Source organism: Cuculus canorus, chromosome 6, assembly GCF_017976375.1.
Source record: "Cuculus canorus isolate bCucCan1 chromosome 6, bCucCan1.pri, whole genome shotgun sequence".
NCBI lineage: Eukaryota > Metazoa > Chordata > Aves > Cuculiformes > Cuculidae > Cuculus > Cuculus canorus.
The window spans coordinates 22,144,872-22,216,312 of NC_071406.1; the positions used below are offsets into that span (position 1 = coordinate 22,144,872).

The 71,441-nt window shown below is 41.9% G+C and overlaps 2 protein-coding genes across 3 annotated transcripts in view; both read left to right on the top strand.

Moving 5' to 3' along the window:
* Positions 1-5,103: 5,103 nt before the first annotated feature.
* GAD1 (glutamate decarboxylase 1) lies at positions 5,104-38,340 on the top strand. Of its 2 annotated transcripts, XM_054070255.1 has the most exons (17): positions 5,104-5,471; positions 6,631-6,777; positions 8,315-8,377; positions 12,994-13,152; positions 13,626-13,868; positions 16,335-16,425; positions 20,413-20,525; positions 21,945-22,060; positions 22,164-22,243; positions 22,450-22,504; positions 23,588-23,704; positions 23,866-23,930; positions 26,950-27,028; positions 27,968-28,117; positions 30,344-30,451; positions 31,066-31,155; positions 32,742-38,340. In XM_054070255.1, exons 2-17 carry the CDS (start codon positions 6,708-6,710, stop codon positions 32,913-32,915), a joined length of 1,773 nt encoding a protein of 590 aa, XP_053926230.1. In that variant the 5' UTR covers positions 5,104-5,471; positions 6,631-6,707; the 3' UTR covers positions 32,916-38,340. The 2 variants fall into 2 exon arrangements, with proteins under 2 accessions (XP_053926230.1, XP_009553872.2); XM_009555577.2 differs by lacking the exons at positions 5,104-5,471; positions 6,631-6,777; positions 8,315-8,377 and having other exon boundaries at positions 12,629-13,152.
* An 18,229-nt stretch (positions 38,341-56,569) lies between these two features.
* The window catches only part of GORASP2 (golgi reassembly stacking protein 2), a 15,382-nt gene continuing 510 nt past the window's right edge, over positions 56,570-71,441 (top strand). The window contains exons 1-10 of the mRNA XM_054070230.1: positions 56,570-56,705; positions 64,736-64,816; positions 65,410-65,613; positions 66,017-66,103; positions 66,571-66,701; positions 67,291-67,423; positions 67,543-67,666; positions 68,024-68,110; positions 70,157-70,252; positions 71,000-71,441. The exon at positions 71,000-71,441 is cut by the window's right edge and continues 510 nt beyond it. Of these exons, the coding sequence (XP_053926205.1) occupies positions 56,643-56,705; positions 64,736-64,816; positions 65,410-65,613; positions 66,017-66,103; positions 66,571-66,701; positions 67,291-67,423; positions 67,543-67,666; positions 68,024-68,110; positions 70,157-70,252; positions 71,000-71,310 (1,317 nt within the window). The 5' untranslated portion in view covers positions 56,570-56,642 and the 3' untranslated portion in view covers positions 71,311-71,441. The remainder of the gene's footprint in view (positions 56,706-64,735; positions 64,817-65,409; positions 65,614-66,016; positions 66,104-66,570; positions 66,702-67,290; positions 67,424-67,542; positions 67,667-68,023; positions 68,111-70,156; positions 70,253-70,999) is intronic.

The window sequence follows — 71,441 nt, forward strand, 5'->3', positions numbered from 1 at the left end:
TTTAACCCTTGAAATCATTAAGTATGCCTTAATGATTATAAAGAGAGGAGTTAGGCTTGACTGATTGTTCAGAGCAGCACTGCTCTATTTCTGATGTGCATAAACTTTAGAAAACTTTCTTTGTGGCTGAACATGAACTGTTAAAGATAACACGGCTAAGTTGCATCTCTTGGACTCATGCTGAGTTGCTAACACTGTCCCAAATGACAGCAGCTCTGCTTTTTGCAGTGGTCGTCTTCTTCCAATGTAGCTTTCAAAATGTCAGCAAGAGGAGTCAAGAGCATTGGGTAAATGTGGGCTTGCAGAGAAGTTTTGAAGGACCAAAGTAGAGGACAAGAACTTATTACATAAATAGATCTGAATATGTGTCAGTAACATGACAACTTTAATCTGATTTTCTGCCTGGGATCGGATGTCTTCAGTTTGAATCACTTCTTGATCAGTCTCTTGATCTGGCAGAAGGATTTTTTTCTTAAAATTGAGCAATACTCTCATAATCTTCTATACTGATAGTGAAAGAGAGCTATGTGTAACAGCTGATTGCTTTGCTTAAAGGTCATTCACTCCTCCTCAAAAAGGAACCTGTTTATCATAAGTGGTAATTAAGTCCGCTAAGATAAGGGAATATGAACTAATCAGTCAAACAGAGAGAAAGAAGTTTTTTCTTACCTGTCCATCTGTATTCTCTGATGGGCAAACTTGGTATCTGACTTCTGAGAGTACACTGTGCCAGCCGTACTTTTTGAGGCTGTTCATGTAATCCTGATTGTGTTTCTGTGCTAAGTTTGAGTTTTGTTACAAAATTTACATGTTGGTTTTCTGCTTAAAACACTCTTGTTTCAATCAAGTGTATTAAACCTTGCTTTTTGGAAGTTATTTATTTCAATTTCTGTAATATTGTAGCTAAAAAGATACCAGAAGGGTGAGAGAGTTTAAGTACTGTGCTGCAGAAGGCCTACAATTTCACTAGTAATGATGACTATTCAGAGAGAACTGACAAATTCTTTAAGGCAAAACCTGACTTCTATACCACAGAGAAAAGAGGGAAAAGAAAAAATAAATAAATAATAATTAAAAAGCCTGGTTAAGCTCACAGCTATGATGGTCCTGAAAACTTTTGAGATTTATGAAAGGCCGTGTGTGAGATGACTTGAGAAGTGTTTTCAAAGGCAGTGGAAAAGCCCATGTTTCTTGTTTCCTGAGGATTCTTTATGAAATATGCTTAATTTAAATAAATCACATGTTGAACAATCCCAGAGTCCAGCTCTCCAAATTCATTCTGAGATTGGAGAGCCAAACTGCAATATCTCCTGCAGCAGCATTACTGAAATTACTGAATGTTCTTGTTGTAAACTGATGCCCTCCTATGGGATAAAAAGATAAAATTCAGTGAGACGTGTAACAATTATAACAACACTTCACAAGGGGAAAACCCAGGCATTTAGCTGTCTTGGCTCCACAGGGTTATTGGGAAGGCAAGAAAACTTTTAGTTCAAACACAGGGTAAACAGTTGAAATTCCATAAAAATGGTAGAAAGTAGACTTACTGGGTATACAATCACTTTTGTTATCATTCTTTCATGCTGCAATCACATCCCCAACATAAGTAATTTTGTTTGATCCACCTAGATAAATAAGGTTTTCTCTTGGGTTGTATTTTGTTATGGTTTGGAAGCAAGAGGATTCTTTGCTTACTTCCACGTTTGCGAGGGGGTATTGAAAATTGGGATTTGCTGCTGCTGCTGTTGTTTTAGGATGTGGGTTGTTCTTTGGGATGTTTTTCAGATGAAGCAGATCAAAACGGACAGCAACACGTGCCAGCATGGATCAGGAAGGGGACATCCTGAAACAAGAAGCTACCAAGTATGTAAAACAATGTGCTTCAGATTAGACTTTTCTAAACGCCCTTTATCACAGCAGTGCCAAATGTTCTAGCTGGCAGTTCATCTTGAGCTGTCTTTGAAATTCAAGTGATGGACCTGATCCTTAAATATGAGACAGCTGGATACATCAGTGACTGACTGATCATACAACCCAAAGCAAACATACCGCTCACCATCAATACATTTTTTTTAATTGCCATAAAACATCTGAAGTTATCTGTAGAATAGAAGTATGACTCTGCAGTCTTCACCCAGTTTCCATTTGTAGAATTTTCTGGACAGGGACAAATAATTAGAGCAGTAGTTTGTTTGTTTTTCTTGACATTCTATTTTGGGTTTGTTTGTTTGTTTGTTTTGTTACTGATATAAAAACCCTGATACACAGGGTTTTTATATCAGTATTTTTAGCACTGAATTTAGTTTTCAAAATAGTTTTGGACAGGTTTCCAATTTTTCTTTGTCAGAATTTAAGGAAATTTGCCATTGAAATTATTCCATTCTGTCAAAGGCACAGGTAAATGCAACTTAATTTTGTGGCAAAGATGGTGGGAAAAGAAACAATTACTTGCTGCAATGCATATATTTTGTGATAATGTACTGGATTACAAATTATTCTAACTGTGATTAAAAAAAAAATAATCAGAGTCTGCAAAGATAAAAATACAAACCCACAATTTCAGGAACATGACGGACGTTCAGTGCATGTACTGTTGTATGCATTTTGAAGGAAAGGGTGTGTCTGGTCCCATCAGCTAAAATATTCACAGTCTAAACAAAACGCAAATTAAAAGGCAATAGAGAAAACACTACTGGAGGGGAAAACAATATCATCATAATAATCACCAGAAGGCCAGTTAACTTCCCTGCCTACAGTTAAATGCATGTATGTTATTACTGTCGTTCAGAATATGAAGAAACAAGGAACATTGAGGTACGGTGCCTTTCCCCTGTTTGCTTTTCCATTGCTGTGCAGTTACATCATGCCCTCCTTACCCTGTGGGAAGGGGGTGCTCCTGCCTCTTACAATATTAGGTGCAGCTGCAAGCACGATCACTTTTCAAACCCATAGACTGCAATACAAAATCTTCCTCTCCGCCACAGTCATTTTTTACATGCTCACAGTTATAAGCGCTGTATAAGCATTGACTGGTCTTTGTTGCTGAATATATTTGTGGTATAACTTTCGTTCCTGTGCCCACCCAGGGTACTCAAGATTTATATTGTAGCATGTCCAGTTAGTGGATGAAGGTGATCCCCGGCTTTTTAAAGCGAGTTCGAAGCAACGCACAGGTTACAAGCTTCAGCTAAGGGAATTATACTTTGCTGATACTGTGGGTCAGCGTTTATTCCTGCGTGTTTCACATCCTCAGTAAATGTCTGGGTTCAAAAACAGACCGAGTCTTCTGGGGCTCCAGCCGGCAGAGGTTCTCTGTAACCTGTGCTCGTGGTGCCACAGGAGAGGGACGGGCACAGGGAAAGAGAAAATAGCAAAAGAGGGCTGAGCAGAAAGCCCAGGCAGCCCCGCCGGAGGAAGGCTTTGAACTCTCGCCTTGCCGCACATCTGGCAAGGGCGTTCCAAAGTTCTCAACTGGCGCGGCAAGTACTGAGAGGAGCTGCTGGAGCGGGTCAGGCTTAGGTCGGGTGGTTCCTTGCGCGGTGTCGGTGCGCGGGCAGAGCGAGGAGGGGCCCGCAGAGCCGCAGGATTCGCTGCCTCCTGCTCCTCCCGCCGGGACGAAGAGACCCTCGCCCGGCTCCGAGCAGCCGCAGCCGCTCCGGGGCGGGCTCTGTGCACGCCGGCTGTGCTGAGGGTCTGGGCTTGAGATACAGCACCACCTAGAGGGGACGCGGGGCGTGCGGCGGGGGCGGCGCCGGCTCCGCGGGGCTCGGGTTCGACCTTCCCCCGCCCGCCCGCAGAGAGGGGGTCGCGGGGCTGCCCCCACCCCCGCCTGGCCGTGCCGCGCGGGGCGGGCGCTGTCCGCGGTGCTGAGCGGAGAGCTGGTCCGGCCGCGGACTCCAGCGCGGCGCGGAAAGACCTGCGTGGTCTTCATTGTCTGTCTCCTTTCCCCGGCGACCCTCAGCCTCTACGAGGATGTAAATATTAATGTTAAAATCTATCTATTCGGTCCAGACACACGCACTTCTGGAGGGCCAGAGGGGAAGCAATGAGCGCACACGCTGTGTGCCTGCCGGGCACGGTCCCTGCCGGGTTGCGGCCGGCTGTCACTGAAGCTTAAGAGGTCTTTGCGTGATTTTTCTTTGGGTCTCTGCGCTGCAAGCCTGATACAATTTCCCGTGAATGTTTATTTACGCTTACAAAGACCCTTAGCTCTAGTTATAGTATTATTTCTCACGCTCTGCACTGAGCAAACATTTTGCCCGATTGGTTGAAATCACCTTTAAAACGATAGCCGGGACTAGATGGCAAAAGGTCACGTCAGCCAGGGCTTTAATTCATCTAAAGCTATGCTTAGAAGCTGGGGTTTGTGCTGTTGGTGTTTTTGCTCCATGCGCTGTTCCTACACAACACGAGCGCGCCACAAAACCATCGTCTCGGCTAGTTAATGTCATCTATCAGTTGGTCGGTCTCCTGTCCTAAAAGGGCCTGTAAGTTTTTGCTCTTCCCTCAAGTCCTTCAAGAAGGACACGTCCCTGCTGTTCCTTGCGCTGCCCAGCAGCCCCCGCCCGGGATGAAATTCGCTGGCTCCATCTGGCTGTTTCCCCTCCTCCCGTCTCATTGCAGATTCCTTCCAGGCTCTTATGTGCCATCTTTGTGAGAAGGGTTTGGTTGAGGCATCTGCGTAGCTACCGCGACGTGCTTAAATGTAGCACCGCGGCCAGGTGTTGGCGAAGAGTGTTTGTGGTGTGGGATGGAGAAACACAGGTCTGGGGTTCTCGAGGGCACAAAGAAAAATGTTGTTTTAGCATTTCTCTTTTTAGCAAAAACGATGTCTGGCGTGAAATCGCAATCTAACGGCATCACCGAGGGCAAGTCACAGAGATCCAGGTGTTCCCCTGTGGCAGGGAAGGCAGAAACCGCGGCGGTGCCCGTGCCTCTGCCACCCTCTGGCGGAGAGCGGGGCGGAGGGCGCTGCCGGCCGCGGGCACACCGAGCCCCCGGCGCGGCGCGGGGGGTGGTTTCGCTACGCTACACTTAGCACGGACCCCGCCGGGCTCACTCGTGGCTCGCACCGACCGCGAAGCGGCAGTTCGGCCCCGCCGCCCGGTAGCGCAGCCCACGACCTCGGGTGGAGCCGGTGCTGCCTGGGAAAAGGCGGAGGGGGGGCTGGCGAGGCAGGAGCCCCGAGCCGCCCCTCCCCGCCCCGGCGGTCCCCGGTCCCCGAGCGGAGGGGGGCGGCAGCCCTGTGACTCATGCCTGCGTCGAAGCAGATCAACGGGCGATTCACGCTTTTAAAAAAGCAAATCCGAGCACTTCTCGGGGAAAAAAAAAAGGTCATCTCGTATTAAATTCGGCGGCGCGATTGGTATTCCGACGTCGTTTCTGGCTGAGTTTATAAGCGGCAGGTCGCTCCCCGACTGGAGTCGCCCCGCCTGGACTCCGGCGGTAAGAGCCGCCCGCTCGCCCCTTCGGTAAGTCTCCTCTGAACAGTATCCTATTTTTTCAACCCTTTGGGAACCTCTTTCAAGACCTGGAGCTTTTTGGGTGTTTTGGGCTTTGTTTTTTTTTTTGCTTCCCCCTAAAATCGGATTTGGTCGCTGTCGTACCTACAAAGGGATAACAGGTATTTTGAGATAGCCGGCGCCTTAGACATTGTGTTAACCTGTTACTTCACTTCCAGGTATTGTCTCGAGGATCTCTTTCTGTTTTATGGCTGTTACCTTTTTCCTCTTTTTTTTTTTTTTTAAAAAAAAAAAAGGGAGAAAAACCCGTTTTCCATTGAAATCATTGATCCGTTGCGTTTACACTTGGGCGTCAATCCGCCCGGCAGTGGAAATGAATCGGTTAGCTAAGGACTTGAAAAAGCGGCTAACAAAGAAATCGTTCGTTCGTTACCGCGACCTTCATTTTCTTTACAAGGGGAATGAAATAAATCGCAGGTAGACGTGGGGACAAAGAGATGAGCGGGGCACTGACCCGGCAATTCTCGATCAGCGACACTGCACCGGTTACCGGAGCACCGTGTCCGCCAGGAAGGAGCTCAACATCTGGCGAGGAGAGAGGGCCGGTCCAGCACCTTCCTTCCCCCAGACAGACATGCCTCCTCCTGCCATTTGTACCGCGAACGCCAGCGCGGGCACGGGAGAGCCCTGGCCGGTGTCGGAGCACGTACCGGTCCCGGTCTGCTGAAACCGGGGCGTGCGAACACAGATGTGCGCGGCGCCCGCCATTGGACAGGGGCGAAACGCGCCTTCCCGGAACGCCGAGCCAGGCTCGGGTGATAACGCACAGAACCGGGCTCCGTTCCTACGGGACCGTAGGTCGCTCGGGCCGGTAATTTCGAAGCCCGCTTTGCACGTTGGTTTCCGTTGAGGCGCGCCACGCAATCGCCCTGCTCGGCGGCCACCGCTGTCATTGCCATAGGCTTCATGCTCTGCTAAATCCGTCACTCAGGCGCGGGGGACCGCTCCTCGGCGTCCAGCGAAGGGGCGATTGTGCTCCTCAGCCTGTCGAGGCGTCTCCCGTTTTGCGTCCGTTCGCGGCCCGTCCTGCCGGGCCCCAGGCTCGGGCTGGGCTCAGGGCGGGACTCCGGGAGCCCACAAGGCTAAAACCGCCTTTTCTCCCTTCCAGCAAATTCCTTCCTGCCCACCCCACAGAGGAATATCGGAGGACACCCGGGCTCCGGGGACTGGGGCTTGTCTGAAAGGATGGCTTCCTCCGCTCCCTCGTCCTCCAACGACGCTCCGGACCCCGCCCCGACTAATTTACGACCCACAAGTAGGTTTTAATATTTTCCTCGTTTAAAGTATTTTTGGAGGCTTTCACCACTTAGGCTTGGAAAGGCCTTTTTCGAAACGAAACGATAAATCCGCGAAGCCCCATTCCGCGCCGTTAGGAGAGGTAGGGAAAGTGCTTTACACAAAGAAACCATCTTCGTGGTGGGAGAGGGAGAGATTGGTTCGTGGCGGATGAGATGCTGGGAGGAAAAGCCCACCTCAGCGGCCAGCGCTGCCTTTATCTTTCAGCCACCTTTGAGGGATTCAAACACTAAACTGAACGCCTGGATAGCCAAAAAATCGGAATGTTGTGAGGGGTGTGGAAAATGAATCGGTTAAAGGGCGAAGTTACACCAGTGGCTTAAAGCGGGTTCCCCCCTCCCATTTACATTTTATAAATGCTAATTCTGCAGCTTCCTTTCAGCCTGCGCTGAAGCCTGTAATCAAGCGAAATTTGGATGCTAATTGTAGCTTTTCAAAGCCTTGTATTCCTAATTGCTCTGAATTCGCCTTGAGTTATTGAGGTGTGAGTGGGAAGCAGAGGCTGCTGCAGGTGGATAGGGAATCAGTTTACGGCGCTGCCAGGCAATTCAGACCGTCGCCTACTGAAAATAAATAAGAAAGAGACTCGATGCTATAAAGCATTAGAGACAAAGAGCGGGCAACAGTAAGAAATGAAAGGTTGTCAAGCACAGCAAGGCGGGGAATAGCTTTTACCCTGAAAGGGCGACGAGGCACTAGCATCGAAGTCATTATTTTCATTATTCTGCAACTGGAAGGAACGGGGGAGGGGGCGAACGGCAGCCCCGGGTCTTGTTCCAGGCGAGGGTGATAGGTTCGGCTGCCTTCGGCTCAAGTGTCACACGCAGAAATCGAATTAACTGGCAACTCGGCTAAAAACGAGATAACCTCAGCCAGCAGTACCCCACCCTGCCCGCCTTTCCCTGCCCGGTGCCCGGCCGCTCCCCTCCCCGTCCCGAGGAGCCAGCCCCGTCCGAACCCCTCTGCTGCCGCGTCCCCTCGGTCCCCTCAGAGCCCGGCCAGGGGCCGAGAGGCTCGGCTGTGCCCCTCCACCTCAGCCCCGGGCTTCTCTCCCCGCTGCCTCGGGCTCACGGGCGCTGGGAAGGAGCCCGTCCCCCTCCCGTCGGGGCGGCGGTGACCCCCGGGCGAGGGGCGCGGGGGCCGGGCCGGGAGCGTCCCTCGCGCCGCCGCCGGCAGCCCGGGCGGGGCTCAGCCGCGCACGTCCCATCATCCAGTCAAATACTATTTTTCACACAATTAATTCCCGAGCTCTTACGTGACCCCATTTCACGCCGCTTTATTTTAAGCTGCCACGTCCCTGGAGCCCCGCCGGTAAATTATTAGACGTTCGGGTCCCGGGTGCCTTTCCGTCGCCTCTGGGCGGGCCGGCGTGTCCCCTCGCTGTCACCCTGGCCCCGGCTGCCCGAGAAGGGCGGTGCGGGGGCCGGTGCGGGAAAACATCTCGGCTGCAAGGCAGCCCCGCCGCCCCAGCGGAACGTCTCTACCTTCTCTTCCAGCTTACGACTCGTGGTGCGGCGTGGCTCACGGGTGCACCAGGAAGATCGGGCTGAAGATCTGCGGTGAGTAGCCCCCGCGCTCCCTCCGCCGCGCCCCGCGCTGCCCGGCGCCCCCTGCCGGCCGCCCAGCGCAGCGGCCCCGCTCCTCCCGCCATGAACGGGGGGTGCGGGTCGGCACGCGCGGCGCGGGGAGCCTGGAGGCCAGGAACCAGCCGGGGGGGAGGCTTGGCCGCCTCTCGCTCTCTGAGATTTTTCAGCCTTATCTGACTAGAAAATACAGATCTCCTGGGGGAAAAAGATTAACGAGAGCCTTATTAAAGAGCGATTCGTCAGCTCGCTGCGCTGGTAAGATAGCGCTGGCAGCCAGTCAGAGCGGCGGCACATGAAATGCAGGAAGGGAAACAAATGCACAATCAGATCGCAACGTTATAGCATGAGATTCATTTGCAGATAACAAGCTGTCCTTCTCCTCTGGATTTCTCAGTAGCGCCTTTGCTTTCGGAGACAAACAGTCAAATCTTCATTTGCTGATGAGGTCAATCGTTCAGCTTAGCCCGTGCCCCTTATGAATAGAAATTATTTCCCATTGAGCCCAGCTACCCCTCTTTGGGAGGACGGGAGATTATTTCGTGGGAGAAACGGGCCTTTTTCAAAGCAAAGATATATTTAAACCTCTTGCCCTACTTGCGCGAATCGAAGCTCATTCGCTAAACGTTTTGTTGCGTGGAAGTCTGGACTGGGAAAGAATCAGGGTGCAAATGTTTAGCCCAGTGTCTATCAGAGGTTTCATTGGTACCCGCAGGCGACATTAACGAGTAGTCGCTTAGTTCTATAAATAGCTCCTGATCTGGGTTTAATGGACCGTTTCCCTACCAGTCCCCTCGGTGGCTGGAGCGATGGGCTTTTTCATCATCATTTTAATTTAGCCCTGCAAGCAGAACTGATAAAGTAACGCACCGTTAGGCTTGCTCCGTGTTGCTTAGACTACCGGGGTTACAGAGGGACATGGTAGCTTCTCTCAATGAGATCAAATACGCTGAAAATGACATATCCCACCATTTTGGATGTGAGAGAGGCAAAAGAGAGCGCAGTTGAGGCTTTGTGAAGGGAATTCAAAACAAGCAGGGCTGTTGTATTTTGGAGCGAGTTTAGTGCTCGGTTTCCCTTTTCTGGCTCTTTTCTGGTTCACATTAAAAATATATCCTGAATGGTGACGGTGATTTGGAATGCTCTGATTCAATACCGACCACTGTTTTCGCTCGTATGAGCCCTCCCACTTGAACGTAACACCTTCACAAAGACAGAGGGAAGATTGTCTTTGGTAAAGATATCGAGGGAAGTACTAAGGTTGCCAAGAGTCCTAATTAAATATGCTAAACCACCTGACGTTTGACTGTTACAGATGATATCCCCTCGTCCTTCCCTTTCACCAGGCATCATTCTGGACCCTAAATATTGTGCAGTTACAAAGCTATAGTAAACCAGGTGTCTCGGAATTGTTCTTTCTGTGTGTATCACATGGAAATCGATTTGTTTTGAATGCAAACTTTAAATAAGGGTTGAGCTCCAGGAAAAGGAAGGTCTTGAACAATGAGTCGGTTCTTCCACTCATACTGTATATCATGTGCTTGACGTTTTCAGTAATTACCTATCCAAGATACATGTCATTTCTTCTGAAACAACTGACCGATTTAAGGATTAGCTCCTTTCCTTTTTGATTGAAAGCCGCCTCCTGAAAAGAGCCCTGCCTCTGCCACTTCCGAGAGGGCAAACTGTGGGCAGATTTTTCCCTGTGTCTGGAGTTGCATGCTACACCTTTCACTCCCACCTCGGCAATTATTATCGCTGCTGGGACCGATCCTGCTAACCTTCGCTTGGCACCAGTGGGAATACTCGACACAGTAGAATTGCTCAGGTGCGTCTGCAGCCGCTTGGTCCCCGCTAGCTGAGGATTCCCAGCCCAGCGAGCAACGCGGGAGAGTGGGATTTCAAAAGCTGCCGTTTCAGTCAGAAACTCGACGTGCAGCGACCCGCAGGTGTGTCCCTGCCTCGCGCCGTCCCCGCGGCGGTCACACATCTGCCCCGAGCGAACCCTGCGGTGAAATCGCGCCGGATTTGTGGTGACGCTGGGGACCGAGGGACTGCCTCGCCGGTCTGGTTTTACTCGGCTTTTAACAACTCGGTCTCTTTAAAAAGGGCGCGGATGGAAGTACCTGCCAGCAGAGCACCTGCGGGAGGCAGGGGCCGCGGGGAGAGGCAGCGCTCTCCACTGCCACAGGGGAGGCTGCGCGGATGCCGTTTGATACGCTGCAACTACCTGGATCTCTCCTACAACGACCTTACTCTTCACATAAGGTACGGAGGAGAGGTTTGCTACAGCCACGCGCTTCCTTCAGGGCGTGGAAGGAGCCCTCGAGGCTCCCCGGGACGCAGCTCGGCGTCGGGGAGCGTCTCGGGAAACGAGAGGAATTCGGGGAAGAGGAGTGTCCGGCGGCCTCACGGCAGGGGCTGCCTCTGCCCTGCTGGGCTCTCCTGGTCTCTCCAGGCTCTTGGAATTCCGCCGTGGCAACCTGGGGAACGGCACGGTACCCGCAGCCGAACGAGCTGACGGCGGGAGGCAGCGAGCTCCTCCTTTCGGGCTTCTTTTCTTCACCCTCTGCCCTCGAGCAGCCTCGCGGGCCCCGCGCGGAGCCGCTCCGAGCCCCGGGTGTTCCCCGCCGCCTTCAGGAGCTGACGAAGGGCCGAGGAGCCGCCGCGGGACCGTGCGGGCAAGAGCTGAGCCCCGCATCCCTGGCGCTGCGCCGGTTCGGGGAAGCCCCGGCCCCTCGAAACCCGGGACGAGCCGAACCGGAGGCACCCGCAGCCTTCCTCGGTGACTGGAGCGCTGACCCGTCGCTTCCCACCGGAGCCCCCGAGGGCCGTGCCCGCACGCCGGGCAGAGCGTGGCTGGTCTTGGGGGCAGTCTCTTCTCGCGGTGATTCTTCTCGCTGAGCATTGCCACCGAGAGCCTAGAAGAAAGACGTGGCAAAAATAAAACAAAACGAAGCCACAGGACCTGCAGAAAGAGGATTGCTCCGGAATTCAGCCTAGACGGGACCTGGTTCAGAACCAGCTGCTCCACCTCCCGAGCAGGCGGGCAGCAGCAGGGATCGCTGCCAGCGCCGTTAAAGGCACTAGTAACAAAACTTTAAAAAGGGAAAAAAAATTTAAAAAAACTTCATCTATCCTGGACGGCTGCTCTCAACTCATGCAAGAAGAGAGATTCCTTTAAATAGTTTTTTGGGGGAGGGGATTTCCCCTTCTATAACTCATATTGCTAAAACCATCACAGAAAGAAAGTAATTGGCAGATCAGTATTAACAGGCAAAACATTCACTGAAAGGAGCGGCTAGACAAACCCGCCTGCCAACGACCCTCTCGGAGACTGGTTTGGAGGCCCGACTGATGCAGAAGGGGCTGCCGGCCGAGCGCTACGCTTTCGGTAGCTTACGGGACTGTCGGGCTGGCAGCAGGCTGTGAGGCACCGGTACCGGGCCTGGAGCCATCCCTGCCGCCGCTCGGTGTCTCTCCCTTCTCTCCGCACGAAGATGTGGTTGCGGAGCCAGCGGTCCCGCTGCGCCGTCGGGGCTGCAGAGAGCGGAGCTGCACGGCTGGAAAGCGGAGGGCGTCGGGGGACTTAGATGTGAGCAGTTACGGCGTTGGTTGTCCTCGTAGCAAAATCCTCCCAGCTGACGGACATCTCCAGCTGCGATAGGCTTCGGGTTGAATCGTTACTGGTGTATCTTTCATACGGGCACGCTCGCTGCAGCCTCGCCTTCGTTAATAACAAATGCCCAACACTACAAATGTTTTAGGGGGCATGGATTTAGTGGATCAAATCCTGAAAATTAACTGCTCTCCCTGCCTTGTTAAAGCAGACGGGTCTTGATACCGGCCACTGGCCCCGCGTGGCGCCCACCGGTGTCATTCGTGGGGCGAGGGGATCTGTTATTGCCGTTCCCACGTAACAACAGTAGCTGAGATCAGGTCCTGGGCTCCAGGGCCGCGTCTCTATAGGGAGCGGAGCTCCTAGAGAGTCCGGGCTGATTAGTGTTAGTATCGGAGCGTCTTTTCAGCTGGAAAATCCTCATCTCCTGGACACGCGCTGGTAGGTACTGGTAACAGGAAGGTGGGTTGATGAGTGCCACCGGTGTCCTTAGAGGTCTGGCGCGCCCAGGACGGCTGCTCCAGAATGCCTACTTGTTCTCATGCCTTTTGTGCGTGAGAGCACCACGAGGAGAGCTGAAAGTGGCCCTGATTTTAATCATACATCATTGCCCCTGTCTGCTGGGTCCATAAACTTCGCCTGCAGGCTGAAATAGCATTGACTCATCCTGAACTCTCTTCCAGTGGCTGATTACTAAAGTGGAATCTGTCTGATCGACTTAATAAGAATTTACCACTGCACTAAATGACGAAAATTTGTTTTTTGCATGGCTGGGTTTTTGCAGTTGATGGCATTTTGAGCTCTCTCTCCTGGAGGCAAATAATCCCCATAAATACCCTTATTCCTGGCCTCATTAGTCAGATCCAGAGCCAACATCGCTTTGAACTGTTGTCTGGAGAGCTGCTTTACCTATTTCTAAACATGATGGGAAGCGAGAAAACTCTGACCTGTGCACCTTGCAATAACGATGTAGGGTTCCTGCAAAGGACCAACAGCCTGGAAGACAAGGGCCGGATCGTCAGCTCCCTGAAGGAAAGGCAGTCCTCCAAGACCCTTCTGGCATGCGAGAACAGCGAGAAGGAATCCAGGTTCCGGCGCACCGAGACCGACTTCTCCAATCTGTATGCCAGAGGTAAACACTTTACAGAAAGAAACCTTGTTCTGTGTGTGTGTTTGAGAGCCGCACTGGCGATGTGTCCGAGCTGCCTGAAACACAATTCTGCGCGCTTTGGGCTGATCCTGTGCAGCTGTGCTCCAGCGGTTCCCCGAGGTCCCTCCGGAGCCAACGTCCGCCAGGAGAGGGATTTTATATTTTATTTCCTCCTTAGCAAAATAGCGATGAGATCGTGTGTGATTGCTGGCACGGGGCCACTGACGAGGGAGGAGGTCTGGGAAGGGAGCTGGGTTCCTTGGCGGGGGTCGGTGTGCTCTCGGACTCGGGAGGTGTCCCCGCTGTTCCCGAGGGGCTGGGAGTTCGGAGCCAGCGGGGATCGAGCGGGGTTGGCCGGGAAGCTCTGTCTTCCAGATCCTGCGAAAGCTGCCGGGGCTGGTTCATCTCGGCGTCTCCCTCTCAAAGCAGGCACTGACAGCTGATTTGGCCCTCAGATTTGCTGCCCGCCAAGAATGGCGAGGAACAGACCATGCAGTTTCTGCTGGAGGTTGTGGACATCCTCCTCAATTACGTGAAGAAGACGTTTGACAGATCCACCAAAGTGCTGGACTTCCACCACCCACACCAGCTCCTGGAGGGCATGGAGGGCTTCAACCTGGAGCTCTCGGACAACCCCGAGTCCCTGGAGCAGATCTTGGTGGACTGCCGGGACACGCTGAAATATGGAGTGAGGACAGGTAGGTTCACGCACTCTATTCTGGAGAGTGCCCTCCTGGGGCTCTTCTCTGACCCACGGTGAGGGGAGCGGGACTGAGCCCACGGAGATAAACTCACACCCTCTCCACGCCCTCACCTCTGCCTCCGCGGAGGCTCAGCTCCAGGGCTGTCTGCGGGAGATAGAAATGTCTCCGTTTAGTAACTATAGTTACTGATGGCCCCATCTGTCCCGGCGGGCAGGTCTCGGTGCTGTTTGCAGTGCCCAGAAACAAGTTTTTAAGACGTAATCTCTTTCACTTGATGAAATGCGAGCTGTCTGTATCTCCGGGGAGCAATATCATTAGGTAAATGAGGGCATAAATGGCACTGAATTTGCAGTTTTTCTTCTTTATGTTCACCAGACGTTTAATGAAAAAGAGACCGAAATCCTAGAAATCGTCAATAAAGGAACCCTGTGGATTTCAGCTCATTACTTAGGAGCCCCTCCCGCCTTAGTCCTTCTGAATCAGATAGAAATACCCGTTTATAAGCACTTATTTTACCGGGTGAGATGCAGCCAGGCTCTAGAGCAAAGCCTTTGCTCTCTCAGGCTGTGTCCCGAAATGTTTTACATCTGTATCATGAGAAAGCTCGGCTGGCAACAAGTCACCACTGCTGTACGTCGCCAAGCAGGTCAGGAACTGGAGCGGGGTCCCTGTCTCCCGTCCTCGGTCTCTCTCCAGCGGTTCAGGGCTCAGCCCGGCGAGCAGCATCCTTCGCACAGCTCAGCCGTGGCGGGTGCTGTAGAAGGAGGCTTTTGTCCGCCCAGCTCTGGCCAGGCAGCTACGAGCAGTGTCTCCCGAAGGAGGGGACGCTGCTTTCTCCTCTGTGTACTTACGCAGCTGAAAAAACCCAAAGCGGTGCCCTCGAGGAGCAAAGTCTTGACAACAAACGTGGCAGTCGGCTTCCTGTCTTCTCCCGTCTACATGGTAGTTTGATTTGTTCAGGAGTTTAAGGGGCATACTTCGATTTTGTGCGCTTCATCCAAGGGGAGCATATTTCGCACCAAGTGGCGAACAAGCGGCCAGCAGCGAAGCCCTGGTCCCCGCGGGCTGTGTGCTTGCACCGTCATTCCAGTGTTGATTGAGCCAGGATGTCAAGCAAGCTCTTTCTCTCACCCTCACCTCTCCTGGGGCTTCTGCGGGACCGGCAGGATCTCTCCCGGGAGCTGAGATGCAGGTATCCGGTCAGACTCAAGCTCTTCTCAAAGCAGTACCTGGTGCAGCTCTAAGAAAGAGCTGCTCGAGCCGCCTGACGACCCAGGACACACGCCCTGACCCCCCGGTGCCCAAGGGCTCGCTTCTCTCTCCAGACAAAGCTCTCTTTAAAGCCAGCGGGGCTGAGTCAGCCTCGGCAGGTGTCAGGCTCGCTGACAGCTTTGGGAGGACAGCGTAATGTCTCTTAAAACAACTTCCCAAACCGTGTCACGGCAAGGGAGAGAAGTGCCGAACCGCAAAGCAAACGGCTAAGCCGATGGGCTATTTCTGGGCTTCAGCCCCCGTGTTCCCCCCCTCGCGCCCCGTTCCCGGGGCTGCCTCCTCTTCAGGATGTGCCGAGACGTGGCAGCGCCGGGAGGCTCCGAAAGGTTCCCGCTGACATCGCTCGGAGCAGAATTGCATTTATTTCTTCATGTCAAAAGATGCTGATGTTCCCCGTGCTGAGCCAGATGCGACGTGACAGGGTCCCTCCGGGCTGCGCTGTCCCCAGAGTGCTGTCCGCCTGTCCTTTCCCAAGACAGCGGAGAGAAGAGGTAAACCATGACACCTCCCCACCCGCCCCGAGCGCGTCATCGTTTGTTAGGAATTTCATCTCTTCATGCTGGAAAAGCAGACCCTCAATAGCCGGGCTTATTGCTTACGAAAGTTGTTGAAACAGGTTTTGGCTGGAACACAGGGAGGCGGTTGTCTCCGGTTTGATAGCACAGCCTTTGTTTGGGAGGCGAAGTGAATCCCAGCTCTTACACCATGTGGGGGTTTGGGGCCCCTCCGCGCGGGGGCGCTGCCCGCTCAGCCACCGGCGCCTCCTCCCGAGCCGGGAAGCCTCCCTCGCTTCCTTCATTCAAATGCAAACAGACTCAGCACCTGCAGGTCGTTACCGCCAACTCCCCCCGCGCCGAGCTGCCAGCACTGCAAGGGTCGGCGGTAGCCTCTGGAGAGCTTCCCGAGGTGTTTTACACGCTTTGAGGGTCTCTATTTTAATTTTAACGCTAATGGTTGCACACAGGAGCTCTCTCCAAAGCGTGTTTGCAGGATTGTAATAAGACAACCACGAGCGTGGCTGAACCGTCTACCCATGAGCACGACTTGGTTTGGAAACGTGACTCGAGGGTGTCACGGTGCAGAACTGCTCTCGGCGTCGGAAAAGTGGGTCTGTGGGGGTGGTGTTAAACCTGAAAGCTGGGAGATGGTGGCGGAGTTGCTCTGAGTTGCTCTCAATTCTCTTCCCAGGTCATCCCCGCTTTTTCAACCAGCTGTCCACAGGACTGGACATCATTGGCTTGGCTGGGGAGTGGCTCACATCGACTGCTAATACAAACATGTAAGCGGTGCCCTGTCCGCAGCCTCTGGGGCAGGTGCTCAGAGGGGATAATTTTATTCTTTAAGTGGCAATTGCTGCGTCTTCAATAAAAGTGCCTCATTTTTTTTCTTAGTATGCCGTAATACAGTGAAACTAGCTTTACAATTTTACATTTCTGATCAATATAAATGCAAATAGCCCAGAGCACCTGGTGAGTAAAACATGCTGATTCTAATATAATAACATGAAATTATTTTTCTTCTCTTAAACTAGTCATCTTTTTCTTTTCCCTATTTTTTTAAGCTTTTTCTCTAGACTGAGTAATTCTGCAGCTAGTAACACTGGAACACAAAATATGCAAAACTTTATTGTATTTTCTACTGGCGACTTCAGAGGTTCCAGGGTTGGGGCACCATCTCCTCCTGTTCATGTTTGGGTAAAGAAGTAGCTTCTGGGTGGCTCAAAATGATCAAAACTGTAACATTGAAAAGTAATTTGATGACATTGAAGGAATTACTTGGTCTAAGATTTATTGAATTAGCATTTAAATAAATAAATGGAAGTATAAAAAAAAGTAAAATTTTACACCTAGAACATGCCAATGAGGAAATTTTTCCTAATTTTTCTTGACCTCAAAGTAGATGAAAGCTAGATGTAAATGTAATGTATCGCATAGAATTTTTGCAATTAAGAGTGTAGTTAATGAAAAAAAAAAAACAAACCCCAAAACCAAAAAAAACCCATGGTTTTTATTTGTATATTGATTTGTATATGCTCAAAAATGTGATGGGAGTCCAAATACTTGGCATGTAATAGACTGCCTTCTGTTTTAGTCCTGTATATAGTGTCTTAACTCTAAAGCTACCTCTGTTTTGGCTAGTGTATTGCTAATTGGCAGAACACAGGAAATGTATCTGCAGATTGGAAAATGAACAGTATTTTCGCTGGCCTATTCATGAGTAAATGGTTCATTAAGTATAGCTGATTACGAGCAGCTCTATGTAGATTATGAGCTGTGCCTGTTTTGTGACATTAGTAATAAGGAAAAATACATAATATGCTCCAGCCAAAACCAGCTTGCTCTTTGTAATAATTGTCTTCTCAATTACTTCTGTTTACTCAAAATTGGCATAAGACATTCAGATTTAGACTGATTGGGAAGAAAACCCAGCGACCTATATTTCAGTTGTAACACAAGTATTGCAAAGTGCTTTAAAGGGTGCTTTTTTCTTTCCAGACTACAATTAAAAGTGAAATCTGATTACTTTTTTAAAAGAAAACTTTACTTAAATACCATTCTTCTGTGACAAAAATATACTTCAGAGTTTCACTTTTTTTTACCCCTTTTCCTTTGACTGACTTAGTTACTTAGTTATTTTAGCTTAGCTATCCTTTTGTAATCAGTGAAATTACACTGATCTGATAGGACATAATAGAATTCAGCTCTGTGTCAGACTGCAACACTGTTATGAAGTGTTGCCATCATTATTGTGAACATCGCACTTATTTCGTTTTGAAAGAGTGACTTTTATAAGATGAGGTTGCTTTTGCCTTTGTTTGGTTTTGAAAGTTAACTAATTAGCTCATTCTGTATAGCTAGTTTCTGATCCATTTATACTTTAAACAATACCATATCTCAAAAATACTTTTCTGTAAGCATGAAAATTGGGTATCTATTTGCTTGTATGAGGTTTAGCAAAATGCTCTCTTTTTTCAGCAAACCAAGGTCAACATGATATGATTTGAAATAACACAGCAGTTGCAAGTAAGGCTAAAGCAAGATGTTTGTAAAATATGATTCAAGGAACTGACAGAAAAGGTTATTAAAAACCATCAAATCATCCGTGGGAGCTCTGGGGAACGTACTCTTTGTTTTCAGCAGTGTTCAGCACAGAAGAGCACGTTCTGACCTTTACCTAGGAACCATTCTAACATATTTCAGCTACGCCAACACATAACACACAAGCAACAGTAACAAGGAACGTTTTCCATTTGCCATTTTTTTCTTTTCTACCTATAAAGAATACTTATAATATTTATGAACAGTTAAAAAATGTGTTTTCTTTCACAAATGAGTTTTGAGTAATCAAAACATGTGTACTCTCTTAAAATTTTAAATTGTCATTAGGAAATGTTACTGAAATGTCACTGTGAAGACGATAAATTAAACTAAACATGATAAGTTTTCTACATTGACTTGTAAGTAACGTATTCCTAGCCTAATCATTGATCATGAGACCTTCAGGTTGGAAATTCAGAAGCTGCTGTTACTTGGCCAGCTCTAGGGATCTGTAATAGGGGGTATTCATTTAACATGCCGCAGCTATCTGAATTTACAAATCAATTCTCTTTATGCCCAGTGTTAGTTGAGACAAAAGAATGATATTGGTATTTGCAGTATTATGCATTTATGCTTATCAAAACGTAAAAGAAAAAAAGCTTGGAATGCTTTATGTTTATTCTCAGAATGCTTTTTACATACTGGCAAACAGGAGGATGTGTGGTTAGAATTATTTGGCCTGATAAAATAACTTGGCTTTAAGGTGAGAGCAGAATTAAGCCAGGACTGGCCGCTACCGTAGCAACTTTTCATTTATTCTGTTATTAAAGAACTAAGACTTATAACTGTTTTAGTTAATTTATAGAAATACCTGTAAAGGTTGTAAAGCCTGTTGGCTTTAGTTGGTCATTCTGCCTGAATAAAGATTGGAATACATCCTAGGGTTGCAGAGCTTGAAAACAAGACACACATATGCACACATTGTTAGCAGACACCGACTCCGCAAACATTGGCAGAACCCAAAGTTCAGATCAGGTCATCAGGTCTGTCTCTGACAGTTCTAATGATAATAAAAGCAAAATAAGCAGCATTTTGGCTTCTGAAAATAGCAATTACAACAATTAAACATACTGCAAATGCTATTTATTCTTGAGTGGGTATTATAAAAGCAGTAGTGATGTTTCTTTCTTGGACTAAGAACAAGTAAGGGTTGCAACAAAAAATATTTTAACTAATCAGTGTAGCTGTAAATAAATGACAAGCTTTTCAGACACGTGTTCCCCTCTTCATGCCACGTGTCTCTTTAAAGTTTGTTATACCTATTCTCAAGGTGTTGTTTTGGTGTTAGAGAGACAAAACATACATTTTTGGCAAAATTATTCAAATGGAAGACATCAGTCAGGGTGTCATGTTCTTATAGATTCCCTTGGAAATCACGTGTTAGGTCTAGTTTCTTTCTGCTTCCTTTTCCTCCTTCTTTTGACTTTTTTCAGCATACACAACAAGTAGTTTGTTTACAGCAGTAGCAATTTATCCATGTGCCTTGATCACCAGAGATGGTTTGTATGGCTGTCACTTTCCATCCACATATCTGCTTATGACATCAGGGCATTCCAGACTATGTAGTGGCTTTTGGTCTCATTAAGAGGATAAAATAGTTGGCTGCTGACTTGTTTTCTGTAACTGGTAATTAGAAAATCATCACTTATAATTACTCTTGACAGTTATTGATCGCATAGTATTGTAGAAATAAGTTGTCCTTGGAGATCATCAACTGAATAAATCCACATAACTAATTGTATTTAGACTTTGAAGCCCTAGCTCAATACTTCTAATTACGGTTGCATTTAGCTCAATGAAGTTCACTGTTTTCATAAGGATTTGGCACTGTTATTCCACAAGTGTGAAATTGGTACTTCAGGAAACAAAGGTTTTATAGTACAATCTCGTGCAGTAGTCAGCAGCACTATGATGATGACCATTAGGCCTTATGTTGATTATATAGAAACTTGCAGAAGAGCTAAAACGGCATTTTTTTATTGACCAAAATTTCCAGTAGCGTCTTCTTGAGGACTTTTGCTTGGGTAAAGGTTACAATATCAGAACTTCAATTTATAGGAAAACTTTTAGGAATCTTAAGCATTTTCACAAAGAATCATATTTATTGTGGGTTTTAAGGATGTGTATTTAATATTTTTTATTTGGTTTTGTTTGCATTATGCATGCAGGTTTACCTACGAAATTGCCCCTGTTTTTGTTCTCATGGAACAAATAACGCTTCGAAAGATGAGAGAGATTATTGGATGGTCAAATAAAGATGGTGATGGAATATTCTCACCTGGTAAGTTTTTCCCATCTGCTTTGGTGGTTTGACTAAAACTTCAAAAGCTAAAATAAACATAAACTGTGTCTAAGTGCCCACAATATCTGCAACACAAAACAATGCATCAGATATTTAGAAGCAGGAATTTCCCACCTGAAGAGCATGTTTTGTTCAAGCATCGCACAAAAAAGTTTGGGGGAAAAAAATATCTTTAAGTATGGCTACGGATCATGGCTGACCAACATTTTGAAACTTGACTACAAGGTCTGATACATTGCTAGGCACACTTTTTTTTTAAGCTTCATTTGTGGAGGTACTGAGTAACAACTCCCATTGACCAATAGTTCTTAAGAATAATAAGTTGACTTCTTTGATGGTCATGGAGGATTTGGGTTCACAGCCAGGAAAAAACTGTGACTGCTTGTCGCCTTCTGCGACATATTCTCTGAGACATAATCTGACTGGATTCACAAGCGTGATTCTGAAGACCAACACAAAGTGTGTTCCTATGAAGGCTGTATAAGGGCAGTCTGCAGTGGCAGAAAAGGCTGGTAAACCATGTGGAATTCCTGGGCCCGTGTGTGGACAACACGGGCATCCAACAGAACTCCAGATTTCTAGGTTTGGGGTGGCAGAGGCACTTTAGTGTTTCAGAGGATGAAGGACAAGTCCCTCCCCTTTTGAAACAGTCAACATAAAATCCAGGAATGCACACTTGCTTGGCGTCTAATCCCATCTGCTAAAAGAAATATGGATGTTTATCAGTGTTCTGGTTGATGGAGAAATATTAGTTATCCTAGACTTTATAGATGAGATTTGAATAACTAAATCTTGATGTCTACATCATAGAACTGAGCTAATGGCCTTGGGCTCCTTTTAGCAGTAAACCAAGAGAAACGGGCACTTTCCCTCAATTCACAGTCTTCAAGAGTAAGTGTCAAAATAGATCAACTGGATTATATCCTGCGAAGTGTCTCCCCTAACTGACTATAAGGAAGCTTAGAATAAGTAGTTCGTCTACCTTTTAGGCATCTACTACTACATCTACAATGAGATGGGAAAAATCCATCCAGTACATGACATTTATTCAGTTTCAGACAGTTTGATAAGTTCCTTTTATTCTTGCTGACAAAAAGTTCTAATGCAAAAGCAGCACAATGAAAGCTCGAAAGCTGAACTTTTTAGTAATGTGTTACAAAGGGTTAGCAATTGAAAGAGATGATGGATAGGAAATTCTGTCTATTGGTATGATGTTCTAGAGAGCCTGTCCCTATGCTGTTTAGACAGATGACCATGCATTCCAGAGATTTATTTCGTTTTTCTTAGTTCACTGCCACTTTCTGTGCATAATGCAAACAAGACTTATACGTCTTTGGCCTAATATGCATTTTTTCTCTTTATCCTCATTTTATTATTCATTCCTTTATTCATTCACAGGAGGAGCTATCTCCAACATGTATAGTATAATGGCTGCACGCTACAAGTATTTCCCTGAAGTCAAAACCAAAGGCATGGCTGCAGTCCCTAAACTGGTTCTCTTTACCTCGGAACATGTGAGCTTAATACGCTGCTAATTCTTGATTTATTGATGTATGTTGTGAAGATGTTTCATCATTAAACAACCGCTGCATTAAACGCGCATATGTTTTTCTATAGAGTCACTACTCAATAAAGAAAGCTGGAGCTGCACTTGGATTTGGAACAGACAATGTGATTTTGATAAAATGCAATGAAAGGTAGGATGGATGCTAAGGTTTTGATATACTAAATGTGTTCATCTGTTAAATTTGTTGTATTGTGCTTAAGAACTGGTTCAGTACAGTGTGTCAAGTTGCTAATGGTCTGTTGAGGAAAAAAACTATTAAATTGTTTCAAATGTAGCTAGTGTTTCCATATACGCTCTTTAATTTTCTTTGTCTTTCTGTTTCTACAATAATTACAGAGGCAAAATAATACCAGCTGATTTGGAGGCAAAAATTTTGGAAGCAAAACAAAAGGTTTGTGTTTATAAAAATCAGTGCTTAAATGCTTGGCTTAGTAAAATTACCTCTTCCCTTAAAAGCCGAGGGTTAACATTAAAGGAAAACATTATAATGTTATAAATAGTATAATAATATTTTCAGATGCCTAATTATACATTTGTATATTGTTTAGGAATTATTTATATATCTTGCTAAATTTCCGTTTACTGTTTAAACCCAAATATTTTTAACTCTTGAACCATATCTGTATTTTCTGAATTTTAAAAATAACTCTGTTTGGAATATATGGAACAAAGTACAAAAACATGAAACTAAAACTACTTTTATGTGAACTATAAAGCTGAGCCAAAACCATCAAAATTCTATTGAAGTTTAGTCTTAAAAATTCCCATAGATTTCAAGGCTGCAGGGATAGTATATATACCCAGTAAGTTTAATTTTTCAGGCATTCATTGATATTTCTTGAATCAATGCAATGATAAACCCATGAATTTTGTATAAAACCGCCTAAATTAGAACACCCATTGTTATTATTTTTTTTTTAACTTCATTACATTTAGGCACTTTATGAAATTTCAGCTCATATTTGTTTCATCTAATTCAAAATTGTCTCATTTTGATCTGACATTTCCACATTTATTGCTTTTGGTTTGGATTACTTTGTTCTGCTTTGTTCTGTTTCTTAGTAGATAAAGACAAAAGGAACATTTTTAAGCCTTCAAATCACAACTTACAAATCACATTTAATTAATTTTCCTTTACGCTGCTGTAAAAGTCTCAACTTTACCTTACTATTGTAGGTCTTTTATTAGAACAGTCTCACTGAAAGAGATTAGACAGAATAATATTCTTTACTGTCTGACTAGTAAATTTTGTGAAATTACAGTTCAATAAAACCAGAGTTTGTTCCTACTATGTATAGAGTTTGTTACTCTCTAAGCAACTCTCTTCTGTAGCTTATATGCACCTTTCACATGGGAGGAAAATATTTTTAGGCTGGAAAATGGGATAGCAATAATTTTAAAATAATTTTCATATTATTCTTTTCTGAAAAAGGTTAGATATTGTATTTAACATCAATTTTTATTTTTATTGTAGGGATACGTACCTCTTTTTGTGAATGCAACTGCAGGCACAACAGTATATGGAGCCTTTGATCCAATACAGGAGATTGCAGATATATGTGAAAAATACAACCTCTGGCTCCATGTGGATGTAAGTAACTAAAGGAAGTGCCGTTACTCAGGCAAAAGAGGATTTTTGCTTACATGTGTTTTGTCTTGCATTAAAATATTTATTACTAGATCCTGAGCAAATTAAAATATCTTAGGCTTTTCCAAAACAATGAGTCTTCCCCTTTTTTCTGTCTCTTTCAGGCTGCCTGGGGAGGTGGACTCCTAATGTCCCGAAAGCATCGTCATAAATTGAATGGAATAGAAAGGTACTGCACAGTTCTTATTTGTAATATTGTTATTCAAGTGCTTTCATAAGATACATGACACTTCTCAAACTCGTGAAAGATGAATTTGCTGCATTAAGGAGTTTAAATTAAACAAAAGTAAGCTAGGCGGGAAAGGTTCATCCTAGGAAGACTGAAACAATACTACAGAAGACACAATGGTGTACAGCTGAGTGAAAGGTGGGTTTTCACCAGATTTGAAAGAGGACAAGGATATTGCTTGGCAGAAAGGAAGGCAGTTTGTTCTATGCATAGCTTTGAAGGGATCATAAGTCTGGGAACGGGTGAAGGAGGATTTGTGGAAAAAAATGAACTGTGTGAACTAGGCAGTCTCTGAAATGTAGGATTTGAGAATAGCAGGATGAAACGAGGAATCCAAAGAAGGTGTTCGAGCATGAATGTCTGTGATGGGAAGCCATGACATGGTGGGAATTTGTAGAAATCCTCTCCTGAAAGATGTTTGCAGTTATTTCCAGAAAAGAAAGAGTACATGATCTGCCTGAAAATGAGTGTTCACATATATAACTTCATATAAGTTTATATATATACATGCTTGCTTTTGTATTACTTACATACTTAAGTGTGTGTATATCTTTGTATAAAACAAAGAACACATGGTAGATACTGAATTACCAGCAATTTTTACAGTAAATTTGAGTGTCTGTAGACTGGAAAGGACTATTGTAGCACAGAGCTGGTACAGTTCTACAGTGCCAGGCAGGGGAAAATTGCAGGGAGACCCAAAAGAGTCACAGATACTCAGCATGTCTCAGGGTAAAGGGGCTTACGAGTTCGTGCCATGGAGGGGTTGTAAGAAACAAGCAGGAAGCTCTTGTAAGGCTACAGCACAGAAGAAAAGACTATGTGTGTAGCCCCAAGCACATAACCCAGGTTACCAAGATACCCACTGAAACCAAAAGACAGCCTTTATTGACTAATTAATTGAATAAAATTTAAAAAGGTGAACCATTTATGTTGGAAGTCATAGCCGAGTGAGATCATGGCCGTGCCTGCCCCCAGCCCTTTCAATTCAGACTCAGGAGTCCTATGTGTAGTTTTTGGCATGGATGTTCCCATATCCAACAATGACAAGGCTGTAGTCTGTAGAAGATGCTGGTTTTGTAACCCCATGGGTGTGTTTTTCCTATATTTCCTCTGAAAATGCTCTGTCATAAAAGGCTGCTGGTCTGAATAGAAAGCAGAAAAACAATGAAGAGCCAGAAACACGTGATCTTTCCCACCACTGCAGATATCAGCCTCTAGGGAAGCAAAAATGATTTGAAACAAGCTCCATCCATGTACTCTTAAATTAGCACTAAATTGCTTCTTTGACCCAACTGTGCTGAAAGTGGTCACTGTGTACATGTGTAAAATGAGAACAGTGAGCAGTGCCATTCCTTAGGGAACACAAGGTTTCCCTGGGTGGGCCATCTCATACAGTGTGTGAAGAATAAGTACAAGATAAAGAGTAACGTACAGAAGGACTGGTAGGAAAACCACTCGGACCCTTCTGTTACAGTGTGTGGTGTGGCAGCAGTACTCTGAGGTAGCAGAATCACACCAACCTCTGCCCAGTCCAGTCTGCAAGCCCCTCAGCTTATGGCAATATGTATAATAGGAGGTCATCATTGTAAAATAATGTCCTTAAGCTACACAGGTTCGGTGACAGCAGTCTGGTCCGCCTCTTTTGACCTGAGGTCAACCCACAGGTGCTAATTAAGACTGCAAACTTAAGCAAACACAGAAAGCAGCAGTCCATCAAAGGTGGTAATATTTATTTTCCAGTCAGCTGTATGGGTTTTTGAGCGTGGGAGGGAGCCCACATGTACTGTGTAATTGCCTGTCACGGCCCCAGCTGGGCTCTGTTGCTGACACTCAGGCCATGCTTGGCCTGCCCGGAGACACCCGTGTGTAAGGACTGGAGTGCTGCCCCCGGCACCGCGCTGGGATTGCCTGTGCCAGGACAGCCGGCTGACTGGCTGCCACCCCTCCGTGTCAAAATAAACCTAGAGCTCCCTGTGAAAATGCTTGCAATTGTAGTCGTTATTTCAGCTAAACTGAAACCATAGCGCTCTCAAAAGGAAATTGGCTCTTATATAAATTCCTGTTTCTTTACTATTCCATCTGAACTATTAGTGAAGTTTTTATAATTGCCTCCTGACCCTGAGCTATTTACCTGCTGCTTTGCACTGCCTAAGCAGGGTATTTTAGAGGGATGTTGAGTTCCACAGGTACGGCGCAGGCTGTGTTGCTCTTTTGTAAGAGAAGACTGCTACAGTCTAACCTAGCGCAGACAGAGGTTGGAATTGTATTTGGAATCGTTATGGAATTAGTGGTCCTCAGACTGGGGTGAAGGAGTCATTGTGCTGCTAGTAAATTAGGTGATCTTGTACATTCACCTGTTCTTATGCGTAAAAAAATTTAATCTTTACATACAGAATAGTAGGATTTTGATGTAAAGTTTTATGGCCTTTTAATCGTCCATGGGCTTGACAAGCTAGTACAGAAACAGCTCTAACTGGAAAAGCAGATAAGCCTGAGGAGTGTCTTTTCCTTTGCTTTCTGCTTTTCCAGCAGCTGTTAATTAGAGAACTGTATTCTCCCAGAATTCGTATTATTTCCTTAATTCTCTGACACCCTCTTCCCCAAGTTGGTACCTTGAAGTGATATAACATGTCAAACTGATGCTGTTAGTTTTACTAGTGCTATTTCTAGAAGTAGAGTCTTCGGGGGATGAAGTTACTGTATCAGCTAATCAGCATAGTCTGATACTAATCAGCTGGTATTAGTAATACTGTAAACTAATCAGAAGTCTGACGTTGCAATATTAACGTGTGAAATATTCCTGGTGAAGAAGGCACTTGAAACAGTAATAATCTCCGTAGTGAAATCATCGTGGTCAAAACTCCGTGTTTCCAGCTGAAAGCAGAAAACAAGGGTGACTGTTTCACGTTAAGTTTCTGTTTTCCAGACCTATCTGAATGTGTAATTTCTTTTGCAGAGCCAACTCAGTCACTTGGAATCCCCACAAGATGATGGGAGTGTTGTTACAGTGTTCTGCAATTCTTGTCCGGGAGAAGGTCTGCCTTGTATTTAATAACTAAGCAGTTAAAAAAAATGTAAATGTCACACCCTACTTTTTAAGAGGGTCGTGCAAAATCCATTTAAATTCAAAACTTCTTTTGGAAGGAATAATTGATGACAATTGCAGGATTTTGGCAATTTTTTTATTCTTTATACAATACATTTGATAGGTGTTTTTGGATTTATCATATATACCAATGTCTTTGAGCTTCTTCAAAGAACCACTAACAAACTCTAAGCAAGATGGAACCATTTTGGAAATGTTATGCATATAAGACTTCTGTGTAACAGGCAGGAATTTGCTCCTCTGTGTTTCCAGTTTACCAGTAATCTGTAGGTTCCTATTGGTCGGTGAACCACATATATTTGTAGGCAAAAAAATGTCTGGTTTAGGTAATCTGTACTTATATTTGTGACTAATGTTAAGTGTCATAAAGCTGGATAATAGATAAAGTTGAAACCTTCAACTACCTTTTTTGCTTCTTCGTTTGCTGTAGCCATCTGTTGCATTGAAAGACCACAGCTTTATTCTAGTGTGTAATTTAATAAATCAAAATGTATTTGAAAAAATACAAATGTATCAAGATGTATTACATCAAGATGTAATGCATCAAAAATTTAAGTCTTAAAAACATAGCCTTATAAAGTGAAGTGGACAAATTTAGTATTAAAAACAAAGAATCCAAATTAATCTGAGAATGTTTTTTCAGGTGCAGATGCATAAAACCATATGAGTACTCAGGGACTTATAAGAGAACCATCATAGGGTATGAAATTATTTTGTAGCTTAGGTTTACAAAGCAAGGTCATTATTATGTAATTTGACCCATTAAAGAACAATTCTTCTGTATATATTTGAAATACATTACTGATGCATACAGTTTCAGATGCACGTATGCCATATGAGCCATGTAAGGATGTGTTTTTCATTACAGGGTATACTCCAAGGCTGCAATCAAATGTGTGCAGGATATCTCTTCCAGCAAGACAAACAGTATGATGTATCCTATGACACTGGAGATAAAGCAATACAGTGTGGTCGACATGTGGACATATTCAAATTCTGGTTGATGTGGAAGGCAAAGGTAAATAATAAAAGTTCCTCAAAAATGGGAGATATATTTATTCAATTTATCGGTCTTGTGTAATAGAATGCTTTTTTTGACATAAATGTTTGTGTAATTACCATCTCTAAACACACAGGCATCTGAGTATTAAGTCAGAAAAGAGCCATCTGAATTGTAGAACAATGTTAGTCATCAGTAAATTAAGCTAGAAACCAGAAGAAAGGTAGAGTCACTAGATGAGTCCTGCAGTAAAACCAGTGAGCGTTAGACAGAGAAACAGTCTTTTGTTGTGATTCTATACACACTTCCACATGTATTTTATGACAAATTACTGTAGTAGCAGCAGAGTGGACTTGGTGACTTACAAGAGTCCTTTGAGCACCATGTTTCAATGCATAAATTTTATAAGCAACTTCAGGAACAAAGCCTTTTTCTTAAAAAGCTTTGCCCAACTCATGATTCCCTGGTGCTACTGTGGTTTGCCTGGATGGGTGAATTTAAGCATAGGCTTACATACAAGCTCACATGTTCACAAGATGAGGGTCCATTTAGTCAAGAAAACACATATTGTTTTTAATTTTTTATCTGCAGTCATCTTGTTGTTGTTGTTCTGCCGACCAAATGTGAATTCAGTTGGGTAACCTGTCCTCAGCCTACTATTTTTTTGATGGTTAAAGATGTTTTCATGCAGATTTGCTCAATATTGAAGACCAACATAACTTCAGATATACTTTAGATATAACTTTAGATTGTAGAGTTGTCATTGTTTATTTTAAAAAGTTCTTTAGAAAAGGAAAAAACAACACTTCAACACTAAATACTTGTAACAATTACTTTAGCAATAGCATGGATTTGATTACCACGTTAAGTATAGTTCGGTTCAGACGCTGTTCTTCCTCCAAAATAAGTCATTTTGGTACTGTAATCCACTATATTGAAAGTGCTTATGACACATTAGAATCGGACTGTGACTAGAAACTTTGAAGTGTGTTGTTTATGGTTCTAACTACCAAGTGTTGACTACAGACATCATTAAAGCATGGCCTGAATGTTTCTCTGAATATCAGCCAACGACATTTTTTTTAAAACTGGCATGCTGGTTCTACCTCTGCTGTTATATTCGCCTGTTAAACTGACCTCACTAAAGAACACTTCACAATAAAGAAAAAAATTACAGTGGAAACCATAACAGACATGGATCATATTTAAAATTCAGAAATTGGATATTTGTGCACCTGCTTTTCAAAAATAGTATAGATTAAAATTGCTAAGTTGATCTCTATATCTGGAACTTAAATTTCTACAGAAATTATTTATTTTGGATTTCTGTTTGGTCTTGAGGCAGACTGAGATTTCTTGGACCTGAGTTCTCTGAGGTATTGTACAGAACCTGTTTCTAGCATATTGCACAATTATATGACGAAAATATTAAGAAAACAAAATATTAGCAGCTATGTAAATTTTTCCTTCAGCATTAGCCACCATGAATGATCATACTCTTGTCCTCGTAGTGGAAATATACAGCCTAGATCCAGAAGGATTCTTGTGACTTTATCTTCAGTCAGTTTATTCAGTACAAAGAACTTACCCCAGACACACAACAGTTTAAGACTGTACTTGTCTGTCTGTCTGTCTTCTTCATTTATGTACAAAAGTGTCCTTTAAATAAAACCAATGCCACAACATTTTTTTCCAATTTTATTTATTATCAGCATTCATCTACTTTTTCTGGGCTTAAGATCTTTCAAAACAAATCAGATGTGACAGAAGAAAAGTGGATGACTTTTAACGAACATATATCAAGCTTTTGTTTGCTGGCTTTTTTAAATGAAAGTTTCTAGCAAACTGTCCAGAGGAAATAAATTACTTCCTAACTCTTGCCTTTTCAACCGAGTTTCCATTCTGTTCCTAGTCTTTCCGGAAGAGCTGGGAAGTCAAGACTTCATAATAATTTTGGAAACTGAAAAAAGAAAAAGCTAAAAATAATCTATTAAAATATCAAAAGCCCTTGTTATTAACATAATAAATTCTCTTAAATGAGACCAAAACCAAATAGTTATTACAGTTAGCCCACATTTAGCCACCTTTGTAGTGCTGATTCACTTTAATTTTAAATTACAAGAAATAATACTGCTAAATTTGGTCTGATTGAAAACATCTAAGAGTGAAGCCTATCTGAAAAGATGATTGTACCAGAGAAGGAAAAATGACATATAATTAATACTTACTTTCTTTTTAAAACAGGGTACAGTAGGATTTGAAAATCAGATCAACAAATGCCTGGAGCTGGCAGAATATCTTTACACTAAAATAAAAAATAGAGAAGATTTTGAGATGGTTTTTGAAGGAGAGGTAAGTTTTCTTTCATTTGGCCTGCATGTAGGAGCCAAATCTGTATGGGATTTCCAAAATAATCTTCACACTTCTCACAATTCTTCAAGCCAGCTATGCAAAATTGCTCTTATTTTCTGGGAGCTATGTGACTACTGGCATCTGGGCAATCTTTTTTTTGGCCAAATGCATGTGGGTTTTTACAATAAAAGTCAGATTTATCTTCTCTCCTTCTCTTCTGCAGCGGACTTGTCTATTTAGGGCGTGAAGACTACTTTAATACAATCTACTTACGTTTAGATCCCACATTATAACATATATAACTGAGGAAATGCTATTTTTGATGTACGTTCTGTTGCTCGTGCCACTGCATAAGCTCTTGTTTGATAGAGTAACAAATATACTTTGTCTCTCCATTTACTAAGAAAAGGAAAATTGAGTTGCCTTTGCTGTGAACCCAGAAAACAGTTTTTCCTAAAACTGCATGAAGGTGAAAAGTACTTACACTTCATTAGTGTTTAATACTATGTTTTGTCTTCCATACCTGTGCTAAAATATGCTATTTACTAGTCTTTGGTGTGTGATTGATCTGTGTTGTTTTGTTTATTGATGTGTGTGTTTGGTTCTTTTTGCAGCCAGAGCATACAAATGTATGTTTTTGGTTTATTCCGCCAAGTCTCAGGGGCATGCCAGACTGTGATGAGCGAAGAGAAAAGTTACACAGGGTATGTGGCTTATGTTAAATGTAAAAATATAGCCTACTCTTTCAACCCGAAGTATTCTGGTTATTAGAAGTAATATGTCCGTGTGCTGACACGTTGCAAATTCTGAGACGTCAGTTCTCCATTTGCTTCTTATGACCTTGATATTTGTTGAGCTTTGTCTCCTATTTATACTGAGGCTGAAGTAACATTTCCCCTTTAGAACCAGATGCAGAACTTAGTCAGTTATTCTTTGTTTTCTATCACTTCTATGGCCCCAAATGTGTTATGAATCTTTAAAAAGTAGCAAGGCACGATGATGTCCCAGTCCTGTTTGAAAAGGACAGCATATCAGCAAGAGGAATGGAAGGGTAATTATCTGAAAATGCTGGGACAGGTAAAGGATATGGAAATCTGTAAGTCCTCAGGTCTTTACTGTTATTTTAAATGTGCTTGGTTAGTCATGCATTAATGCAGTGAAATTGAGTGAAAATTAATACTCTTTGAAAGACTTCGGGATAAATTTATTTGAAGAAATTATACAGGGAAGTGAAGGCATTGCAGAGGCACCACCAGGGAAAGTATCATGCTACTTAGGACTTGAGGGAAGAGAAATATGTTAACTTTCTAGTAGCATTTTAGACAATCAGAAGTGGAAATATATTCAGGAGACAAAAGAATTATTTTGTAGTTGTCAAATTGAATCGCGATTTTTTTTCTGATTGAAAAAGAAGAAGAATGGGCAAACCTGGGTTTTTGTAGAACATTTTATGTCTGTGTCTCACTGGGGAATGAGAACAGAAATTCCTTGATCAACCCAGTTAGATAAAAAAACTGCCAACAAAAGAGAGATGAGGAAGATAGATAAGACTGGGAAGAATGATAAAATGTTTGGCTTGACACTGTTAAATGTCAGAGGACGTTATAAAGCATCCTACAAAACAGTCAAAGAGCTGGACATCTGACCTTGGCTATCAGAGAGTAAAGCAGCAGAAGAAAGGGCTGGATGACAAAACTGGGCTCAATCAATACCAAATATCAAGATTGTCAGAACATTGTTCCTTGTAAATTAAACTGAGGAAGTGAGATTGCACTAAATGCACCATGCCGCAAAACTACCGGAAAGTTTCCATGACTTATGCCAACAGAAAATATTCTTTATGACACAGGTCTTGTTGAAAAATTTCTATTGTCTACCACTCAAAAATAACTTTGAGAGTACATAATATTCTAAACATTCATTAGTCTCATAAAGGTGATTCTGGAGTATGTTTTCATAAAAATACAGAAAACATTTCTTCACAACAAAAAACTTCAGCACAGAGAAATGATATGTACATTTAATGTATAAAATTATTACATAGTGAATACTCTGGGATGCTATTAGTCTCTTAATAAAAAAGATAGATAATATTGTCATTTTTCCTTTAAATATCCAATATACATATTTAATTTTTCAAGGTTTTTCTCTTACAGATCTTTTAAAAAAATCGAATGCCCTTCTGAACTGTCCATTTATTTTTTCCAAATTAAGAAATGTGACATACATAGAAAATATGATTTTTTCAATTACTCAATTACTCTTCTCTCTTTTCTTCTTAATTATAAAGGTGGCACCGAAAATCAAAGCACTGATGATGGAGTCGGGTACTACCATGGTTGGATATCAGCCTCAGGGTGATAAAGTCAACTTCTTCCGAATGGTCATCTCAAACCCAGCAGCAACTAAATCTGACATTGACTTCCTCATTGAGGAAATAGAGAGATTGGGGCAGGAGCTGTAGTACGGTGGCTGGATTATTTGTTTCTCTAATTCAGTTTTCCAGCACTGGCTATTTTTTTAAACCAGTTCTGCAGAACACGTTTTAAGGAAATTCTCTTTCTGTAAGTTCCAGTCTCCTAAGATGTCCTTAAGCAAAACAACTATAGGTTACCGAAACATATGTGTTGGTAGATCATATTACTGAGGGAAAAAGTATTATCTTGAAGTATTATCGACTCTTGCATTGGTCTTGTTAATTCTAGTCAGCAGGAAATTAGTAAGTACTAAAATAGCAAATTAAGAATTCTACACGGTATATATGTACAGTATAAATAAATATATATAATGATATATATATACATACATATATATATAAAAAGTGGTTATAAACTTAGATCTAAGCCACAGCATGTTTTCCACTTTAAGAGAATTAACTTTTCCTTCAACAACTAATGATGTGGATAATGTGCTACAGATTTTTCTGCCAAGTAAAAATAGGCGTACAGAAACATTTCTAAAATGTAGATTCTTAGGAGCTAAAGAAAATGTATAAGAGCATTAAATTTTATTGTTGGTGCTTCTCTCACATACAAAACAACAATCTCTAACAGCACCTTCGAGTAAAATAGCTGTATTTCCTCTTTAGTGTCACGTCAGGGGATAATAGTAGCAGAGTCGTTGTAACAGGTATATTATTGCTGTATTTTTAGGGGTTAATTTGTGTAGATTGTGTATATTATTGTTAAATGACTTTGTGTAAAAGGATTTAAATGTAATAGTTTTACAGCGAAATAACTGTTGAATTGTAGGTATATGAAATATTTGCTTATTTATATGCAGAGATTTACCATGCTGAAGAATTGTCTTGTATTTTCTTCCATTTGTAATGTATCCTATTTATATATTATTGAAGTTCTAAATAATGTTTATGGTATTTTAGTGTCTTTGTGAGCCAAAGAAAAAATACAAAAATATTAGTTGATACTTCCATTTAAATCCTAGTGCCCTTAAAATTATAACTTACAGATCATTTTACTGAATATAATGAATTCTAACATTGTGTATAGACTGTCAAATGATGAGATCCCTTTAATCTATTAGAATTTTCAGTTTTATTTATTGTAATGTCAGACTGTCTGTTGAGTGTTTTGAATGCTTTTATAGTGAATGTTGGTTGCTAACCAAGGCCCCTGTTTTTGAGTTGTATTTCAGGACTAATCTCTTCCTGAGGTCTATAGCATTTCTGTGGGAGTTTTAACCAGCACCATTCTTTTAGTGAAATGGAATTCGCTATGTGTTTGGAGCTTGTAAGATAAATAAAACCAAATATCACCTCAGAATCTTTAAATACAGCTGGCTTGTCACAACAGTTTCAGCTGGCTAGACTTCAAAGTATAGGCACCAGTCATCCGCAGCTTGCTCGGTTTTAATCATTAGATAATCAATAATACCGAGTGGAAAACTCCATAGTGGTAGCAGAGTAGTGGAACAAAATGAAGATTCAATAATCCTCTGTCTACTAAGTTACTGTCACAGTGATAAATGAAATATGCTAATTTCAAATCTTTTGATATGTGATTCTATGCCTGTCTTATGTGCAAGTCAGTAATTAATTGCTTTGGGTTTGTGCTTCTATTTTCTTCCTCCAAATCCGTAATAACATAAAACTATTTTAGAAACATTCAGTGAAACACAGTCATGCTAGGCAGTTTTCACAGCCTCTCTGCCCCACTTCAGTCCTGTGGAAAGACAGCTACAGCCAGGAGAGATTTCCATCCTGTAGGTCCCACTAGTTGTCTTCAGAGGATGCTGTCTCGCATCTGCTTTGGGTCACAGCAGGGAGGAGGAAGGAGCTGTCATGATAACATTCCCTTTTTCACTTTTCATAGGACTATTGCTTATCCCTCTTCCATAATTTTCTGTGAAACTTTTTCTGAAAATTATTGGAGTCGAATCAAAAAAATTATTACAAAGTCATCACTATATCTTAGATTCATGAGTATTACTTTAACCGGGTTATCTACATCAATACCTCTATGGCACTAACCCCCCCCAGTAATCTCACCAGCACAGCATTTTTTTCATTAGATTCTTTTCCTCAAAAGAGTGTAATGGGGTTTCTTGCCTTCTTGATCTTAAACCTCAGTTTTCCTTAATTATAACCCTGATATCTTACCATGTCTTCATTACCTAACATTTCTTGATGTAAACATCCATGCTGTATGAACCGAGGCCTGCAATATAGAAGTAGTTAGTACGAACATTGACTTCAGTACCAACTTCCGTAATATTAAATGTCATTCTTTATAGATATCAGCTGTTTGTCAAGACTAGAGGGCCTCACCTTGAGAGCTGTTTTTAGAGTACAGAAAGAAGCTTGTTTTGAAGAGGGACTACAAGTCACATTTTGATTTACAGGCTTCTGCCTGGAATCTGGTCTCTGTCACAGTTTTATTCAAAGGGCAGCTACAGAAGATTGAAAAATTTCCCTTAATTCTTGTTTATGAGAAAAAAATATGAGCTAATATAGTCAATGCAAAGACGTATAGTTGCAGACCTGGCTTCACTAGGGGATTTTACATCTTCCACGCAAGCAACACCATGGTCATTGTGATTTCTTCAGCCAATTCTTAGGCGGGAATTTCTGGCTTCCTCTACTTCCCTGGTCAAGTGATTTCAGCAATGGTATTAAAGATCCCAATTTACCTTTAATCCTCTAACCTTAATATTTTAACCTAAAGAACCTCATATCCGGATAATCATGTCAGCATTCTAATAAATTTTTTTTTGTATTTGAAGTGTTCTATCTCCTAGAAGCACGTAAACTTAGCAAAGAGAATCATTCTCGTGTAACTGAGAGTGAAACTTTAGGAAAAATTGTAATATGGCTTACTGTCATTCATCCACAAGCCTTGGACAGTCCTGTGATGTAGTCAGGAATAGATCTAGATCTCTTCAGCACATATACAATGTTTGTTTGCTAAAGTTTCTGCTTCTTCATCCAGTAGGGTATCTTGTGTTCTGGACGTCAGAAGCATCAGAGTTTCTGGCTGTTGCCATTGACGGTTTGCAGCTAAGTGGGAATTATGGACCTCCTCCTGCTTGTTTCAGGAGTGAGACAGTTAACACAGCGGTGTTTCCTCAAGACAGAGAGTTTATCTTCCTACCCTCTGCATTTTTTATCTTGCCTTTCTGCAGTGTTGTGTCTTGACACACTATAACCGCAATCACATTTTTGCAAAGCTTTTAATTCTTATATCAGACTCTACACTGTGCACCTGCTTCCACAGACACTGTGCTCATAATAATTTCCAACTCAGTTAGCTGATTTTAACAGTGCAGTTATGGTTTTCCATGAGAAAACTTATCTGTGTTTTCTTCTCAGTAGGTAATTTTCATCTGAGTAATATGTTACATCTTCTCAGACAAAAGCTTATGTGGAGTTTTCCTGCTTTTTAATCCATACATTATTGACTGTGAAAGATCAGGAAGTATGGATATACCGAAGTGTTGACTAATTCAAAGCATTGCAATTCCAGGTGAGTAACTTTGTTTTTCTGAGGTTTAAATACATTCTAAAGTAGCAATTTTGCCTCTAATATCACACAATCATTGTAGTTTTGTGTGGATGAATTCAGATCAAATAAACACTAGGCAAGATTTTAGCTGAACGTGTAACTGTAGTGCTTTTTACTGACGTAATTTATTTTGAAAAGACCGACCATTGGATAAAAATCAACAGCAGCTGTTGATTTTTAATGAGAAAAAATCTGATTGTATTATTAAATGTACTTTTAAGAGAATGTAGTTAGGTTATACCATTCACAGCAGGCAGACGGAACCGGGGCCTTGGGATAACCTAGGATTTTAAAATAATCATTGACTTAGTTCATAATCTGTTTTTAGAACGGTGACAAATATGAAGAGATTTTTTAAACGGAATCTCTGTTTTGTGGTTTAAGAAATGTTGAAGTTATAAGAAGATATGCAATGCAGTTTTAATTTTTCAATAAAAGTTGATCTTAAAACTGTCTCATTTGTCTCATATAATTTTTGTGACTCTTGTTTCCTTAAGAATATGAGACAAAAGCCGTACAACATTAACCTTGACATGAAAACCAGGCAAATGCAAAAGCTACTATTTAATTTTAATTGTGAATTGAATGTGAGCTTGTACCAACACAGACTGGGAATGAACTACAAGCTCTGAAGCTTGATCTGTTTGAACAGAGTTGTCGAGATATTAGTACTGTGTCAAAATGCTAAAAAATAGAGAAATTAAAAACCTTTGTGTGGTCTTCTGTGAGGTTTCTGAAGTCCTCATCCAGCTCACAAAGAGGATCCAAGAAAGTAAATGGGAACTTTGGAATGGGTAAAAAAATCCAAGATCAAGCCGTTGTGGTAAAAGCCCTGCTATTTAATCTTTGGATATATTTACAGAAATTATTTCTTGCAATGCCAGTCTTACTCCCAGGATGACTTGAATGCATGCTTAACTTTGTACACTTTGCAAAAAAAAATTATTTTGATTGCTTTAGATTAGGATGAGTTTTCTTAAGAAGAGTTTTCTTTCCAAATTGAAGAACATTGTGCAGACATAAGAAAGCTATATATTGCAAAGAAACTTACTAAGTCCATTAGCATAGCATGCAAACACCATAATGTAAAGCACTAAAAGTTATGGAAGATGACTGTATCACATGTGAGTATTGAGGAATGTTCAGCTTGCATAGACAGTGTTCAGTAAAATGTTAGAATCACAATGAGATGATTTGTAGTTAGGTACGGCTCCCTGAAGTCAGGAGAATTGGATCTGCCTGAATTTCTTCTTTAGTGTTTTATGATTTGCAAATTGTGAAAGTTATGCTTAGGGTGATGGTACATGAATATGTGGAGTACTACGCACTCAAGAACTGCAACTAAGCTAGTGAAGAGGAAATGAGAAGACACAAGCATCGACTGAAAGCAATGGTTAAAAGGAAGGCTGGCTATACAGTGTGGAAGGTTTGGGTTTCACTGGGGCATTTGGAAGAGTCAAAATTCTGGACAAAGCAGATGTAAAATTAAGGTTAGAATAAACAATAAGATTCAAGCAGATTTTTTTGAGTACACATTGCGAGGAAAGAAACAAAATCTGGTTCTCTATTTTAATAGATCTATCTACTGAGGAAAAGTGGAGCGTTGTTTAGTAATGTTGATATCAGAAAAATTTGAAGATAAGATATTACATGCTTTGATTTATTTGTGCTATTTATTAGATAACCTTTTCATCATCTGAATGTAGTTATTTCAGACCGGACTAGTATATTTTATATGTGTATGTGCAAGTGTATTTAAATTCCTCGACATAAAGCACAAGGACATATGCATGTATATACTCAGTGTGTATCAGAAAGAATGAAGTCTTGCATGACGTTGACCACTTTTTGTAAGAATTTCAGGATATCTGCAAAGATTCTTGAAGTGTAACATTAAACAATTATCGCATGAAAGAAATAGTGTTATTTTCTCTTACCTGTGAAAGTATGAGTGTGTGTTGTGTTATGTATATGATTAAATCTCTGTCATGTGAAATGCGGAAGTTACATACCTGTTAACAGGATACCAGTCTGAGAACAGTTGGTTTGAGGCAGGAATTACTGTCTGGAAATTTTTGGCCTTGTTTTATGTGGAAATGTGTTGTGCCATGACAATGCAAGAGCAAACATGAAAGATCATTGCAGGCAATAGGAAATGGAGAAAAACTAAGTTTTACATTTCAAGAGAGCCTAGAAAAATGTCACTACAAGCAAAATCAACAAATGTAAGTGCAATTACTTCAAATTAGATTTACAGAAGACTGCTATCTGTGACCACAATGTAAGCTGATTTGAAGCCATACTTGCTTGGTGTGATATCAGCAAGAGTTTGGATAATGCTGGTGTATAAAGCAAGCATGTTGACCTTCAAAAAATTAAAAACTTGAATGTTAACTTTAAACTGGACAGGTAAAAGATTGCTGATATTATAAATTATGTTTGCTGTTCAATGTTTGCCTTATCAATTAGGATTTACCCTGGGCCCCAGCAAATAAGACCGTTAATCTCAATTAATCTTCTTCCTTTGCTTTTGGGTAGGCTGCCTGTAGGGTAAGACTGACATTTGTGCCTGTGGGCATAGGGCCGCACTGACTACTAGATTGTATGTGATGAACACTTCATTTCCATTACTTTGATTTTTTTACGGTTCCCGGTTGCATTGTCTGGTTCAGAGTCCTTTGAAAAAAAGGCCCTTATCCACTGTAAGGCAGCACCGGCAATGACTAAATGCACCAGTACAGCTCTTGGATAGCCCAAGGAGTACAGCTTCGCTGGGCAATGGGGTGAGATCGCCACGTGCTGGGTTTGGCAGTGTTGAATTGAAGAACCATAGCTTTGATTACAGCAGAATTTCCTATGTGTGTAAAACATGACTTTACTAATTCGTTATGACTTTTAATAACTCATTGTTTTAATTTGTCAGTATGTGTGCTGCTGCAATATTTCAGGGCATTCACTTACCTTGGTCACCCTTTTAAAAAATGCACTACTTGTACCTGATTATGTTATGCTTCAGGGCTATTATTTTTCTTTATATTCTTTTGCACCATCATGACTCTTCAATTATTCTATGTATTTTCCAGGAAGAGGGTTTTTTTCCTTACTACAAAAGAACCAGGTTTAATTTCCCTTCTGTAAATACCCCATTTCAGTCAGTAGTTTTTACTGGTTTTTATTCAGTCCTAGTCAAATATAATTATTCCATAGGTATAAATTAATTGCCATTTTCTATTTTACAGTATAATGCAATGCATATTTTCTTATCTTCTGAAGCATATGAGGCCTGTCTTCTTGCAAGGTATGATGAGAAGTCACAGACTGTTAATTTGTGCCCTAGCTCCCTATCATGGGGAATTGTAATTGCCATCATACAGCTCCCTCTGCTTTCTTAAGTGAGTACACACAGACTGATTGCAGCATTAGAGCTAGTGTTGCAGTTGAAAGAAACCCAGCAAAATTTCTTCCTTTTGAACACACTGACATTACTTTAAAAAGAGCTCCCAGGCCAGTGATTGCTACAATTTGCCTTCCCCATAGCCTTATTTTAAGTTGTGGGTTTTTTTCTATCCTCCCAGTATTCTGTGACTGTAACGTAAATGATTACATTTAACTACTGTTGAATGACTTCAGAACTCATGTTGATTTTATATAAATACATAATGCCGCTGTAATTGTACTGTTACTGGTGTACTGGAAGCAGTCCAGAGGTGGAATGGAAGGTCCAGCTTGCAAAGTGGTCGGAAGAAGGAACAGAAATCACTGGATTACACCATAGAGACTTGGTTGGATACTCAGAAAAATCTACATGACTTGAATTTACACCAGGAATGCCTCTTCCCTCTCATCTTTTAGCAAAAACTTTTAATTACAAGAGCATCAGAAGATCCTTACTTTGAACTGTGTCCTAAGTTCGGGGTTTATGTAATGAACTACTCATTTGTACGCTTGTCCACAAGGGGTAAAATGATGCTTACCAAGAAGCTAACAAGGCTCATCAACAGAGCTTTAAACTAAATAGGAAAAGGGAGGGGGACAAAACCAGGCTTGATAGAAAAAAGCCTGGGAATGGCACTCCAGTGTCTGAGGGATGGTGTGCTTATGAGGCCCTTTGGTCTGCTGCCTTGGAAGAAGAGGGGGATAGCACTCCAAGCGGCAGCAAAGATGCAAACATTATCGATGGGTTAGGAACTACAGCAAGTAGTCACTTAGGAATCAAGACTATTCCCCTCAGGAACGTGGTAGGATCAACAGCCCAAGTGAAGTGCATTAGCACCAATGCATGCAGCATAGGCAACAAACAGAACGAACTAGAAGTCATTGTACGGCAAGAAAACTATGATCTAATTGCCATGATGGAAACGTGGTGGGATAACTCGCATAACTGGAGAGCTGCCGTGGTTGGCTATAAACTCTTCAGGCAGGACAGGCAAGGAGAGACAGGCAGTGAGGTAGCCCTCTATGTTAGGGAGTGTTTTTGATTGCCTTGAGCTCATGATGGTGATGATAGGGTTGAGTATGGGTAAAAAACATTGGAACACTCAATAAGGCATAAATTATGGTAGAAGTCTGCTAGGGACCACCGAGCCAGGAAGAAGAAAATGATAAGATATTCTACAAGGAACTGGGAGAAGTCTCACGGTCACTAGACCTTGTCCTTGTGGGGGACTTCAACTTACCAGATGTCTTCTGGAAGAATAACACAACAGAAAGGAAACGGTCTAGGAGGTTCCTGGGGTGCATGAAAGACAGCTTCCTGACACAGCTGGCAAGTGAACTGACTAGGGAAGGTGCCCCACAGGACCTGTTGTTTGTGAACAGAGAAGGACTTGAGGGAGATGTGACAGATGGAGGACGCTTAGGGCATAGGAATCATGAGATGATAGAATCCTCAGTTCTAGGAGAAGTAAGGAGGGCGTCAGGAATGGCTGCCTTGGACTTCCGGAGGGCAGGCTTTGTTCATAAGGCTAGTTGATACACTTGTTTGGGAGGCAGTCCTAAAGGGCAAAGGAGCCAAAGAGGGTAGAATACTCTTCAAGAATAAAATCCTGGCAGTGTAAGAGTAGGCCATCCCTACATTGTCAAAAAGTGAGCTGTGAGGGAAGACAACTGATGTGGCTGAACAGAGAGCTTGGGGTGGATCTCAGAATAAAGAGGAAAATATATCAGCTTTGGAAGAAGGGGCAGGCATCTCTGGAGAACTATAAGGATGAGTGAGAGAAGTGCAAAGAGAAAATCAGAAGGTCTAAAGCCCAACAAGAAGTTAAGTTGGCCAATTCCATGAAAGATAATAATAAAAGTTTCTATAAATACATTAACAACAAAAAGGGGGCCAAGGAGAATATCCATCCTTTACTGGATGCAGGGGGAAAAACAGTGACAAAGGATGAGGATAAGGGTAAGGTACTTAATGCCTTCTTTGCCTCAGTCTTCAATAGCAAGGTCAGATGTTCTCAGGGTACTCACTGCCCTGAGCCAGAAGACAGGGAGGAAGAGCAGAACAAATCCCCAGTGATCCAAGAGGAAATGGTTAGAGACCTGCTTAGCCAATCAGACATTCACAAGTGTATGGGCCCAGATGGGATCCTCTCAAGGGTATTAAGGGAGCTGGCAGAGGTGCTCACCAAACCCCTTTCCATCATCTACCAGTGTAGATAATGGGTGTAACAAATAGTGGATGTTACTCCCATTTACAAGAAGGGCCAAAGGGAGGATCTAGGAAACTACAGGCCTGTCAGTCTGTCCTCAGTGCCAGAAGAAGCCAATGAATAATTTGATAACAGAATCTACACTAAGTGACATTCATAGCATATAATTTGAAATAGATACAAGCTTCTAAAATGTTGTTTTCTAGGAATACGTATGATGTTGAAATGAATGTGAATACCTGTCCCTAAATGCTATTTATATAATTTTAAATGCACAGGATTTTTCTAGCAGTAATACTTTTTCATTATATCCACAGGCAGTAGAAGCACTTTTTTGCCATCTACATCAGTCAGCAAAGGGTGCAAAGAGGAATTGTTTAGAGACATAAAGCTTTCTTCTACCCACGTTGTTCTCTATGTTTAGCTGTCTTAAATAAGGTTAATTATCTAATAGTTTAGATGTCTACCAAACTATGTGTTGGTTTCCTAGGCTAAATAATGCAAGTTTCATTAGTAAAATGGGAAAAAAGGAAAACAAAAAATGGAAAATATGCTGCGTAGTAAACTGCTGCAATGATTCATAGAAGCAGGCACTGTGAGCTAAGAGATTATTCCATCTCTACTTGTTTTGAGTCTGATGCATTCTCTGAAATGCAGATTCAACAATCTGGGCAGCTGTTCAGCAGTTACAACAACGAATACCAAGGATTTAGAAAAACAGAGGCCTGTTTCCCTAGTAGAGTATAAAATCAGGATTTTGTGCCTAGTTGTGAATGGCAGATGAGATCTGGTAGGTTCTTGTCCAGCAAAACGAAGTCACACTCACAGTCTCACACATTTTTTTTAATAGATCAATTACTGTTTGAAAAGCTTTTTTGTAACAGAATCTTCTCATGGAGGACTATGTGTGCATTTACAGATATGTCTCTGCATCAGACCTAATATCTTGATCAGTTGTTCTATAAGAAGCAAAGAAAACAATATAAAATAATAATTTTAAACAGATATATAAAAGCCTATATAAGATGTTAGAAAGATTTTAACAGTCATTTGGTTTTGCTTCTTTTTGTTTTACACTACACTACACACTACAAATAACTTTTTAACCACCTAATAAATCGAAGATATTTATGATGTAATTCATAGTTATCCATGCTCTGTAAGCCACACAGTAATTGTAGCTAGTATTATGAGTCTGGTTTATTTGTAGGTCTCTGGACTCAGTAACATTTTAGAAGATGGAGCTGTTGAATTGGTTTTAGCTGTTTCAGTAATAGTTGCAATTGGTTTGCAGTTGACTGTAATTCTGGGGATCATTACTTAAAAAAAGAAACTGCAACAACAACAAAACAAGAAATCATCAACAAATTACATTCCTAATTTATGCATTTAGATCGTAATTTGTTGATGGCTCGCTAACAGATTAAGACCTAACACCTTAGATAAGGAGGTAGTTTGGAAAGTAAGGTAAAAAAAAACCAAGCAAACACAAAATACTGATTTCACCCTGGTGTAATTCTATTGGAATTTAGTGAAATTACACATTTGAAAAATAGGGCAAAATTTAATGGACTAGAACCAAGTGTAGTATTCTGCTTCTACAAGCGATGTGGCTACGGTAGAAGAAATAGACTGCTTCGGGGGAGAACAAGGCCAGAGTGACCACAAGAGATGCTCTGCATCCTTTATGTCAGCCTGCATCTAGATTTCCAGCTACCACTTCAAGGTTTATATTTCGTGGCTGAACATCCAACAACTTGAACTTGCCAAACTTTGCTGCTGTGGAGCACTTTATGGTATGAGAATCATGGACACTGCTTTCACTGTGAAAGAAATGGTCACCTTGTTCACTACTCATGCCCAAATAGGGCTACCAAGAGTAGGTTGCTCAGGACCATGTCCAGATTGCTTTTAAGTATCTCCAAAGATGAAGAATGAGGCTGAACCTCAGCTATCTCCTGTTTTCCTTTCATATGTGATGGAGAAACATTAGCACATACGTGGAAGTGGGAATAGCTTGTTCTACTTGAGGATGGGAGGGAGACCTCATTAATGAAGTCTTAAATTTAAAAAAAGGGGGGAAAGGGAGCAGCAGAGACAGAGTAGAGGGAGAGGAGTCAACATGAAATATTTCTATCCTCTTCCCCAGATATCAGAAAAAAGAAAATTTAAAGATTTATGTCTATTAATGACTTATTAAATACGGTTCAGTTATCACTCTGGGGAAAAGAAGTACACTGTGTATTTATGATGGAGAAATAAAACTATCCTCTGCAGTTATCTTAATATGGTGGTTGTTAACCATTGGAAAACTATCACATTGAGACAGGGATTTCACTGAGAGCAGAAAAGAGGTAGGGAGATGGGGTTCTCTGGGGATGATGTGCTTGGACTATTTCATGAATGACTGGTATTAACTAAGGCAGTCTTAAAATTGTGTTGCTGTTTTTTAAAGTTGTTGTGATTTGATCTGTTTCAATAGTTTTGCTAACGCTTTGCACTGAACACTGCAAATCATAACTTTTTAAGGGAACTGCAAACTAACCTGTATTTTTTAAACTGAGTGAAATTTTCTTACCTCTTACCCATATTAGAATAACTATTTTTAAAGCTCTCGGACAGCTCTATTTCTCATTATGATAGAATTAAGTGAATGAGTTGTTTATAAAAAAACCCAATGAAACAACTGTAACAAATCAGAATCCTTTTCCATGATATCTGTGTAACTTTGCATTCTGGCTGCATTTTGCATTGATTCGGTTTTGAGATTGTCACTTTCCAGTTCTCATTTTCCTAGCTAAGTCTCTTCATGAGACTCGTCATTTTAAAGCCTGAGCAAAAGGGAGTAGCCAGTTTTACCAAGAAGAGTGCAAGGAGGAAAAAACAGGTAAAACTGAAATGAACTTGAATAGCCCCACAGATCTTACATTGTATATTTTAACAGATGAAATTTGCTTATGCAATGTGGAGATTTGTAATGGAAATAGTCCCACTGCCTTTAATATTTTAATACGAAAAAATACAATGCTAGAATTCGCATACATTTCCCAGTAAGCAGATTTTGTGTTTCCTACCGGGCTTTCAGCAGTCATTGAAGAGAAGCAGTAGTTGGAGAGAAGGCAATTGGAGGAAAGGCCAGGGGAGGAAAACAGTGCACACAGGTATCTGGGTGCAGACAGGCTCACAGTGAGACAAGGAGCCTGCGCCTCCTTCATCTCCTGCTGGATCTGGGCCTTAGCCTGCATTTTCTGACTCTTGCAGCACTCTCTGTTCCTTTTCTAAGCAGTTCTGTGGCTTCAATTGAAATCAGTGGGTAAACGGCCTTTCCCCTGTTTGTTTCCTGGCCACAGCAACTTCCTCGGTGGTTCTGTTTGTTGGTCTCTCTATGGTGACCGCATTTATTCCCTTTCATGCTGACTAGGTAGGAAATATCCCAAATTATCATCTGTACTCAATTTTCTTCAGCTATTTAACTCTTCCTGTCATTGATGTTGCTTTACCAAATCTTTCTGAGCAGCTTCTCAGCCCAGATTCCTGTTCCAGCATTGCCTGGATAGGACATCATCTTAGTTCGTGATGGGATTTAAAAGCCATGTGGAAAATCCCGTGGGTTCCTGGTGTCTATCTTCTTAAAAACAGATAAAACATCATCCAGAAACATCTTCAAAAGTCCTAGTTAATTCTTTTTTCATCAATTCTCTCTAACATGTGGCAAAATGCTACCTTGACAAGTAAGAAGGAAGAAGCCCTCTAATGAATAATCATTGTTACGAATAACACACTCTGCACAGTGTGTTATAATATGAAAACTAGTCCCTGCATTCAAAGAGATGCTCTGGTTCCTGTAGAACGCAAGCCACTCAATCCTAATGGTGATCTGCCCAGAACAGCAAGAGGACAGCCAGTGACAGCGGGAATAAAGGGGCAGCTCCAGAAACTATCCAGGTCTTTCCAGCTGGTACATTATACTGAATCACCAGTCTGGCTGATTGCATCAACACCTGCAAATCTCATCTCAAAATAAATAAAATGTATTTCCAGCACATCCCAGTGGAACCCAGCTGGGCCCACCAGCTCCTCTCTCCCAAACTTTGTGCTTTCTGAGAAAAGCATTCAAGTAGGCGACGTTAGTGATGATCATAGTATCATTCTTGTCAGCAGCATAGAAAAGCATTATTGTTCTGTGTCATCTGGCTTTCAATGCAGTGATTTCCGATGATGAACCGCTCACTTGATTCTTCAGCTTAAACAGGTGGGTGACGTCCTCTGCTGCTGCCTTTAGGACACGGCAGAAAGTAGTTGAAGCTCCATCTGCCTGCAGTGAGATGGAAAGCCATGTGAAACAGATACCTACCCAGAGACTGTTTATCTTGTTATGAGCTACACTTCACTTTAGTTTAACATATTTAAGTAGCTGTGGAAGTAACTTCTGACACACTCTTTCTTTCTGAAACTCGTTGGTTCTGCTAATTCATGCAAGATGTCATGTAGCATTTTCTCTTTGGAAATCATGCCAAGAGCACCCAAATAGCCAGCAAAGGAAGGGTTAATCTTGGCTCCAGGATCTAGTTGGTGTCATTAGTGAGAGGACACAAAGCAATTTTTTTTTGGAGAAAGGTAGCATAGGTCATTGAGATGACCCTGCTTTACAGCTAGGCTCACAGGATCTGGTTATATCCCAAGCTTTCTCTCTCTTTTTTAACCAATTTTTTTTGTTCTCCAATGACAACTCATTAAAAGAAAGGTCCTCTGGCTTTAACAAACTCTACCTATGGCATAAGTCTACTAAGTAGCATTCTGCCTAGGATTGTTAAGGTAGTTATTTAAGGATTGCCAGAGTATAGGATTGCCACTTCAAGGGCATATATTATGTTATATTACTAGTTTGTTTGATTGCATTCAAACTTCCAAATCTAAGCTCAAAATAAATAAACTATGTTCACAAGGTCTCAGCAGAGGCATCCTGCTGTCTCAGTGATGTGATAAATAACAACAAAAGCCTAGATCCTACTTTTGCTCAAAAAATGTATTTCCTTATTGTGGAAGATAAAAGAATCCTTCTCCTTGAGGCCTGAAGGAAAAGAAGTTATCAGCCACTGGGGCAGAAGAAAATAAATCACAAAAGACTTCTCAAGGCAAGAAAAGATAAAGGAGAGAGAGTTGAATGTTGATTATTATTTTTCTGAAACGGGGATTAAAAATAGCTTAAGAAATACCCAGTTGTGGAAGCTTTCATAGGACACGTCAGGGATGAAAACAACTCAAAACCTAACAAAGACTAAAAGGATCCTTTCCTGAGGCTAAAGCAGATTGCTTTCTCTGAGCTAGAAATGTATTGTTTCAAGCATGGCTGGAAAGAGGCTAATAGTGTTTCGTTTGTAGCTGTCCAGAAGATGGAAGAATGTGCTCTTCTGTGACTAATGAATGCATTCAGGAGAGCTGTCAGAGAGCTGGACCTCTGTGAGGCAGAAAGAGGAGTATTGTGAACATGTGTAGCCTATGGGATCAGATCATCTCTATGTCGGAGACCTAGTGCAGTATTCATCCTGTTAATCTCAAACATGCCATGATTGCATTTGTTTTAATCCTTCTTTCTATGAAGAGGGACCTTCTAGGACCTTTAAATGTCTTCTTCTCTCACCCTGTTCACCTGTCACAGGCAAGATAAAGTGGCAGAAGCCCAGTAATAGCACATCTGTAGCATACAACAGTGTTTATAGACTGGCCAGTTTCAGAAGGTCACTGTTCAGTATTTAGAGCTACAGAAGAAAATGCCAGGGTTTCTGGGAGGGACAACTCTCAGGTATTTGTGTCTTGGTACATAGGCAGTTCCTGTTTCTTACAGCTTTTAGAACTGCTCCTGTACGCTGACAGCCAAATCTATAGGCCAAAGCTATAAAATGAAATATTGGAGATGAAACCATCATAGGGAGGTTTTTTTATCCCTGATGCTCAAGAATTATATTTGGCATTTCTGCCTGGTCAAGTCTGTCAAGCCAAGTGCAATTTCTTTTCTTTATGTTCAGCATGTTTGCAATAACTCTGTAAAGCCTATAGAAAAGTTCTGGACCTTCTGCCAAGAAGGGCCATGTTTTCAATCTTTGTGGCAGGTAACAATAAATGGAGCACTATTCAGGATGGGACACTAAAGGATTTAATACAAGGTCCATTTTTAAATATAGGCCTTTTTAGCATAAGCCTTTCCCCAGTACTGCATTGTTCCAGGACAGCCTTCATCCACTGGTATTCTGAACATCCCACAGCAGAAACTGGCAGTTTGATAATACAGTCAAGGTATTTGTGTTTCTGTCTTACTACTGTTTTATCTTAAAACACAGAATATGAGTTTTTGGTTTCAGTCTGAACTCTAGATAAAGAGTTCTAGAAAAACTCCAGGTAAAGCAGTGTAGCCGACTTCTTAATTCAAGATAAAAATAATTTAGAGCCCTTTATAGGACTATAGCTGAAATAGTACATATCACTGTACAAAGTCCTGGACAATCACGACAGTACAGAAGGGATTCTGTGAGCAAAAACATTACTTTTGTTTGATTTATGTTTAAGAAAACAGGATTTAACACATCCTTGATATACATAAAGGGTTGCAGCAGCAAATCCTTGACTATCACCCAAGTCTCTCTTTTACCATAAGCAATTTCTAAAACTCCAGATTTTAGGCCAGCCTCTTGGGTCAGAAATGACTGGCAATTCATGTAAGTATCATGTAATGAAGTGGTTGGAAATTACTTAATTTACCCTCCATTATGAACCCTTCTCTGCAGCATCCCTAGCTACAGTTCTCCCAAAGCCAGCTGCTGTCTACAGCTGAATAGTAGCAGGCCTATTAAGCCTCCTAAATACTTGCATTATAATTCTGCAATTGGATGGCTAGAACCTTAGTCTGTGCAGCTACTTCTATAATTAAGACTCTTTAAGTGTTTCTATTATGAACCCTGTTTTCAGCCCTATGTAATTTAAAGAGGATTCTTTTCTTTTTTAACAGCGAAGCAAACCTATTGTCTGTGATTTCATGTACATTGTGTTATTTCCTAGTTAATAATCAAGCAAATCTTTGAAACTTTCTAACATTTTCCATTAACTCTGAGTCCTCTCTTAACCATTCACCAATGCATATTTTATTCTGAATACATGTTTTTAAAGGTTATTCTCTTCTATTATGCTGCTCTTAGTCATATACTCAATAAAAATGCTTAACTCTATCCTTCAGGGCAGAAATTGAGGTCTGACAGTTATTCAAAATTGTACAAGCCAGAGTAAGGTTTGCAAGTTTAGGGTAATAACTTCTGGAGACAGAGGAATGAGGACATTGATTTCACTAAGCTTATTCCAACATTCAGGCCCACATTTTCAAAGCTTTGTAGGAGCAGAAGATGTCTATTTTGGAGTTTCATCTACAGTCATAGAGTCTCAGGTGAAACCACTGTGGCCACAGGAAGCAAGTAACGATTGTATAAAAAGCCATTCTGTCAGAAACCCACTACTATAATACCTTTAATTGTGAAACCTGTGCTCCTTTCAGATTTGTCTGAAAGCTACTTACCAGTGTCTAATTCAAGCAGAACTACTGGGCCTTCAGCAGCTTTGGGAAAACAGGCAGTTAACCTGTGCTGCAGCCAAGTCAACCATTTCCACGAAAGCTTTAGTTAATTTCCTGTGTTCTAGTAATAGCACCTCCACAATTCAGTTTTGCTGAGTTTCTGGTTTCTGAAATAAAACCCTCAATTCTGGTCTTAACTCGCTTGGGGAAGATGTCTGTAGATTACCTCTCCCTCTGCTCTGTTGATGGCATCTGCAGTTCTCAGTGCAAATTACAGCAGCCAGAGGAACTGTTCCTGATAATAACCAGAGCATGACAACGCTGACTACATCTCTAATATGTGCCCATGCTAGGAGCTCTGGGGGAAAAGCAGAGAGCGATTCTGCCAGCTATCTGCCACTTGAGTGTTCTCCTTACAGGCATGCAGTGTGATAGGTCTGATCCTGCTGACATTGAGGCCCTTCCCTCCCACTGACATAAGGAAGCAATATTATCAAGTCAGAGTTTTCAGCTGAAGGCTTATTAGCTCCAGCTCTTTCTCTCCTGGATGCAAGTCACTCCTAATTATCTCACAGAAATTGGTTCCCCTCCCTTGTGCATTAGTGTAAATCAGTGATAATGCAATGAAAATTGATGGATTTCTACAGTGGTAAAAAAGGTCCAGCAGTCAAGGCTAGGCTTTCTGAGTTGAAGTGGCCTTTTTGTGCTTTGCAGAGCACAAGAGAAGAACCAGCCTTGCAGCATTCTCACTGGAAAAACTGTGCCTGAGAGCAACCTGTCCAGTTAGTGCCTTCCTCCCATGCATTTCATTCCCTTTTCAACTGCATAGCAACTAATGACCATAAAACCAGCTTTACGGAAGCCCCACATTACTACTGTATTTAATTAACTTCTTGAGCATCAGACCGTAGTATTTAATCACAGCCTGCCTAGTTTCAGGGGGTTATTTTGTCTGAGGCTCCCTAATGCTTGGCTTCCACCCAAAGTGCTTCACTGTTAACTTCTCTTCACATTTCAGGCTTTCCACAGCTGTTCCTAGCAGCAGGTCAAGAACAGGTTCAGTCTCACACCTCTCACGTTTGCACACATGCTGACCATTGCTACTTTACTTTTTTTATTAGATAACTTCAGTTCCAAAACACCTGCTGCTCCTAAACTGAGCCTATGGGAAGTGTGTGAGTACTCAGCAGCCTAACAGATGGGTGTAAAGCTCCTATGTGTCAGCAGGTTTTTACCAGCCATTTGTGCAAGCTGGAGCTACTTTTTTGGTTTTTTTTGTAGACTTGAAGGTTCCATGCTTTATGATTTCTGCTAATGTGAAGTTTTAGGTATTGACGGTGCACAGCCAGGTGGATATCTTCCAAGCAGCGATAGTTTGTTCCCTGTTTGCTTGCAAAGGAGATAAAATTTCCTTGGGCGCTGCTAACAGACGAGTTGTTCTTGGACATACATCATGCTCTTTACAGCTCCTTCCAACCCCAGTCCTGCCCTGATGGGACCAGACTTAATAAGTAGATACTGTAACATGCAATTCCTCATCCTAGGAAATACTTTAAGAGCAGGAATTAATAAGGTCGTGCATTGATTAGGGGATAAAAAAGTAATGACCAAGAGCTATCTTAAGACCCATCCCGTTCTCAGTCACTGGGCACTGCTGCTCTATTGCTGCCTAAAACTAACTCCTTCAGTGTTTGCTTACTGGAACAATCCCTTCTATTACTTCGCTCACTAAAGAGGTAGGCCTTCCCATAACTCTGGCATAACTCTGGCAGTATTCACTTAATTTGATTTTAAAGGCACCCATTAATTAAAATGATTCTATTTACTGATTCTTAACAATGCCTCAGAAGCTTTAGTTCTGGTGTATTTGTCTATGTTTGAGCTTCAGACCATTTGAGCAATAAATCATCATTTTCTGCCTGTCTAAGCTTCTAAATGATTTGGGTCAAACTGGCTGGTTTGTACGCTGTATTCCAGTACCTTCCTTCCTGCTACACATGCCTGGGTTTCTCTGCCCACCTTTATTCCTGTTTGCCCAGCACCAACCATACAGAAGGGTTTGAGGAAGGAAAAAAACAAAAACCCAGCCACTGTATTCCCTGCTCTGTAGTGGCATGCTGGCCCCTCCAAAAGTGTTTGCAACATGTGCTCTGCAAAGGGCAGCGTGGCAGTTTCATCTTTTGCAAACTGGATTTTAGCCAAGAGCCGTAGCAGTTTCAAGAAGGCCACTTCCCCATCCATCTTACTCAGACAATCGCATGCGGTCTGCAAACTAATAATTCATCATTTGCACGTGTGCCTTCTACTTCATTATTTTATTAATGTAGTAGAAGGGGCCTGATTTATGTATTAAATTCATTATTATTCTCACCAAATGATGACATGTTGTTATCCAGGAAGATGCACTTACTATCTCACAACTAATGCTGCCAATTAAGTTTTCATGATTCTACCATGAAGCACAGCTCATTAACCTTAATTACTTTGAAATGCAGCTGCTGAGTTACACACAGAAAATAACAGGTAGGTTCTATTTGTTAGTTAATTTCTGCAAATGGAGTTTGTTGTCATTAGGTCTTAAATGATATTTTCAGGCAATCTTGTTCCCTATTTCCCAGACAAGTTTTGTGCCTTTTTCACCTAATAAATGTTTCTCTTTTTTTACAGACTAGCCTTTCACCACAGAAGATTGGACCAAGTTCAAAGATATTTTCTCAGATAAGCCCGGCAGTTTACTTCATTCCTTAATGGGAATCAATGGACATGTGCAAAGAACATCCTTCTTCAGTGAGGTGGAACCAGCCCAAAAGGAGTGATGGCAGTTTGATGAAAAGCTGAGATGTTGTGCTAAGGCAAATGTTCTGAAGAAAAAGCATCTCATGTCCTGCAGCAACACATGTTGTTTCTGTCTCCAGAGAGGGGCACAGATCCTGTTTCTCTGAAAAGGTTGAGTGATTAAGAAGAACAAAATGTGGCTGCCTATTTCTAGGTTCACCACACGCGGATATGAAACCTCTCCAGATTTCCTGAGGAAGAGTGGAATAGAATTTCTTTGGTTGTGCAGGAATAAGACAAACTGACAACTAATGCAACAGTATGAATGGCTCTCAAAGGGTATAACGTCTGAGCAGACTCATGGAGTTGCAAAATCTTTGCACCTAGTTTCTCCACTATAGGAAGCATGAAGAGCATTCCTTCTTTGACAACACCTCATTCTTGTAACTACAGTCAGAACAGATATATTTAATATTCCTTTTTAAAGATAGCTGGATGCAATAGCTGCTGCCAATGCCAGGGTGCTTCTACCTCCTCCTCAGCCTATCACACACCTCTCGGTGGTTACAGGGCTTGAATTCAGCACCAGAAGTGTTACAGGCAATGGCACAGGCTTTCTTTGCCTTCTACTCTGTATGTGCTGGGTTTGGCTTTGCCACTTACTGGGAACTGGATAATAGAAAGTTAGTCTCATAAAATCAGCACAGAGCAACTTGGCCAATCCAGCTTTGAGGCTGTTTACATATTTAGAGTCCAGATGGAAGTGTGTGGAAGACTATAATTCACATCTGTGATTTTCAAGCACAAATTCATCAAAATGGCAACTTTTCAAAGGTGAAACACTGTTACTCTCTTTTATTCTAGTGGTGGTGGACAGAAGGATTGAGTTTGGGTAACAGTCAACTTTTTTCGCAAAGAAATCTAAGTTCAGATTGCTTCGTGATGATATTCAATGACGTGGGAAAGGGCCTCTAGGAGATATTTAACAATGCGTTCCACTGTGATGTAGTACTAATGTTACAGTAACCTCTGCTGAGTGATAACTTTTTAAGGATAGGCTATGCAACACACTAGAGCAAGGATTTAGTGTCTTCAGTGAAGGACATGTAAAATTATTACATCTTACCACACATAAACTCTGGGTAGGAAATGCCTGCCACTAATGAAATGTTTATCAGCTCCAGAGCCACTTGCCTCTTCATAATCTCTAGGGAAACAGAATTGTCACTAAAATCTACTGTAGGGTCCAAAATGCCCCGGAATTTATTGGGCATTGTCTGGGGAGAGAAACAACCTATCGCAGTGTTGCTTGAGTTGTTGGATTTCTTCTTAACACGGGAATAACAGTTCCAGTCCAAAGGCAAAGTAGTGAAAGTGAATACACCCTAGAGAAGCTTTCACCAAATGAAGGTTTTCACCAATGGATTTGTTCTCAACAAAGCACGGGCAGACATCACAGAGCCTGTCAGCCAGGACAACATCTGGCTAATACGGGCCTGATGGCCACAGAAAACCTACAAGCAATCCATCAATCCACAAAACTGACAGTTCCTACCTAGCAGCAAAGGAGAGGTGTCATACAGGAGCCACTCTCCCAGAAGAAAATGAAAGAATGACTGTGGTGGTAGTTTGCCATGAGCTATAGATCCTTTAGTAAACTTTGGATGAAGGGTGGTGAACCACAGTTACTGTCAAACATCTAATAGCAAGAAAGAAATGAATATGGTTGATATTTTCCTCCCAAATCTAAATAGCATGTGCACGGAAGCATAAGATTTGCTTAAGCTGGTATAGTGCTTAGCTTTGTGCAATTTCTATTTTATCAACTCACTGTAGCAAGTGTTTCGTATGGTATTAAGAGCACAGAAATTCTTGTAAGATACAGTTTATTTACATATTATTCACTTCACCCTTTCTGTATTGCTGCCTCTAAGTATACTAAAGTTGATTTATTTCTTGTAGTGATGAGGACAGACACTGTGCAGTGATGTAAGCATGCCTGAACAGGCGTGCAGACACAATCCAGAACTGCCCACACCTGACTAGAGTGCCTGGAGAAACACTGGATGTCTGCTCCAGAGGAAACCCCTGTAACAAACAGTGAGGTGGCCAAGGATGGGAAAGGGATCAGTCACCTCTGCAGGTGGCACTGGGGTAAACCCCAAGCATGCTGCAGAGAGGCTTTTAATACTAATCAGTAAAACACTAGGATAATACAGAAGAATATAAGCCCAGAGGAAGTAAGACATGGGTTTCTAATCACGCTAATATGGATTTCCTTCCTGTGCTTGACTGAGGATCTGTAACACTGTATTCCAGTCCACTGACAAATGCTGTTTCTGCATTACTGAAAATGACCAGCCAGGGCAGCTCTCCTTGCAGAGATCACCTCTCCCCAGATCTGTAGTACCAGGACCACAAGGCACTGGTTTGCATGAAGAGGCTGTGCCAAAGCTTCACGTGAGGCCTTCCATACATAAGGGATGCTCTCAAAGAGAAAAAGATTGTCTAAACCTTAGATTCATAACACTCCTTGACAAACCACTGCCCACCTCTTCCAGCTATGCTGTGGCATCAGGCCACCTCAGGGCTGGATTTCAGTGCTAGAAACATGGTGTATTCCACCAGCTAGTGGATTCCACTTTGCACGAAGGAGCTGGAGAGCAGATCTCTGTCTGCAGCATATCAACTTACCCCACATGTCTGGAATGAAACCCCATCCCATTCCCTTGTCAGTGCCTGCGAGGGGATGCACACCATGTAAAAGCTTATTCCAAATGCTGGTCTTGGGCAGCATTTCTCATCTAAGAGTATAGAATCATAGAATAGTTTGGGTTGGAAGGGACCTTAAAGATCATCCAGTTCCAATCCCCTTCCAATAGGCAGGGACACCTCCCACTAGATCAGGCTGCCCAAGGTCCCATCCGACCTGGCCTTGAACACCTCCAGGGATGGGGCAGCCACAGCTTCCCTGTGCAACCTGTGCCAGTGCCTCACCACCCTCATGGTGAAGAAATTCCTCCTTATGTCCAGTATAAATCTGCCCCTCTCCAGTTTATACCCATTGCCCCTCGTCCTATCACTACAGGCCTTTGTAAACAGTCCCTCCCCAGCTTTCCTGTAGCCCCTTCAGGTACTGGAAGGTCGCTATAAGGTCTCCTCGAAGCCTTCTCTTCTCCAGGCTGAACAACCCCAATTCTCTCAGCCTGTCCTTGTACAGGAGCTGCTCCAGCCCTGTGATCACCTTTGTAGCCTCCTCTGGACCCGTTCCAACAGCTCCATATCCTTCTTACATTGAGGATTCCAGAACTGGACACAGTACTCCAGGTGAGGTCTCACAAGAGAGGAATAGAGGGGCAGAATCACCTCCCTTCCCTGCTGGCCACGCTGCTTTCGCTGCAGCCCAGGATACAGTTGGCCATCTGGGCTGTAACCGCACATTGCTGGGTCATGTCGAGCTTCTCATCAACCAGCACCCCCAAGTCCTTCTCTCCAGGGCTGCTCTCACTCACATCACCTCTGTCCTGTACTGAAATCGGGATTGCCCCAAGCTCAGCGTAGGATCTCGCACTTGGCCGTGTTGAACCTCATGTGTTCAGAAGCGGCATGTGACCCCTCTCACCCTGGTGCTCCGCTTGGAGCTGCCACCCCCTCTGCTTCTCTTGGATCTCCACAGAGCGCTGTAGACTGAAGGAAGCAGCCTCTGTACGTCCCGTGCACCCAATTCTTTATATTATCAATACAATTAGAATCATAGAATCATAGAATCACCAGGTTGGAGAAGACCTCTTGGATCATCAAGTCCACCCATTCCTATCTGCCACTAAACCACGTCTCTGAGCACCTGTCTTTTAAACACCTCCAGGGATGGTGACTGCACCCTCCACGCTCCAGGTGGGGACACGCTCCAGAGCCTCAACACCCTCCTTGTAGCGAGGGGCCAGAACTGAACACAACACTCAACTGCCGGTTCACGCTCGCTCGCCTTCCCGCCCCGGCCGCGCCGTTCTCGGCCGCCAGGGGGCGCCGCAGCGCTGGAGGCGAGGGGGGCGCGGCCTCCGCCCGGCAGGGGGCGCTGCGCGGGCTCGGGCGGCGCCGCAGCTCCCGGCGTGCCCCGCGCGCGGAGCCGGGCGGGAGGGGCGGGGAGAAGCAGTGCCACGTCCCCGCTGCGAGGGGCCGAGCGCCACCGCGCCATGGGCGGCTCGCAGAGCGTCGAGATCCCCGGCGGGGGCACCGAGGGCTATCACGTCCTAAGGGTAAGCGCGGCGGCGAGGGGGATCGGCCCTTTCCTCGGGGCGCCCCGGCAGGGCCGGCCCCGCGCCTGAGGGCCGCTCTCCGGGCAGCGTCGCGGGGCCATGCGCCGGGCGTTACCGCGTCGTGGCGTCGCCGAACGAACAGGCTGGACCGCTGGGCTGAGGCCAATGGCATGAGGTTTAACAAGGCCAAGTGCCGGGTCCTGCACTTGGGCCACAACAGCCCTGTGCAGTTACAGACTAGGGGAAGAGTGGCTGGAGAGCTGCGTGGAGGAGAAGGACCTGGAGGTGTTCAGCAGCGGCTGAACATGAGCCAGCAGTGTGCCCAGGTGGCCAAGAAGGCCAGTGGCATCTTGGCCTGTGTCAGAAATGGTGTGACCAGCAGGACCAGAGAGGTTATTCTGACCCTGGACTCGGCACTGGTGAGACCGCACCTCGAATCCTGTGTTCAGTTCTGGCCCCTCACTGCAGAAGAACATTGAGGTCCTGGAGCCTGTGCAGAGAAGAGCAACAAAGCTGGTGAAGGGACTGGAGAGCAAGTCATGCGAGGATTGACTGAGGGAACTGGAGTTGTTTAGCCTGGAGAAGAGAAGGCTGAGGGGAGACCTTATTGCTCTCTACAACTACCTGAAAGGAGGTTGTAGAGAGGTGAGTGCTGGCCTCTTCTCCCAAGTGACAGGGGACAGGACCAAGGAGGTGATGGAGTCACTATCCTTGGAGGTATTTAAAAGACAGGTAGATGAGGTGCTCAGAGGCATGGTTTAGAGGCAGATAGGAATGATTGGACTCCATGATCTAAGAGGTCTTTTCTAACTTAGTGATTCTGTAGTTCTATGATTCTTGAATCAGATGCCAGAGAGGCTCACAGCCTTGCCCACACCGCAGCACTTTTGCTACGGCAGCCAGAGCATTGCTGTCCTCACGGTAGGAATGGTGCTGGGCTAGTTTTCTGTTGGCTTCAGAACTTCTTAGACCAGCTCTCTGTCTAGAACTTTTTCTGTGTTTTAGATGTATAAGAAAGAGTATAAGACTTCTAGTTATGTGAATTAGACCAAGCAAGGAAGTGTTACAATAGCTTGCTAGCAGTGAGCTACAATTGTGTTTAGAACACCATGGTGAAAAAAAGAACAGAGGTTCCTTTTCAGGGGTTAAAAAATGCTGCATAATGCTTTTAAGAAGCAAACACTGATGTTCTGATCAAATCCAAAGATTCATCTGTTAAAATTTACACATAGGCTGAAGTTATAGTGGTCTTTGTTCCTTTCTTATACTACTACTAATATATAGTAACCCGGTGTTAATACATAACAATACTTTTTTGTTTTTTTTTGTTCTTCCCTGCCCTGAAAAACACACTTGCAGTTTGGTAAAAGTGGCAGACTTTTTTTTTTTTTTTTTTTAGTATCATGTGCTTTTTACTTTTGAGGGTTGTAAAATCAGTGAGTACTCTGCAGCTAAGGTTGTCAGTTATTTCGGGTTCCGCAGTTCATACTGTTTGATTAAAGCACATAATTAATTGAGATGCATGTCTTCTATGAAGTATAATTACTCTTTCTTTTCTTGTAATCTTGAATGAATCTGGCTCCTTTTAGTTGTAATGCTTTTGCTACAGCTTCAGTGGCAGTGTTTGATTGCCAGTGTTTGGAAATGTAGTTGGCAGGTGCACATTAAAGTAGTTGGTTTAAGAGAGGACAGTGGTGTTTGTTAAATGCAGGAAAGCACCTGCCTGCTGTCTTAAACAGACTGATGTCTCTGTTTTTTCACTGTGTTGTCTTCTGCTGTAGCTTGCAGGTGCTACAGCAATGAGCGAATGTTATTTTTCTGTGGACAAGCATCAAATTGCGTTATGATCCCCATCTAACAGGAATTAGGCAAGTGCTTTTATGTGGTTGGGAGTGTAGGTTCAGAGTAGAGAAAAATTCTGAAGTTTCACGGTTATAATTTGGAATATTTACATTGAAATGCAAGGGACTATAATTTTCCTTCGTAGTTTTTCCAAGGCTAATTTTGCAGTCAGTATTCCATAGAAAGTTTTGCTGAAAGCATTATGCATTCAGCTCAGACTGTTTGAGGAGCTCAACATGAATGCTCATTTGTCTGCCTGCACAGACCAGCCAAGCAATGTTACTGTTTTCTTCTAACTATTCTCAAACAGACTTTCTCTCCAAGCTCGGTGTTTTAACCAGATAAATGAGAACGATGGAAAAACAAGTGGCAGTAGTCTTTCTGTGTTATAGATCTAAGATAAGGTCAGATTTCTTTGATAACACCAGACTTCCATAAATAGTGTGCAGTGGTCGTTCTTTAAGATTTCAGTAGTTGCTGGAGAACTAGAGAAATGTCAGGAAAAAACTTTTCATTTATTGGAAGAATTTGTTTGGGTAGGGCAGGTTGATGAATGTGTTAAAAGGCCATGAAACAGGTGAGTGAGGTGGTTCAGAATGGCATAGGAGCCAAGTAGTTGCCAGAGGGATGAACAAACTGAGACTGCTGCAAGTCAGAGGTTTCTCACATTGAGACTTTCAGACTGTGTGTGCTGCCTCCCTACAAAATGAGTGTCAAATCTCTTATTCTGGTAACTTCTCACAAGAGCAGAAATATACAAGGCAGGGGAACAATAATAATGACATTATTAAATTCTGATATGATTTCTGCAGATTACTTAAACCTTTTTTTTGGCAGCTCCTGCTAATATTCAGTGTGATATCATTGTGAGCTTTGTTATCAGTGTTCTTGTAACGGGAAATAGAAACACTCCAGGACTGAAGTGTGGAAGGAAAGTGATTTCATCAAGTGTGTACTTGACAGAAAAAGTTGCTGTGCCTTGCACTGTTGGAGTTTCTGGACTTTGAAGTGTAGTCCTTTTTTATGCCTAAAGGGGAGAGAAAGTTACACAGTTTTTTAGCCTTGCCTCTTCATAGGTGGACCTAATAATTGGTCATTTGTTTGAAACAATTCTTTGGAATAAATTTTTATTCATCCTGTGTGCTCTTATTGTTAGACTTCCATTTACTGATTGATGTGATGTGCTCATAAATTTTCCTTTTAACAAACACCTCCTAGGCTGGTGCTGCTTACCTCTAGGAATTTTCCACATCAGTGGTTTTTCTCCTTCATACATTTCGTTTAACGTATGTTACGTGACTGATTAGAGCAACTGTCCATGTATTGCCCAATGTGTGTTTGTTTCTGCATTTTAAAACTGAATGAAACAAAATTTGGAATAACTTTCTTGTTTAGCACTGCAAAACTGCTATAGTTTGCTTGGCCTTTTGTAGTGATTTATACAATTTCTTCAAGTAATAGATGATACTGAACAGCAGTGCCCAAAGTTTAGATTTCTAACTTTTGAGTGCTTTGGTTTTTCATGCTGGAGATACAAATATGTTGACTTATTTTTTGAGAGGCTCACATTTTAAGACCTCAAGTTAAATTCTCTGTGCTAAAATAAAATTTGTTGCTATATATAGGAAATCTATTTTCTTACAAAAAGCTTATAAAGCTTTTTCTCTTGAAAACTGGGTTTTTCATAAGGAAATTCAATACAGTTATACCATGTAATGTGTAAAAGTAGCTGACAGAAATAAAATAGATTCTGTCAGACCTAACAGTGATTACTTATATGTGACACAAAATGGAATTTTATTACCAGTTACAGAATGGGTAGAAGAACTACAAAAAACTTATTTCAGCATTTTGTTGGCAATAAAGTAACTATTACTTAGGAAGCATTTTTAATGGGAGGAGGGGAAAGAGCATCAGAGCTTCTGCTCCTTCAAAGTTGTGTGTTTAGTCCTTGAAGCTAAGCTTCTGAAAGTTTAACTGGACACTAGTATAAATTATCTGTCTGTTAACAGTGGTGAGAGCCTTCATCTGCCTCTGAAAATCAGGATTTCCATGTCTAATTCCATATAGCATAGCATTGCTCACTCAGGATTAAAGTTTGTGACCATTGTGTTGCTGAGTAGCCTTATTATAGTGTGTAACATGCAGTCATCTATTCTGTGTAGGCATAGAGTGGTGGCGAGTGACTTTCTTTGGTCAGCAACCAAAGAAAGTATGTATTTACCAAAAAAAGAAGTCTTTTTAGTAATGCAGATGAAAATTAGAGTCTTGACCTTTAAACCTTTTTTCTTGTTCAGTTTTTGACAGTGAATTAAAAGTGAAATAGATTAGCGTGTAATCTGTGTGCTCAGCAGGTCTGCTGTCATCTTGATGAGAAACTCAAGTCCTGCAGCTTCGTACAAGACTGAAAGGGTCATATAGCCCTTCTCTGCTTTCTGACATTAAGCATTCTTGATAGAGGTTCTCTTCCCTTGCTCTTAAAAAAGCTCCAGTGGCGATGTTTCCAAAGATTCTCCAGGTACTGTGTTCCACTGTTTTTCTCTACTGTTAGAAAGTTATGGCATTTACGTGCAGTTGGCAGATTGTGTGTGTTTGAAATAACAGCTGGATTTGAGAGAATTAGCTTCCCAAGCTGCAGTGGATGATATCTTGCCTGCACTGGCATCTGTTTTAAATGGTATTACTTGATTATTTCACAGTGCTTATTTGATTACAAAGGCAAGCTACTGCATACCTACTTGGGCATACAGCAGAGCTGCACAAATCCAGATGGCTTAGGAGGCCAAGAGTTTGTGTAGAATCTTTTTCGGTCATTGGCCAGAAGGTTTTTGTGACCTTGTATTTCCTAAGGTCCTTGGTTATCCTTTGTTGTTATAATTCCTGGAAGAGAACCACGGCCACAGAGCTTTGAGCAAAAGGCTGAGTTGTGCATTTAGCACTGCGTCATGGTGATGAATTGTGCAGGTAGCCGGCTGGAAATAAGGTGATGCGACATAAAAACTGTATGGGGTCTGTGTGATTGTTGTCCTTCTTTAAGGAGGAGACTTTTCACATGGGATGAACTTGACACTTCTGTTTTGCATTTCTGGGATTACCAGGCATAAAAATGCTTTTCCATCAGTGATGTTGGGCTCAAACAAGTTAGGGAAATAGAAAACTTTTTGTGTCTGAGCCTGTGCATGGCAGCATGAAGAAATGTGATGACAGAAGAGATGATGCTTCTGAGGTGCATGTATGATTGATGTTACTACAAGAGCTTGATCTCTTTTAGGTGCAGCTTCCTGGTAGTTTTTACATTCTCACTTTGAAACAAACCGTGCAGAGATGTTTAGGATTCTGTGATGGATCCTGGGAAAGATGTTCAACATACCAAGATACTCCCTGCAAACTAATTGTTTGGAACTTGGAAACTCTGGCAGTACCTTCATCAGTTTGAGGCAGACTATAAATAATTTATTTAGAATTCAAAATCTGCACATCCCAGGTGTTGGTGAGTTTGGCATGGAGGGATGTTGAACACGTGTAATTCTCAGTCATTGTAGGTGCTCCTTCCGGTTTTAAAAGATTATTTTATTGAATACTGGTCACTGTTGGTTCACAGTGTTTAGGTGTAATCTATCAGAGGTTGTGGACAGGGATATGGTATCAGGCATTCTGTTGTTTCGTTTGAGACATTCATTTGGAAATGGGGAAAATCTCTGAATAAAGAGTGGGCCATGTCAGGACTGCTTTGCAGCTGTCCTACTGGCTGAATGAAGACTGGCTTTTCATAATTCCAAGACCATGACATGTATCTGATCCTAACAATCTGATGTGCTACATGAATAAATGTATCGGTTTGCTGCCTTTACTGACTTTTAATTATCAGTTGTAGAAAGACATGTTCTGTCTTTAAAATTCTTGTTTTCCCAATAACTTCTGAAACCATCCGCTGATTTCATTTTGGTATAAACCCTGTATGTTAGGCTCCTCAACACCAGAAATGTGAGTATTTATATGGCACATGCAATAGGCGGTGGAATGCGAGAGAGAGGCTATAAAACTATTTTCATGTCACCTCCCTAAACTGAGGGAAGAGCAAGAAACAGCACAAGCTCAGCCTGTGTTAGCTACTAGAAGAACAACATCAGAGGAGAGGATGTTTTGAATAACTTAGTACAGGAGACACTTGAAGCCTGAGAATGCAGTTGTGGAGCATGTCCAAGTAGAAACCAGAGTAATTCTACTTTCATGAAACTGTTTGTTTAAACTTTCTTTGGCAGGAAGGCCTTAAGTACCCAGTTTAGTAAGTAAATGCTTTCTGCATTTGAGAAGAATAGTTCATACAGTGTATTTTAGCCTCTCTATGGCTTTTCTCATAAGCTAAAACTTCTGTTTGTGGAGGGTCTTCTGAAGTAGCTCTACATTCTTGAAAGTTTTAATATCTGAACTTAAAAATGAGCTCTAGGGACAGGCAACTAATGCCGAAGCAACATCCACAGTGTGCCCGGGAGTTTCTGTGCAGCTGGTACCAGAGTGTCTGCTACACAAAACTTAGCTCGTGCTTTTACCCTGTTACCTGGTACACAGCTTGCTACCTGATCTCTAGTTATTCTTGGCTAGGGGCATCTTGAGCTGACAGATTGTGTAAGTAACTTGGAGCCAGTAGTTTGGATCTAGTTAGCAGGACTGCAGGTTACTTTCATGATTGAGAGCTGTGGTTCCGTACAGCTAATACTTGGCAGAAAGGGTGAATATCTTTTACCCTTTACCCGTACTAGTGTATGAAATTATTACCAAGGAGCATGCAGGCATCTTGGAGAGACACTTCTGTAGAAACACTTCAAGTTCTACTTAGAAAATATAAATTTGAGGTTTGGGGATGTTATTGCTGCCTTGGTGGTTTTTATTACTTTGGGATAAAGTTGTTTTCTTACTTCTTGCTGCTTTACAAATCTTGGACAGCAATCAGTGTGTGTGATGTGACTCTGAATCTACTGATTCCAGATTATCTTTTCTTTAATGAAAGTTTAAATTATGTTAATGTTCTAAGCTTCTGGCATCTGTTACAGAAAGCTACCCATGACCAATCTGAGTTTTTTTCCAAGCTCTGGTTTTGTGAATGTGTCAGGCAGAGATAAATAGTCTCTTAAGAATACAGTTTTAGCTGTATTTACAGATCAAGCTTAATTTTTTTTTCCTGTAATAGATTTTTTCTAGATGAGTCATATTAAGAAAACTCAATTCCCGCAGAATCAGGCTGGTATTGAACAAGCTGTCAGATATGTACCAGGTCTGGCAGATGAAACCATACTGTAAAAGGTAACACTTTTTACCTCTTTGAAGGATGAATGTAGCACATAAAAGAACTGATCAACTGATATCAACTGATAAAATGAATCAGCTTTCAAATAAAGAGAGATATTCTTTGCTACAAAGGCTGTAGGCAAAAACTGAGAGGTGTATTGGAGTTACTTTAGTCTGTTGACAGTTTGTGTAATGGTGAAAAAACAACACTGGCAAAACATCTCTCAATCACTCCATTTGGAATGAAAAATACTTCAAGCTGCTGGGAGCAGTGTGTATCCAATACTTAGGCTTTATCCTAGCACAGTGGTTGAATTATTTGAGCTCCCATGGCTGCAAAATTGCATGTGTCTCTTTCCCTGCCACTTATTGGTGTGTTAATGAATCACTGGCTGTACAGATGCCCAGTGTCTCAAGAATGTCGACAGGTGATGTTTAATCATGAGATCTCCCATCCTTACACAGATTTGACTGTTCTTTTCCTCTAGTAGGCATAAAAGAAAAAGCAGTATCCAGGGTTTGTATTTCTGTGATAAGATTCTGCTTTGTAACCAACTTTTTCAGAATTCACTAACCTTGTCTTTTGACCATGATCTCCTTTATTGAAATAAACATCTCCAGTTTATTTGCATTGGCTGTTTCGTAGTGCATGTCCCAGGGAGTAGTCACTATGCTGTCATTCCTCACTAATTTATGAATTACTGATTATTTTTAAATGTTTCTCTCTCTTTTTTTATTTAAGGGAGGGGTTTTGGGTCCAGAAGATCATATTTGAACATTTAAAAATCATACATACAAACATCAGTAGCTTCTAGAACTACTGTTCTCAGAAGTAGAAATATAATTCTCATCTACGAATCAGCACTGGGACGCTTGTTAAATTCTTGTTTTAACTTCATTAGGTACAAAAAAACTCTCCGGGGCATAGAGCTGGATTGGAGCCGTTCTTTGATTTTATCGTGTCCATTAATGGTTCAAGATTGGTAAGTGTGTTGCTGTTTTAGAACTCTGAATATAAACAATGTGTTGAGAATCTTATTTTTATAGGCAAACCAATGCATTTGTTTTATGAAATATATATGAAATATTTCTAATATTTCTCTTTAGTTTAAAATGAGAAAGCCTAACTGAATCAGAAATGGATTTCCTTCACTCTGTGGTTATAATTCTATCAAAAATCTAGCTGGATAAGCATAAAGTTTTCAAGCAGAGCTGTGATAGGACAAGAAAACCACCAGGGCAGTGGAAAAGAACAGCTGTGGGTAAGCTCTTCTGCCACGACTATGGCTGGATCCAAGAAGGCCTCTGAAAAGCTGCAGGGCGCATCATATCACAAGTTTAATTGAAGTGCTGTCATATTTGGAAAGCATGACCTGCTACTGTGAAATCTTGGGGTTTTGCTGAAGTTATATTCTAGAATTGTGAAGGGACTGGAAGCTTCTTATACCATAGCTCTAGATATGTATTCTGATAATGTGCAATGTTTGTAGGACCTTTGAACTACAAAAGCAGTGCTGTAGAACTGGATGCTTGCTGAGTTAAGCGTTAAACCAAGCTCTTGTTTGAACATTTGCAGAATAAAGACAATGACACTCTCAAGGACCTGTTGAAAGCAAACGTTGAAAAACCTGTAAAAATGCTCGTGTACAGTAGCAAAACACTGGAACTGAGAGAAACATCGGTGACCCCCAGCAACATGTGGGGTGGACAGGGCCTGCTGGGTGTGAGCATTCGTTTCTGCAGCTTTGATGGGGCCAATGAAAACGTATGGCATGTTTTGGTACGTACGGGTTACCGAGTATTTTTCCTGCTGTTGCTTACTGTTAAATATTGTGTTTTTAATGAAGAGTAACTGGCAAAGGAGTGCACAGTCCTTGAGAACAAATTGGTCTGGTTTTTCTTCATTGATTTTGGGTTTGGAAAGACTAGAACCGTATGTCTGAGTATATTTGTCAGATCTTGTATTTAAATTAGTACTTCTGTACAATACTTGAGGCTCCTTGTACTGTACCGAAGGAGACTGTTGTTTGGCCACTATTCCACTAGTTCAGTGACAAGTCTCCTTATTGTGTTGAAGACTAGACCAATTTGTCTGTTTGACCCAAAACTTAAGTGCACACCCAACTGTTCTGCTGCACCCTGACCGTTACATAGTGTTTTGTAACTTTCCATGTTAAAACCAGGAAGTGGAACCAAATTCTCCTGCTGCATTAGCTGGACTTAGACCTCATAGTGACTACATCATTGGAGCAGATACAGTCATGAATGAGGTAAGTATATGAAAACAAGATTTTGAATTTTTATAAATTTTAAAAAAGTTGTGCCAGTACTGTTTGAACATCTTCGGTTCTGTCTCTGTTCAGTGCTGATAGAAGTAAGTTAATGCAAAGAGAAGGAAGCCCTGACATGGTGCTGCTTTTTTGTGCTTAAATGCAACTCTGGAAATAAAATGTGTTCTTAAATATCTTCATGAAGTAAGATAGAAACTTTTTTTTGTGCTCTAATATTAATATCTAAAATAGATTTGAAATCTGGGTTGTGTCATGTGTCTTCTGAGTTGTGCTAGTGAAGCATGTATTAAAGTTGGCCTTGTGATAAAAGAACAGCACTGCAACAACTGCAGTGTGTAGCAGTTACCATGTTCTGTTAGAGAAAGTTAGAACTAGGAAGATTATTTCTTTATTTTATCATTTATGATATTAGACTAAAGAAAGCCCTTATTTTTATCCTTTTCCAGTCTGAAGATCTCTTTTCTCTTATTGAAACACATGAAGCAAAGCCATTAAAACTTTATGTGTACAACACAGACACAGATAATTGTCGGGAAGTGGTGATTACTCCAAATTCTGCCTGGGGTGGAGAAGGCAGGTAAGGAGACAATGTGTTACAGGGGACAGGACAACTTTATTATAGGACTATCGTAGAAGCTGCTTGCTTGAGTTTTCTACAAAGAATGCTCTATGCAAGCAGTTTCTGCTATAATAAATTTTATATTTACTTGAAATTCAGATTTTGTTTACTAATGGTAGGGGATATACACAGTAAGTTAGCTTACACAAAAATTCACAAAATGCAATAGTTGCTTTCTGTTTCAGACTGCTAACAGTCACTAGGCTGTTGTATATTCTTAGTGTTGCACAGTACCAGAACTACAAAAAACAACTGAGTTGAATTCCAAGCAGTATACTTGACACAGCTGCTTAGTTTAAATAACAATGAAATTTATCGTGTACTAAATGCTTGTTGCTAAAAGCTACAGAATGTAGCTTTTTTGTTTTGGTTGTCTTGTATTATTTCTCCATAGAAAATAAGGCAACATTTGGTAGGTGAACGGAAAAGTTGTACTGAACTTTCAAATGAAACTTGTTGGCATCTTGAGTCATTCACTCATTGCTTGCTATGGAGTTTGTAGTTGTAAAGTCACTTCACTGACTTTTAAATGTTCATATTTTAAAAGCCTAGGATGTGGCATTGGTTATGGATATTTGCACAGGATACCTACGCGCCCATTTGAAGAGGGAAAGAAAATTTCTCTCCCCGTACAGTTGCCTAGTGCATCTCTCAGTCCCCTCAAAGATGGTTTTACAGAGGTGAGTTGTAGTCACTTCTTTGGCTTGGTAAAAATGAACTATGATGTTATATTGATTTTCTGCTTCTATTGGTTCTTGAGGAAACAAACCCTAATGATGCAACTTTTTCTTTCAATAAGGTTCAGCTGTCCTCAGTTAACCCCTCAGCCACGTTACCCCCTGGATCAGCAGGCCTTGAAGAGAGTCTTTCAGGACTTTCAATTAGTTCACCTGCAACTACAGTCAGTAATGTTCTCAGTACAGGTTAGTGTGAAAGTAAATAGATTCTAAAATGTGTGGTGTTTCTGACTGTTTTTACATTCACAGATGCTTCTGTCAATTTAATAGAAGGCAGAAGAGAGAATAAAATTTTCTCTTCCCCAAACTTTTCTCAACAACAAAGGCTTGAATAGTGTAATTCTGCCCTGCTTGCTTGCAACATGATTGCAAACAACTTCCATCAGAAATATGATGCGTATTATTCAGAATATTTTCCTTCAGTACTTTTTAGTTAAGGCAAATAGTAATTCTCCTGTAAGCAGTTACTTACTTTTACTCCTTGAGGAAGGGAACTGAAGTATTGTATGAGTAAAATTAATGTTTTCCTGTATACTCCACTAGGTGTTCCAACAGTTCCATTGTTACCACCACAAGTCAATCAGTCCCTTACTTCTGTGCCACCCGTTAACCCAGCAACTACATTACCAGGTGAGTAGGTAAAATGTCTTAGAACATTTCTAAAACGAAAGTCTTAAGGGAGCAAGGGGAAGAAATATGTCATTTTCCCCTGCTTTCTGCCAGGGTAGGCATAGCTTCATACAGCTTACATGTTTCATGTTAAAGTTCTCTCTACAACTTCTACAATTCTAGTATTTTTTGGTTTTAGAGTATGTGCACAGCATGTCTCGCACAGAAGACTGAGTTGGCAGCAAAGTTTACAGTCATTTACCTTCTAGGATCCTCTGCACAATAGATGCAGCACTCGTGATTTCTCAGGAAGGGATTAGCTTTGCTGTTTGCAACATTTCCTGAGTTGATGTATTGTTCCTTTCCATACTTCATAAATTGTATGTTGCAAAATACTTTTGCAAATAGCTTCACAGTTTCTAGTTTGTCCTTTGCACCTGGACATCATGACAAGAAGAAAGATCTGAGAAGGCATGTCTCGCCTCTTTCTGCATTCCTTTCATCTCCATTTTAGGAAACTCTTTTATTAATGCCCTTCTTTTAATACAGCTTGATCACTCTTTCTGGTATAAATAGAGGGCTAACAATATAGAACTGTATGTTGCAGTTACTGTTTCTGAATTTAGTAATTTAAATCAATATAAGAGTCTGTCTACAAGGTGGTGTGCATTATTTCCTGATAATAACAAACATTTCAAACACTAATATTCCAGAATTATTCACAGTAGGTAAGATGAGTATCGTATAGGATTTTGCAGTTTAAGTGGTGCACTAGTAGAGGACTCAATTTGTGCATTCTAAAACACTGAAGGAGTTGTATTTTATTTTTTGTATGCTATGAGATATGTAGATAAAGTTATATCCAAAAGTTTTAAGTAATTATTGGGGGTATTATGCTCTAACATAGAAAAAAAGTGTAGTAGAGCTGAGTGCATGCATACACGCTGCTTACATGAAGTAGCAAACTACTAAGTTCAACTTCTGTTAATGTTCTCCTCTTCCCCAGCCCCTTGTCCATCCCTTCACCAAAACCTGCAAATATGAATTTTTCTTTTCACCTTGTTCACTCTTAATAGTATCATTGCTCTCTTGGAAGCTGTTAGAATATTTCTTGCAATTTGTGTGGCCATACTAGTGAAATTGTAAGTATTAAATATACAGGAGGTTTAAAATTTGAGTGAATTATGTGTTTAGCTTTTTTCAGATTTAAAAAGTTCAAACCAAAGTTGCTTGTACCTGAGCTGAAAGGTCTTTGAGTTAGATTTTTTCAGCCTTTGTGGCTAATGAGTTCACATGTAGGTAAATATGACTAGTTTTTAATCAAAATCCATGCCTTGCTTTTAAGACTTTTCTCCTCTCCATCTTCATATTGCAGGATCTACAGTTTATTTCAGAATTATCCTTCTCTGAGCTAAACGCAAAGTAGGAGTAGAGCCCTTTTCCCAGAAATGCAGTTCTTCTAAGACAGGAAATTCAGATGCCGAAAGATGTTCCGTAACAAACACCGTGGTGGAAGGGCACGTGTAGTGTTCATCATGCGTTTCTCTTTTATTTTCAGTCCTTCCTGACTTTGAAAGTTACTTTGTCTTACCTTTTATATATATATTTTTGTGTTTAACTCTCCTTATGAACCAGGTAGAAAAGACTGATGATAGACTAATCAGTGTTAGAGATCAGAAATACTATGTATGCAATCCTAGTATTATCTTCTGCCATTCAAATTAAGAGGGCTTCTGGTACAGTGCTGCAGTGAAATAATTGCCTTTATTGAGAGCTGAACTTGGAATGCAAGCCTGCTAATTCCTTGCAATAGCATTCTACTTTCCTTAGAAAAATCTGAAGGGTTGGGATTATCTGCTTGCTAGTCCAGGCTTCCTGCAATAGGTATTTGTTTTCACTGTGCAACTTAAAAGCTGAAACTCAGGTGAATTTGCATTCTTCTATGTAAAAATGATAATCAAAATGTAAAGGAATATAAAATAACTTTAAATGATCAATAAGATCTCAGAAACAGAAAAAAACCCCGATTTTAAGTTTTCAACTGTAACTTTTCCACTCTTCTCTTAGGACTGATGCCATTACCAGCGGGGCTTCCCAACCTGACTGATCTGTCCAAACTTAATTTACCTGCACCACATGTTGTTTCAGAAATCATACAGCCTGGTATGTGCTTTTGCAAACTGAAACACTGTAATAGCTGTCTGTCCTTGACACTCTTCAGAGCCACCTGGTAGAGTCCTGAAGACACTCTTCAGAGCCACCTGGTAGAGTCCTGAAGAGGATAAGTAGAATGTTTGCCTGAGGTGGGAGTTGGCAGTAGTGCTGCGATGAGGTAGACAATTCTAAACCTGTGTCTGTACTTGTTATTTCATCTTATATTATGTAATTTATGATCTCAAAAGAGATTGTGCCAAGAATGAAAGCATATAGTTTATGAGTAGAAGAAGATATGAGATGTTTCCTTGTCTACTGGATGAGGAGATCGAAGCACCCTGGTTGAATGCCAGAAGTACAAACTAATACTAGATTTATGGTTCTGAATAAAACGGCTGAAGGTGCACGTGGAGCAAACAAAAAGAAATTGCAAGTGTTAACTTGTTTCTGGCAGTTCAAGTGGATGCTAGAAAAATCTAATCATAGTATAAATGCATTAAATACCTGGTCCTCTGGGGAAGGTAGAAGCAAACTTGGATTGATGCTGATTTTTTAATTCTGAAATCTGAAAGGTTTCAGAACTGAAACCAGCCCACTGAGTCATTGCTGCAAGTATATCATGCTCACACTAAGTTCAAAAAGCTGCTTCATTTCCAAGAGTAAATAGGAGAATAGGAAGGTAAAATGTTAAGCAAACAGAATCTCTCCAGATCTGTGTCTTGCAGCAGCTCACTGCCTTTTTATTTTTTTCCTTAGGTTTGCCACCCCTTCCCTCCTTGCCACCTCTGAACCTAATGGGAGTACCGCCTCTATCAGTGCCACCCAAATGTGTTCCTCTGCTTCCTTTGGTCACAGAGGCATCTACAGTGCCTACAGATTTGCTTCCCTCCATTACTCAAGCTGGAAGCTTTTCCGTCAATCCTGGCACTACTGTAAATGTAGAACAGACCTCTGCGCTCACCTTGGATAGCACTACCCCAACTTCTAAGTCAGTTATTGTTGATGGATCAAGTGAATTTAAGGAGAAGACAGCTGGAGTCACAGATGCACAAGCTTCTGAATCATAACTCCAGATCACTAAGTTGAATTGGCTTGGTATTTCTTTAGCCATGGAATACGTATTTGAAGAGCAAGCTATCATATATTTCATACTAGTTTGTACTTAATCTTTAGGAGTCCTGTAAATAATATGGAGGTA

Coding starts and splice junctions, on each gene's coding strand:
- GAD1 (XM_009555577.2), top strand. CDS start 12,765: ATGACGAAAATTTGTTTTTTGCATGGCTGGGTTTTTGCAGTTGATGGC. Junction 23,705..23,865: donor ACCTCTGGCTCCATGTGGAT/GTAAGTAACTAA, acceptor TGTCTCTTTCAG/GCTGCCTGGGGAGGTGGACT. Junction 31,156..32,741: donor GAAGAGAAAAGTTACACAGG/GTATGTGGCTTA, acceptor TTAATTATAAAG/GTGGCACCGAAAATCAAAGC.